This window comes from Lactuca virosa, chromosome 5, assembly GCF_052849685.1.
Source record: "Lactuca virosa cultivar CGN04683 chromosome 5, Lactuca_virosa_CGN04683_v6, whole genome shotgun sequence".
NCBI classification, from domain to species: Eukaryota; Viridiplantae; Streptophyta; class Magnoliopsida; order Asterales; family Asteraceae; genus Lactuca; species Lactuca virosa.
In genome coordinates, this window is record NC_136430.1 from 398,695,400 (window position 1) to 398,767,488 (window position 72,089).

General features: G+C 33.9%; 2 protein-coding genes across 2 annotated transcripts; both read left to right on the forward strand.

Moving 5' to 3' along the window:
* The first annotated feature begins 24,918 nt into the window (after nucleotides 1–24,918).
* Nucleotides 24,919–27,554, forward strand: LOC145110949 (putative receptor protein kinase ZmPK1). Its single transcript, XM_079047260.1, has one exon. The coding sequence runs from the start codon at nucleotides 24,950–24,952 to the stop codon at nucleotides 27,329–27,331; it is 2,382 nt and encodes a 793-aa protein (XP_078903386.1). The 5' UTR covers nucleotides 24,919–24,949; the 3' UTR covers nucleotides 27,332–27,554.
* Nucleotides 27,555–32,917: 5,363 nt separating this feature from the next.
* On the forward strand, nucleotides 32,918–35,131 carry EMB1025 (Pentatricopeptide repeat (PPR) superfamily protein). The gene has a single exon (XM_079048293.1). It carries the CDS (start codon nucleotides 33,075–33,077, stop codon nucleotides 35,013–35,015), a length of 1,941 nt encoding a protein of 646 aa, XP_078904419.1. The 5' UTR covers nucleotides 32,918–33,074; the 3' UTR covers nucleotides 35,016–35,131.
* The last annotated feature ends 36,958 nt before the right edge of the window (nucleotides 35,132–72,089 follow it).

Sequence of the window (72,089 nt, forward strand, 5' to 3'; positions counted from 1 at the left end):
AGAATACCAGTATTTTGAAAGTCAACATAATGTTGGTGAGTGCACAAGTTTTTATTTTTGAATTCCTTTAAGAATACTTTTCTTTTGTGAAAACATTTCTTATTTATTTATCTAGCCTTCTATCTTTCAGGGTATCTTTTATTATTCTTAGATAACTATCTTTTCAGGATATCTAACGACCCTAACGTAATTTAATTAGGATTATCTTTTGTTAACCCTAATTTACTATCTTTTAAGGATTTCTAACGATCCTAACGTATTTTAATTACCATACCAGGTGTCCCTAATGGTAATATAAGCTTTAAGGCAAATTTTAATGTATTAACGTGATCCCTTATAATCGACGCTACGACCGTAAATGTACCCCTAATCACTACGTTTCATCGGACGTCGAATAGTAACTTATATGGAAGGTATCATGCGGGGATTATAGCTAGCAATCACAGGTGGGGTTGTCATGGCCCCGTATAGATCTATACATAACTTCCTAGCTCTCGCAAGATTAACGATTATACGTATTGGGGATATTCTGAATTTAATAAAGGCTTTTGGATGAATAACCAACTCACTAACGCATTAACCCTAGGCTTTTGTCTTTTATCTTTTAATCTTTTATCTTTATCATTCTGTGATCCAGGGCCGTGGGTCAGAAGTCGATTGTGTAAAGGCCTTGAGCCTTAAGGAGGCGATGTTTAGACCTTTTGGAATGAGGTAATGATGGTTACGAGATCTAAACCTTTGAATTGTGTTTTGGAGTCAAAGGGTAAAACGGGAAAAGTCATAGGTTGGGTTCTTGCATGAAATATGGATTTTTGTTCGAGTAGTTTTTGGTCCAATATATTTACATAATATTGTAGAGCTCTTCAATACCTTTCCGTGGATATAAAGATCGTCGAAAACGGAGTTGGAACGAAGAAGTTATAACCTTTTGTAGTTAGAGTGGTTTTGGGTTGAGCCCCGTACGCTGGGCGTACTCAATGTGTATGCTGGACATACTAGGGCATTCCTAGTACGTTGGGCGTACGCGATTAGTGCCCAAACCCTATTTTCGTGGTTTGAGCCGTATTTAAGCTCTTTATCTCCCCCAAACCCATTCCATTCTCAGCCTCTACCTCTCCAACACCCTCTCTTGTAACCCTAACCCTAGATTTAGCCTTTTGAGCAAAAAAGAAGGTGTTTTTAAGTGCTTTGGAGTGCTCTTGGTGCAACTTGGAGAATAAGGAACTCATTGAAGAAGTTTTGGTTGCATTGGAGCTTGTAGATACAGACTTTGTTCACTTTGATCTTTCTTCTAGAGGTATAAAGTTTGGATCTTTATGATGAAATTGTTAGATCTGGTTAGTTTTGGGTGTTACGAGCTTTTGGTCACTTTAATTGCATAAAGTTTAGATCTTGAAAGTTTGTGTCCTTGTTATGGATTGGAAACTTTATCCATCTAAACATCATTTTGATTCAGATATGAAGGTTGGAGACTTGTACTTAATGGATTAAGTTGAAAAAGATGCACTTTTGGATCCCTTTGAGACTTAAAGACTAGATCTTGTTTGTTGAGACCATTCTAATGGATAAATTTGGAAACTTTATCCATTATGGAGCTATTATGAACCATCAAAATGTGATCTTGGCCCTTCTATCCCTTCCATGCAAGAGTTGTGATGTCTTATTAGGTTAAGAGCTTAGGGTTTTGGACATTAAACACTTTATAGCCCTGCAAAGTCATAAAGTTGGTAACTTTATGACTTAGGACATCATTTTGGGCTTGGATATGAGTTTTGGACGTAAGGGCTTAATGAAATAAGCTCTTAATGGAGTTTTAGGATTGGGCTGCATACGTTGGGCGTACCTGGTGGTAAGTTATGCGTACGCGGTCAGTGCCATGCTTTTGGTCAACATCAGAGTACGTTGGGCATACTCTCTTGTCCAACATCAATATAGGGTGTGTTTCAGGTGTGCCACAAAACCGATAAAAAGAAAAGAATGTAAAACTTCCTCTGTATCTGTATTCGTATGAAAGGAAAATACCATATATTTCCTTTTATTTCTACCAAAATTGAGTTTTTTTTATCTGCATTTTTCTGATTTGTTTACTTTGTTTGTATTGAGGAATCAATGAAGAATGAAATGGAATGAACCAACAGTTTCTTTTTACTGATTTCATTCTTAGCGCGGTGTTTAATAATTACCTGATGGCAGAAATCTTCAGATGTCGCAGAAAAAAAAAGCTTGAAACAGATGGCAACAAGTCAACGAAGGCTGCTATCTTAGCGATGCAAGAAAAGCGAACCGAGAAGAATGTTAAAATCAGGGGATGATTAAGGTATATTAGAAAGGAAGTTATTGGGCATCGTTTCTAATATATTGATAAGATTAGTTTTGCTGATTTATTGCCTAATATTGGTCAATTGCAAATTATTAGATTAACTTTTTGCTGATTCCTAGGGATAATATCATTGTTTCTAGTTTAAATTGCTGATTATCAGGAATGAAATTTAGAAGGAATATGCGGGAAGTAATTTCTGAGATGTTAATGCTACGTGTCAAAATAGTGGTATAGAAAATGGACAAGTTGCATAATTTGGTTTTGTTTATTAGAGGAGGGAGATCATACAACAATGTATCTTTTATATAATTACTAGGCGAATGCCCGCGCGTTGTGCAGAAACACCCATATAGTTGAAGTCTTTACAAATATTTGTTTTTTTTAAATATAACAATAACGTTGTTGTTAAATTTGATATAATAATTCATATACTAAATTGATATAATATATTAATTATTTTGAATTATATGATAATATATACATCTATTATAACTGCATAATCTCAATCGTTTGAATGACTTCTACCCTCGAGTTACACATGAATAAAATTAAATATGATATATGGTTTAATGTTATTTATAGTTGTTGTTATTGTTAATTAAATTTTTAAAATTTATTTGCTTAATGTTTTAATTTCTATCATTATAATTATTTAAAACATCAAACATTGTTTTTTGATTTTAAAGGTAACAATATAATCATTTATATAGAGTTATTTTTAGTTATTATTATTGTAAGTTATTTTAAACTACTTATTTGAATACTTTTAACGATTATAAAAATATCTTTAGAAATATTTTAGTTAAATTGAGATTACAATTTAGTTTTTGCATTTATCACTACAATTTATCACTTTTACCTCTTTACAAAATATTCTTTGATTTTTTAAGTGGAACTGAAATTTATATTTAAATTGACATTGTAATGTTATATTTAAATTAACGATTTAAGTATTTTATCAAAACTGTTCAAAAGTTGTAGTTTTAAACTGATAATCGTTTAAATACAACAACATTTTAAATCTAATAAATTAAGTATAATATGTTAAAAGTTAAAGACATAACTTTATAAGTAGAAGTAAAAATACTATTTTAAAATTGAAATTTAGTTTATTTATATTTACACTTTAGGTTTGATATTTATTTAACCTTATTAACCAACTTATAATCATTATTAGAAAGACATTACAATTTATCACTTTTAACTATTTATAAAATATTTTTTGGGTTGTTTAAGTTAAACAAAAATTTATATTTAAGTTTACGCTGTAATGTTATATTTAAATTAATAATTTAAGTATTTTATACAAATTGTTCCAAAATTGTATCTTTAAAAAGATAATGGTTTATATCCAACAATATATTAAAACTAATAAATTAAGTATAATATGTTAAAAATTAAGAAACATAACTTTATTAGTAGAAATAAAGATATTATTTTAATATTGAAAATTAGTTTATATATGATTACACTTTAGGTTTGATATTTATTTAACCATATTAACCAAACACCTATATAGTTGAAGTATTTACAAATATATGGTTTTTTTAATATAACAATAACGTTTTTGTTAAATTTGATATAATAATTCGTATACTAAATTGATATAATATATTGATTATTTTGAATTATTTGATAATATATACATTTATTATAATTGCATAATCTCAATCGTTTGAATTATTTATACCCGTATGTTACACATGAATAAAATTAAATATAATATATGGTTTAATGTTATTTATAATTGTTGTTATTGTTAATTAAATTTTTAAAATTTATCTGCTTAATGTTTTAATTTCTATCATTATAAATATTTAAAACATCAAACTTTATATTTTTGATTTTAAAGGTAACAATATAATCATTTATATAAAGTTATTTTTAACTATTGTTATTGTAAGTTATTTTAAGCTACTTATTTGAAAACTTTTAACGATTATAAAAATATATTTAGGAAATATTTTAGTTAAATTGAGATTACGATTTAGTTTTGCATTTATCACTACAATTTATCACTTTTACCTCTTTACAAAATATTCTTTGGTTTTTTAAGTGGAACTGAAATTTATATTTAAATTGACATTGTAATGTTATATTTAAATTAACGATTTAAGTATTTTATCAAAACTGTTCAAAAGTTGTAGCTTTAAACTGATAATAGTTTAAATACAACAACATTTTAAATCTAATAAATTAAGTATAATATGTTAAAAGTTAAAGACATAACTTTATAAGTAGAAGTAAAGATACTATTTTAAAATTGAAATTTAGTTTATTTATAATTACACTTTAGGTTTGATATTTATTTAACCTTATTAACTAACTTATAATCATTATTAGAAAGACACTACAATTTATCACTTTTAACTATTTACAAAATATTTTTTTGGGTTGTTTAAGTTAAAATAAAATTTATATTTAAGCTGACCCTTTAATGTTATATTTAAATTAATAATTTAAGTATTTTATACAAATTTTTCCAAAATTGTATCTTTAAAATGATAATGGTTTACATCCAACAATATATTGAAACTAATAAATTAAGTATAATATGTTAAAAGTTAAAAAACATAACTTTATAAGTAGAAGTAAAGATATTATTTTACTATTGAAAATTAGTTTATATATGATTACACTTTAGGTTTGATATTTATTTAACCTTATTAACCAACTTATAATTATTATTAGAAATAAATTGAAAAGTCATGGGAGTTTCAAATGAATGTGGTGAAAGAAAAAATTCATGAGAGTTTCAAATTGATGTGGTGAAAGAAAAAATGATTCCTTTATAATATATATGATACAATACAATCATCTAATGCATAAATTACTATGTATGACTATAAACTATTATGTATAAATCAGTAATAACTGTTTATTTTTATTAACTCAACTTTTGTTAGTCCAATGAACTTCTTAAAATCCCATCCTTGCTTTTAGTCCTATTTATAAATAGATATCATAGAAAATATTTGTTAAATTCTAGAGAAAATAATTTAAATGATCAACAAATTATTCTATTTGTCCATTTTTAATTACTAATTTATTTTTGTTTAATTTTAGATAATAATTTTTTAACATTTCATTTTACTCTCTTTAACCGACTTACATGATAGTTTCTTAAAAAAATATTTTAAAAGTTAATTATAACTAGTGTGTGATCTGGTGGTGAACCACGGGACATAATTTTTTTGTGGGGTCTCTGTTTTTTATGTGTTTATGTGTCGGTGTTGGTATCAAAGAATGATGATGGAAAACAATTTATTTTTAATGAGGGTGATTACATGGTGGAATGTACACATGGATACAAACTTGATTATATTCTAAAAACTGACAACATGAAAACAGTTGGACCCATCGATTAAAAGGAACAATCACGTCAAAAGAGTTGGAGACATGAACCAGAACAAAAGATAAGCATACAAAAGATAAAGGGCACACAAACACTCAAAAGGTAACAGCAATTGGATTTAGTCTTCTAAAGACTCTTAGTCTTCTGTTTGTAGCTAGTGATTTTTATACACATAAAAAAACATGTGTTGCTTATTTTGTGCATTTAACCTAAAACTGAGTAAAAAATCCACATATCACCTAACTGGACTGCTAGAGTAGAAAAGATTACTATTAAAACCCTTCAATTGTGTCGGGACGAGAGTATAATGCACAACAATGACATACAAAATCTTAACATAGAGCGAAATTCTATTCCACAAAACCCAAGTATAAAAAAACCTCCAACCCAATCTTACAGTAACTCTTCCAAAACACACACACACACACACACATATATATATATATATATATATATATATATATATATATATATTCAAAAAACATATAATGTAAGTAAAAGAGAATCAAAACCTAAAACTTGAAGATGGATTTTCCTTTGTAGTTCTGGTTCATTGGTCATAATTATTAAAGTAGCTAGGTATCGTAGTATAAATAGTTGTCCGAAATGAAAACATTAGTTTGAAATCCGAAGAATGTACCTGGAATGGTTTTTCTATATGTTATCGATATGTGTTTTTTATTTTGTTACTAGGTAAATGATTGTGCGTTGTGCAGGTTAACAAAATCTTGTTAAAATATTGAAAAGAGAAATTAAATATTCTCATAATTTTCTTCCTACTTATCTTCCTACTCATATGAAATGATGACAAGTGTTTTAAAACATTATTAATTTTATCAAAATATAACACTTGCCACAATTTTACATGGGTAGGAAGATAAGTAGGAAGAAAAGGTAGAAGGATATTTAATTTCTCTATTGACAAATATATGTTTAAAATGAATATATTATTAAACTTTGACATAATAATTTTTAAACTAATTTTATATAAAAAATCTCAACTATTTTGAACAATATTATTCAATGACCGCTACATGTTGCTTATGCATAAATAAACTAAATATAATTTTCAATTCAGTGTTATTTTTATCAATTGTTATGAAGGATTACATTAAGATTTACTTATATGACCATCTTTTAATTTCAATCATGGTGTTTATTTAAAATACAATTCATTTTTATGTAACGTTATGTAATTTATAATTTGATGTTATCATTATTTATAATTAATGTTTGTTAATTTTATAATCACTTATTATTATTAATAAGTTCAAAAAGACTTTTAAAACCCACTTATTATTACTATTATTATTGTTATTATTATTATTATTATTATTATTATTATTAAAATTTTAATATATACTAAAATATAACGTGAAAAAATAAACAATTTGCATTTTAAAAGAGACTTGTATAGGAAATATGACATATTATGACTTTTGATTGATTATTTCTTTGAAACAACACAAAACAAACAATCATATATAACATATTTAATTAAATATTACCCATATCATCTTATATAACATATGATTGAAAACATGTATTGATCTAATTTATTTTATTTTTACTTCCTTCAATAGGACTATTTTACGAAGAAAAAAATAATTTTTAGGTTTTATTTTTATAATATTCGATAAGTTTTTTTTTAAAAAAAAAAGAAAGAAAAGAATAAAGATGTATTTGGTGTGAGATTGTTTTCAGGAGAATTGTAATGTGCAAAATAGATCTGTGTTTGAAATGATTTAAACTAATATTCTTTTTATATAGATTATAATCATAAACTATGAATAAATAATAATAAAAGTATTAGATTATACTTTTATTTTATAATTAGATACAACAACATTTTTTAAATACAAATTGAATTAAATTATTATTAGGATAATTTATAGATACATTTTACTAAATTACGAAATAAAAATATTGTAAAACAAATAGTAGCAATCATATTAAAAAAATATTACATGACACAAACTAAAAATATAAACAAATTGAGAGAGAGAGAGAGGGTCACGACGTTTTTGAAGAAAACCAAATGCCACGACGTGACACATGGTGTCACGACGTGGTATGCCAAATGAAGAACATGTGCTTCTGATGGCTGTCACGACGTGCCAATGGGAGGGTCACGACGTGATAGTAGCTGCAACTCATGCCCATAATCTTTTAGGGTCTATTCCATATTTAAGCCCCTAAAATCAAGGTTTAGGGCATTCTCTTTAGCCTCCAACCCTTTCAACGAAACCCTAGCCTCCAATGTTGAGTTCTTAGGCTTTTGGTGTCTTGAAGGAGAATGAAACATCATTGGTGCATGATCCAACTTGCAAGTCTCATCATCATCTCCTAGCATTTACGACGGACCATTGTGAGTGTTCAAGTTCCTAGCATTCGGATTGTTCTGATTCTATGTCATTCAAAATAACCACTAATGAATACAAACTGTCTTGAAAATGGTTAAATCGAGCAATTAAGTCTGAATCATTGTTCTCAACAACATTGCTTCGTCTGATCACCACGAGTGATACTTATACTTGGTAACGTTGAGTAGCAGTCATTTCTAGAGTAGTACCTATTTCTTGAGTTAATACCATTCTCCTTTAAGAAAGTTAGAATCACATTATCTTCCTTTTTATCGAGGTTATCTAAATATGAGAATATCACGATTAATTTTGGAACTTAAATAGATGTTAGTTCAACACCCGCGAATAGTCAAGAAGGCTGATAGTCAATAGCAATGTCTTTTATTTTTGAATTCCGTAACTTGGGGAATACGCGGAATACGGTAAACTTGATATCTCGGGTGTAACAAATGCATACCATAACTCTTTAGCGAGGCCCCATTACATTGATGTTGTTACCATATGAAAATGTAGAAGGAATAAAACCTAGTGAAGGAAGTGATTTCCAGGTCTAGGAGTTATTAAACTTTTGTTAAAAATAAGCTATAACATGAGATTAGCGAAGTGAAAACTACAGCTTTCATGGTTATTTCCTTATATCTTGAGAAAAAAATGATTTTATAGAAATATATTAGTTTAATATATGGTTATTTTGATGAATAGTATGGTCATTTATCTTATAATATAAAAAGACTTGTAGGTGGTGATATATGTAGTAATTATATGACTTCTCCCACAGAAAAGTCGTTATGTTCGCCTGTAAAAAACTACTTTTGTGTTCACATTCACAACAACAAAAAATATATTTTCATAGTTTATTCAAAATGAAAAATCTAATTATATATCCTTCTAATTCCAAAATTTTGTATAAATGAGATTTTTGGTTCTTATAGTTTTAATTTGCATGATTTATAATTTTGGTTTGTATACTGTTTTTACATAAATGGGTCCTATTTAAAAACAAATTACATGATCGTCTTTAAACATAACACACTTATAAAAATAGTTTATGTGTAATTAAGTAATGGTCCTGACTCCTTGAATATGAAAAAGTTATACAAATGATATTTATGTAAAAATACTTTAGGCTATTTGGTGCAAACAATATGTTATTTTTATCACATCCAAAAAGTGTCGGTCATCATCTTACACATATATTGGTGTTATAATACACATTGTGGAAATTGACAACCCCAAATAACATGTGATAACACCCATTATTTTTATTTATTTATTTATTTTGATGTTTTTAATTTCTATTTTTCCAATTTGTTTTATTTTTATTTTGTGTCATAATATTTATAATTATCATATAAATTAAATCATAAATTAAAGATAACATTTAAAAACTAAAAATAAAATTTTAATAAATCCTAAAATAAAAATAACATTAAAAAAATTACAACAAAGGACAAAGCCTAAAAAACAATAAAAGATGAGAAAAATTACGTTTTTTCCCCTAAATTATTTATCTTCAGTACCATTATAGATATGATCTGTCAAGTACTCTTGAAGTTGTTTGTGTTTTCGTTGGTCTTGAATATCAACGACTCTATGTAAGTATTCCGATGTCCCTAGTTGAAATTGAATGTGTCTAGGTTCCGTAGGCGAATACTCCGTAATGTTTCGTCATTTATCTTCAATCACCATGTTATGCATTATGATACATGCATACATAATATCTTGTAGAGTGTCCAAGTGATATGGTTGTGCCGCATGTTCAACTATGTGTCATTTTGTTTTCAGAACTCCGAAAGCACGTTCCACGTTCTTACGTGCTCCTTCTTGTCTTCTCTTGAAAAATTTGTCTATTGGTTTTATCGAGTGTCGAAACGCCTTCACAAACATGGAATATGGTGGATATATTCTATCCGTGAGGTAAAACATTTACATTCACTGTGAAAGGAGCATCCAATGCCTTTCCTGACAAAAGGTCCTAAAATATTGTTGACTGATCAAGAACGTTTACGTCGTTATTAGAACCCGCAACTCCGAAAAAATATGTCAAATCCATAAGTATTGTGAAGCAACAGCCTCTAATACCAACAAAGGCGATCCAAGATGACTACTTGTGTATTGACCTTTCCACGCTACAGGACAATTTGTCCATATCCACTTTGTGCAATCAATGCTTCCAAGCATACCCGAAAAACCATGTCATTCTTCAAATGCCACATATAGTTGTTGCATGTCATTCAATGAAGGTTTGAGGAAGTATTTGTCACCGAAGGTTTCGACAACACCTCTCGCCAATCTATACAAACTTTCTCGTACAGTTCGCTCTGACATTCTCATATAGTCATCAATAAAATCAGGCGACACATTTTTGCAGCAACACATTTTTGCAACCCTGTAATACCTCGTTTGCCTCTCGCATCATACCTCATTTGGAAAATTTCATACCTAAACATATATTTAATTTGTATAAAAGTGTGAATATATGTTATCTAAAAAACAATTATCTAAAAAGTGTATTTATGATACCTCCTTTCCAATGCATTGGCTATCCATTGAAACATATTTTTTTCGCAAACAAAACATTCTTTTGAAATCGCTAGGTTGGTAGACACAATTATCCGCAAAATAATCGTGTACTAGACGTCTATGCCCTTCTGCACGATCTTTGTCTGACGCCGCACACATTATTAATAGTGGAGCTGGTTCTAGTGGTAGCATGTCCGTAAAATATCAGTATATCATACTCACGAAGATATCATCGTCGTCGTTATCATCATTGTATGGATGGAAAATAAAAAAGAAAAGGCAATTGAAAGAAATGTGTGATCGAGAGAACTTGATGAATTTTGTAGGTAAAATTGAGATAAAATATGTGTATTTACAGTAGATATAAATGGGATTTTTTGGGGGGGTTTGTTGCCATTTTTAAACGGTCTAAAATATTACCGTTTGAGAAAATTGCAAGAGAAATTGTCTACGTTCCCTCCCGTTACCACAAACACGGTTAATGACATAACACTAAAAAAAACGCCATCCAGAGGCGGTGTTTCCGGCGTTATGACGTCGTTTTTTCGTTGTGAAATCAGAAAAACGCCCACTCCTATTGCCGGTAAGGAGTGGTCTTAATGGTCCTTAAGTATGATAAAATTACAAAATAGTCAATGTTTAAGATAAAATTATAGAAATGGTCTTTATCTAATCTATCTATCTATCTATACTATACTATATTATAAAAGAAATATTTTTCCTTTCACCATATGCATTTGAAACTCCATGACTTTTTAATTTCTTTCAAATAATGATTATAAATTGGTTAATGATATTGAATAAATCTAAAACCTAAATTATAACTCTAAATTAACTAAACTTTAATATTAAAATAACATCTTTTACTATTATAATTTTTAACTTTTAACATATTATATACTTAATTTAATTTGTATATTTTGAAAGGGACAAATGCGGAAAAGCCCAATCAATTATACATGTATATGCAGAAACCCCTTTATATTATTTTTATGTTTAGAAAAACACTTATATTATTTACCTTTCAAATAAAACCAAATTGTGAATTTTTAAGAGAAATGACCAACTAAAAATATAACATGATATAAATATCCCTTATATTTCTTCGATTATATGTGAAAACATGTCAAACTGAAATACATTTCGATTACTTTCACTCGATTGTATTCTCTATACAATTGATTTTTCTATCCTTTACTAATTTTTTTATCCTAAATAAAATCAATGTCGTATTAAAAAACAAAAATGTGAGCGACATTAGATTTTTAGTTCTCAATTTCTCTTAAAAACTTGTATTTTGGTCTTTTTTGAATGGTAACTATTAATATAAGTTTTTCTGAATATAAAAATAATATAAGAGTTTTTCTGCATATACATATATAATTGGTTGTGCTTTTCTGTCAGTGTCAGTTGCGGATGCAACCACTTTTATTGGGGTGCATTGCCCTACTTAAAAGGGTGTACCACCATAACCATATAGTGTATGAAAAAAAAAATTAGAAAAATTTACATATGGTCCCTACTTTAATATTTGGAAAGAATATATGCGTGTCTAATTAAGTTTTGATGATTTACAAATTTTTATACGTTAAAATGCATCATACTTGTTATTGGTCAAATGTTTACGAAATAGCCATCTAAAATGTTATATATCATTAATAAATTCATCAAGTTAAAGTAGATTGCTAATATATAATATGTTTTTACTTTGTTGTGAAATATTGGTTAATATTAATAAAAACCACATGATTTTAAGTAGATTGTGGTAAAGATATAAGTATATTTGATGAATCTTAAATTGAAGGTCTTGTTGTATATATGCTCAAATATGTTAGGAAAGCGTGAATAGACATTATAATACAAACAAATACGCTATTCAACTTAATTATGTACAAAACAAATGTACATTAACTTAAAAGGTTGATAAACGACGTTTGAACAAATTCATAACAATTAATTGAAAACATACCAAAAATCAATTGTTATTATGTTACTCTCGATCATCACGTAGAAATGATTTTAAATAAATGATTTATTTTATTTTATAATTATTATAAAAATATAAATAATTTTTACTACAATATGAAATCCGTCATATATGATAACATAATTGATTCTCGAATTTTGAGAACGTTACCAAATAAATTTATATATCGTATCAGTTATGAAACTTATTGAATATTATGAGAATTGTTGGTTTCACGTTTGTTGAAACTTGGAAAATATTATATAAGCAACCGTTATGCTGCCCAAATTTCGTCATAACAGACAATAAGAAATTTGGAAATCCATTAAGTCTTATGAATCCCAAATACTAAAAGACTTAAATCAAAAATCATTCCTAAACATCAAAGAATTATAAGTATTCAAGAGTCTTGTATCGGAAAGTTTAGGATTAGGATGCCTAGACATATTGTTAGGATCCATCACACCCACATGACGTTCTATATGAGCTACGTTTGTTTCTAAAAGCTTTATGAGTTAGGTTCATTTCCTATGCTCCATGGGCTATGTTTGTAATCACACTAAGACCGTACATCTTAGCAAAAATCCCTACGTATCATAACCGTTAATTCGTATAGAACGAGGAACGTCAGGTATAAGTTCTAGATCACATACTTATACGAGTTGACATCCCGCTATCGGTTGCTAGCTACAATTATCGATTGAAGAGTCGAGCATGGGAATTGGCGTTTCCTTCACTAATTATTTCATCACGTCATCAAAAACGTGGTGTGGGCTTTCAACACAGTCTTTCAGTGTTGGTGCAGAGGTGTTCGTCACAGTTCGATTATGAGCTCATTATAGATCCCGGAATTGCCTTGTTACCGTATAGAATTGATATTGGGATTACACGAGGTTTGTGTTCCCTTATACTCATTGAAAGAGACTGTATGTAGTTGGATAGATCGTGACTCAAAACAATAAGTGTCAATACCAGAAATTAAGTTGTATAACACTTAATTAATATCATGACACGATTGATTAAGGTTTAATAACTTACAATTAAGAAGTTATTTATATAAACCCTTTGTTTTTATATGAAAACACCATAGTTATGTGGGAGGAGTTCGCCCCACTGGTTAAGTGTCGGTTCACAAGTTAAGTAGATAACACTCAATTAATACTACATACGATTTTACAAAGTTTATAAATTCGAAACTTATGAGTTTTACCTACAAACTATATGAACGCTTGTACAAGGGTTCAGGAGTAAAATTTGACATTTTATGATTTCACAATGGGTGATATGACTTTACTTTATATAAATTATTCAAAATCCTTATCTAAAATACATTTTGGTAATGGGAACCGTAAAGTTTGATATGAGTTTGTTTTACTTATGTGTATTTTGTCAAACTTTGTACTTTTAGACTTGAACAAATGGTATTTATAAATGAGTCCAAATACATTTTTATAACTCAATTATTTTATAATTTTGATAGAAAAGTACGTATTTATAAAAGCTGGGTCATCAAAATAATTTTATAAAACACTTTTGGTTATAAAAATACTTTGTGTCAAAACCTGTAGAACTCACCAACAATTTTGTTGACGTATCTTAATGCATGTGTTCTCAGGTTTATTAGCAAGTTGGAAGGATTTTCATAGAATACTTTCCATTGTTTTACTACACCTTTGTAAACGTCGGTTGTTAGGCGTGTGTCGCGATTTAGCGATAGTTATTTTCAACGTAATTTCTATTTTGGTAATAACAGAAGATTATATTTGCACTGTTTAATGTATGTTCAATAACTATGCTCACTGATTTACGTCGCGCACCTCGGCGTTTCCGGCGGCGGCCGAGGGTGTGACAGTTTTCCTCAGATGGAGGCTGATGAAGGAATGATAAATGAGGCCATAATGATGCTTTTATATGGACCAAACCCTAAAAATTAGGGTTTGGAGTTTCTCCACGTACTCCATGCGTACGAGGTGTACGCCCAATGTACTAAGGTTCGCCCTAGTACGCTCAGCGTACTACCCCATTGCCCAAAATCACCAAAATTCCACCATGGGTCATTTTGCACTCTTTCTTATACTCACGTACTAAAATGCAATATTTATTCATAAGAAGGGCTAAAATTGAAATGACCTCAACTTCGGGGTGTTACATAACACGTAAGTAAAGGTCAATCAAAATGACCAAAATACCCATCAAAGATTCCATTACTAAATTTTATTACTTTAACTCATTCCTTATGAAAAACTATAAACTTAGGCGAAAACTGCATGTAAATCCGAGTACGTATGCAAAAGTTATCAGGAAAATACTATAGTTCAGATTTTTGGTCTAACTGGGCACTTTGATGTTTGTGCATGTGTCGCATGCCTGACCACACGGATCGTATCCCGTAGCAGCCCAAATACCCCCAAAACGCATTCTTTTAGTCTTAAACTTGTTTGGATGATTTTGGTCTTTTAGGTAACCAATTGTAACACTTTTAAAGGTTTCCAAGCACTACTAGAGGATGTTTTATCATGTCAAAACATTCAACTTAATTCATTAAGTCCTGAATCAAAATGCTAAGTTCATAATGCTTGCAAATACTCAAATGAAAGGGTTAAGAGCTCAAGTTACTAAAAAACACTCTTTAACCAATATGACTTATTCCCAAATCATTTAATATATTATTGGGTGTTGTCAAGTACATAAAACCATAATTAATCTTATTGTAAATACTTAATCCAACTATGGAATCCTCAATTCCATTCTATATTTCCCAAATTGCCCTTTGGGTTAAAAAAATCACTAGAGTTATAACTTCACTAGCATTCCTTCATGTGTATGTTCTAATATCATCTCTAGAGTATCAATTCATATTCATGAATGTCGTTTACTTATAATATGTCAATCATCATTTAGTTATCCCTAGATTTCCCATAATGCTCTTATGGCCAATTATTCCCTTAATTTAACTATATATCACTCAAACATTCATGGTATTGCATTCAAATCATATCATTAGTATCAACTCATGTTTATGAGTATCATATACTCATTAAATGCTCATATACAAAGGATTCTATTGTTTTCATCACGAATTTCCCCCAAAACCATCAAAACCAATGCTTATGCTTGATTATACCATCGTGGATGAATTTGAGCATTCCACTTGGATTTGTTGCTATCAAATATCATCTAGGTCATAGAATCCAATCTAATTTCATCATCTATTGCAATATCCCCAATGTAGGTTTTCTAGGGTTCATGAGGGTTTTCACCAAAATCATCTAATCCACCAATATAGTGACTGGTTTGAGGTTAGAATCATCAAAACTACTTAAGGGAGGTTAGAAAACCAAATCCTAACATTCATGACAAGCTAAAATCGATATTGGGGTTAAACCCATTTCACAAATTCGAATGTCTAGGTTAAGTGAGAAGAGATTCTAACTTGTAAGCATTTTTTCCTTCTCTTCTTTACTTGGTTGCTCAATTCCCCTCATGAATCAAACCCTAGATGGGAAGAAGATGAAGGATCGCCATTGAATAAGTCCATTGGATGCAAAACACGATTTGAAGAGAATAGAGAGGATCATGTGCATCTTATTTCCTAACTCTTTCACCTTTGGCCCCTCAAGTTTGCTTATTTTGTCCATTTCCACCCTAAACTCATATATGGTGTTTTTAACTTTAGTTTTGACATGTAGAGTCCTCTTTCATCCATTTTTATAACTTTGGTAGTCCTTTCCACTAATTGAGTCAACCATTTGGTCAACTCACTTTGCCAATTTGACAATTTTGGCCCTTAAACTTTTAATATGTTATCATTTTCACTTTTGAATTTCTAAACTTCATATCAATTAATGATATGACTAACCCATAATTATTAAATTATATAAATCATATTTCAATTATTTAATTTATTAATTTAAGAACCTAGTCTAGAATTTTAGGATGTTACAGCCGCTGACATGACAAATGTTTTTTTTTCTTTACTTAAAAAAGGTCAAAAGGGAGTGGCGGGATTCAAAACCCTTGCCTCCGATACACAAAGCAAAAACTTTATCGCTAAGCTAAAAAGAGTTTGTTGTATACATTCATGGACTTTAATATATGATGTCTATAACACTGGAATATTATTATTATTATTATTATTATTATTATTATTGTTATAATAATAATAATAATAATAACTAGAAAAGATTCTCCGGCGTTGCTGGGGTCGGAAGGTATTGCTTTGTAAAGTAAAGTAGCATGTTGGTTGCTTTTTATCCGTTAATGTGAGGATAATTTGGTCTTTTCAAGTAGTAGGGACTGAATTTGTCACCATGGGTAAACCATATGGACCATTTATGTAATTTTGGCGGTGGTGGTGGTGGTGATGATGACAGATGGTGGGTGGGTTTATGGTATTGGGTGAGTATTTTCTAATAAATAAAACATTAATTTAAAACCAAAAAGAGAATGTTAAATCTGGTAAACCACAGGACCAATCGTGTAATTTTGTCTAACAATAATAATAATAATGATGAGGGACCATTTCTGCCAAAAGACTAAATACTAATAATATGTAATAAAAGGCGAGGGTTATGAAAAATTCAAACCAAAATGAAAGGGTTGTTTGTGAACAAAAGCATAAAGATGAAGGGTCAATGTTGTAAGTTGGAGGACCAAAATTATATAATAAAAGGCGAGAGTTATGAAAAATTCAAACCAAAGTGAAAGGGTTGTTTGTGAACAAAAGCATAAAGATGAATGGTCAATGTTGTAAGTTGGAGGACCAAAATTGACAAAAAAGGTGTCACTTTATTGTTAAAATCTTTCATAACTTTAATATATATACATATAATAATAATAATAATAATAATAATTATTATTATTATTATTATTATTATTATTATTATTATTATTTGTTTTTCTTATTATATATTTTATGAATGTATTGCATATATTTTTAAATGTATAAATATATATTTTAAAACTAAAAATACTTTTTAAATGTACAAATATATTTTAAAGGTATTTATATGTTTAAAAAACATATTTATATATTTAACTACATATTTATATATTTGAAAACATATGTATACCACTAAAAACGTATTTACAAAGCTTATTTTTATGTTAAAAATTGTATTTATTTGTAACTAATATATATATATATATATATATATATATATATATATATATATATATATATCGAATAAAATATATCGTATAATTATAGATATGAAAATACTTATTAATATGATTTATATTGTTTAAACCACATAAGTTTTACATATATTTTATCATACAAATATTTATGTATAAATAAGTATTGTACACATACAAATATTTTTTTATACTATATAAACCATATTAATAGGTGTTTTTCATATTTATATGAATACAATATTTTTTTTTTATATAAAATAAATACATATTCATACCTATTAAATACAAATAAATAAGATTTTTTAAAAGTATGAGTATGATTACATACTTATGCTTTCAAATATATAAAATATAAATGTATGAATATTTTTTAAATGTATGAATACAATATTTTTTAAATGTATGAATACTTTTTTAAAACAAATAAATACCTTAAAAATATATTTATACATTTGAAAACATACTTTTTAGCTTTAAAAATATTGTTATACATTTAAAAAATATATATAACATATATAATAATAATAATAATAATAATAATAATAATAATCAAAATCAAGATCAAGATCAAGATCAAAATGAAGATCAAAATCAAAATCAAAATAATAGTAGTAGTAATCAAGATTATACATTATATTTAAAGGTTGAGGCATATACTAGTAATCAAGATTATACATTATATTCAAACCAGGACATAGACGAATCGACTAACTTGGTGAATTTAACATCTAACCACTAACCGTCCGTGTTCTCCCTCTCTCTCTCTCTCTCTCTCTCTCTCTCTCTCTCTCTCTCTCTCTTTTCTCTCCTTCTCCCTCTCTGTATATATACGCACATACACACAAGTAGTTTGAGCTTAGTGGTAAGGTGGTTGGTTTGCGTACCGGAGGAGATGTTTAATTTGATTTGTGCTTACCCATTTCTTCTTCTATTATAAGACCCATCTTAAGTAAAGGGAGCACTCATCCCTACATCAACCCAATATTCACAATCAGTGCTGACGTGGCCCGTCACCTGTATAGGTAACAGATAACTTGGTAAACCTTTTAAAAGGGTATAAATGCAAAAACTTACCAAAACATATTCAGATTTAATGAACCAACCAGAAATACACAAAATAGTAAAATCGAATATTTCTACCAAACTTAAAGTGTTTTTATGACATTCAGCCTTTAAAAATCATATCATTTTAAACATAAAATGATATGATTTATTCCATCGATTTGTTGTAGTAGGTTGATGTATGTTATGTACATGTATTTTTCTTTATTAATTGTCAAAATTATATTATTGAATTTATATTAGTGTGGTTTGTGGTATATATTTAGCTAAATAAGGTGTTAATTAGACACATGGTGTATTTGTCCATATAGGTATATACGAGGCAATAAATGTGGTTTATGAACAACTGTTGCCTCACGTCGATCAACACTTTCAACGCCATGATGTAATTGTCCATAGATGTATATATGGGTGATGTTGGTTAGGCACACCATGTTATCTTATTCTTAAACTTAATTAACTTGGTTGTTTTGTAACATGCAATTTTTGTTTTTTGTTTCTTTGTTTTATGCTCTAATGGTAGAGTTTTTGACCCGTAGTCAGATGCAAAAGTTTCTCCAAGTCATGAGCTTCTTCTAACTTGATGTGTATCATATGTTTTGAGGTGGGAAGGTGATGATGCAAACAAGCAAACCATGGCTGCACAATCTGTTTTCTTTAATGCTACACACCCTCAAGAATTTATGAGAGACCGGTGCACATATGGTTTAGAGGAAAGAATTCAGCATGATCATGACGTGGATACCTACCTAATATCCATTGAGAGTGTCATCCGACAAGATCTTAACCGTGTTAGGAGGAAGTGAGAACATGTTTGGTGGCAACTTGTGAGTGTGAATGAATGTATAATTTGTACAAAACTTTTAAACAATTTTAAATTATGTAGTATGTTCTGGTAAACAACTTTATAAGATAAGATGTTGTAAATGTTTTGAAATTGTATGATGTTTTAATGTTTTTGTAGTTAAAGTTATTGTTTTTGCTTTTTTGTTCGAGAAAACTAGAAAAAAAATAGGAACACAATGTAAATTTTATACATTTATAGGAAGGATATTTCATTGCTATAGGTCTGACTATGGGAACGACATGTATACTTTATTTAATATTCTTTTAATTTTTTAAAGATATATAGCCACAAACCAACAACGACGATATATTGTCTCTAAGGCTAAAGGGTGTGATATTTTTTTGCCAATAGTAAAAATGTGCCACATAAGCGTTACATAAGTATTTGTTTTTCTTACCAACCTTTGCATATGATAGGATGTGGTAATATTTTTCCCTATAAAATTCTTTCCAAACCATAACCATATACAACTCTTATATTTTTTTTGTAAGGTATACATTTACAACACTTTGATGCGGCTTCATAATGCACACGCATTGTTTTCATCGGCAAAAATATTCTGACCATAACATATTGCCACCGGAAAAAATGGACCAAGGGGCTGGTAATATATGCCACCTAGGAATGTCGATAGTAAAACCATTATGTCACCGTTCAACCTAAAAGATTACATATAACGACAAAAGTATTCATTGTGACTAGGCTATATAACGACAAAAGTATTCATTGTGACTAGGCTATGGAGACGAAGACTTTAGGGATGACTTTTGGGATAATGACCTGCGAGGGTAATTACATTTTCGTCTTATTCACGTTTAGTTAACTTCATTTTTTTTTTTTGTACATATTTGACCATTTAACTTGTTAAATATGTTTATATATTACCATTGTCACCTGCTATAGTAGGGGTGAGCAAACCCAAACCAAGAAACCGACTAAAACCGACAAAACCGAAATCGAAAAAACAGAAACCGAAGCAAAACCGACGGTTAGAGTTTAAATTTTTTAAAAACCGAAAAATCAGGTTCGGTTTTGGTTTTTACATAGAAACCGACCTACTAAACCCGTAAAACCGACCCATATCTAAAAACAAGAAACCGACCATGTATATATTAAAAAAAACAAAATATTTAATATTACAACCCTAAATGGCGTAATCTGTAAATCGAAATCAGGTCTCACTTTCTCACTTAGCGCCGTTCTTAATATTGCTCATCTCCCCTCCCCCCGATCGAAGCCGGCGACGCAACGCTCCAGTAGCAAGAGCTCCGACGAGCTCAACCCCGTTCCCAAACCGCCGGCGCCACCATTCCAAAGCTGCTAGCCTGCTACGCCTCTGACGCTTCCTTCTCGATTCTCACTTATCAAGTTATAAGGTTCGTCTTCAAATTTCTCCCTTCTTTCTTTTCAATTTCTCACTTCTTGGTTGCAATTTCCAATTTGTGTGTTGCTTTGCTGCTATTGGATTACATGTTCATCCCCAAACAGTCAAACTTGTTGAAATTTTTGTTTGCTGAAATATTTGTTCATCCCATAGTAAATCGGTACAGAGTCGAGATAGTTCCAAATCGGTACCTGGAACGAGTTTGATTCAGTAATCCAATAGTTTCAAAATGCAATTCTGGGTTCAATTTATGAAATTAGTACACCGATTTTGGAATGGCAGGAAACTGCCGACTCTTTTACAGCGACACTTAGAGACTCTTAATTCTTCTGATTCACGAAACCATCTTACACACTAATGTTCAATTTCTTATTCCGACTCTTAACACAAAGTTGATGGTTTGGTTTTGGAATTTTCTTATGAATTATAATGTTGAAATATTGGTTGTTTGATTATGAATTTTGTCATTCTGATGCTGAAACATTTTAAAGGTTTATAACTCAATAATTATAATTTTATACTTTTACACAAGTTTATTACTCAATAATCATTGATCAATACTAATGTTTTTTGGTTTGTAGATGAATTGGGAATTGGTGAAGAGAGTTACATGGATGTGGACCGAAGATTCATGTTTGCATGTTTTGGTTGTAATCGACTATTTGACTATTCCGGACTTTGTGTTTTAGTTTGATTATGTGTTTGGTTGTAATCGTCTAATCGACAATTCCGGACTTTGTGTTTTACATTGATTGTGTGTTTGGTTGTAATCGTCTAATCGACAATTCCGGACTTTGTGTTTTACATTGATTGTGTTTTGGTTGTAATAGACTATTTCAAACTTTGTTTGTAACTTGTAATAGACAATTTGGATGTAAAACTCATGTTTTTTGAAGTATTTAACTTCAATTTGGTGTTTTTTGAATTATTTAACTTATTGCTCCATTTCTGAAAAATGGGTTTAAACCCAAAACCCATGGGTTTAAACCCAGAACCCATAAGTGTATGGGTTGAACCCAAGAAACCGAGAAACCGCCCAAACCGATATCAGAACCCGAGAAACCGAACCAACCAGAAACCGATCCTATTAGGTTCTAAAAACCAGAAACCGACCATTAACGGGTTGGGTTGGGTTGGGGTCCAAAACCGACCCAAACCGACCCATGCACAGCCCTATGTTATAGCAGGTGACAATGGTTATATATGAACATATTTAACAAGTTAAATGGTCAAATATATACAAAAAAAAGTTGTATAAATGTGAACAATCGCTTTTTACAAATTTCTTAAATTTTTTTATAATTTCTAACAACATTTTTATGATATTTTTTCACATTTTTTTTACAAATTTCTTAAAAAATTTTATAATTTCTTACAACATTTTTATGATATTTTTTTCTTATAGGTTTTTCTAATACAATGTTTTAAACTTTGCTTATAATTTTTTCTTCAACTTTTTTTATACTTTCATATAATTTTACTACAAGTGATTTTAAACCAAATATTTTATAAATGTTTTAAAATTCTCTTACAAGTTTTTTACTTGGTTTTTTTACATTTTCATACAATTTTTCTATAACTTTCATATATTTATTTCTAAACTTTCTTTACAATATTTTTAAAGTGTTTCACAGATTTTGTATGACAATTTAATATTTTTTTTATAACATTTTAAAATACTTTCGCTAAATATTAGTTTAAAACGTTGAATTAAAAAAATTAAAAGTTTATAAACTTCTAAGTAAAAATTATTAAAAAATTAGAATAATTTTAAAATATTAACATTATATTGATTTTTTTGTTTTTTTATTTGGTAAGTAATATTTTCTTTTTAATTTTTTAAAAGACCCTCCATACTTATTGTTACATATTTAATTTATTTAATTTTATTGTTAGATGCTATTTACTTTAAAAATATTGTATATACTTCAAAACAAAAGAAAAAAAAATATAAGAGGCTATATAAAACATTTCACAAAACAAAAACATATTTATTAATTAAAAAGTAAAGTTTAAAATTGATAAATATTTAATTAGTATTTAGGAAATTATGGATATTTTAAAAATAACGTTTGAAAAAAATAATACAAACAAATATGAAAAATTAAATCGCTATTAAAGGTGGGGAAAATGACTTATCTGGGTAATTAACTTTTCATTTTGTTCACATTTAGGCAATTTTTTTTGTACACATTTAACCGTTTAACTTGTTAATTTGTTCACATATTGCCATTGTCACCTGCTATAGCCGGTGACAATGACAATATGTGAACACATATAACAAGTTAAGTGCTCAAATGTGTACAAAAATAAAGAAGTTGCCTAAATGTAAACAAAGCGACAAAGATGGTTACCCTTGTAAGTCATTTTCCCATGACGTTTTGTTGCAGCCACCTGTGGCGACAACATTTGAACCTATAGCAACGACAAATGTAGTCCCCGTTCGAAATATAATCAGAAAAAAAAACAATTAATACCAATAATTTAGAGCCACTTATTTTCTTATATAGAAATTAGTTGACCACGTTATAAACAAGGGATGATGACTTAAAAGGGTAACATATTATTCGATTTGTACACATTTGGTCACTGAGTTTTTTTTTCGTCCACATTTACCCCTTAAACTTGTTAAACTGTACACATTCAGTCCTTATAACCTGTTACTCCAGGTTAGCCGGGAAAAATGACTTGATAGGGTAATATATTTTTCATTTTGTACACATTTAGTCCTTAATATTTTTGTACATATTTAGTCCTTAACATTTTTTTTTGTTTCAAAATAAGTCCTTTTTTTGTACTCATTCAGTACTTATGAATGATTTCTTTAAAATTTTTTCACGACATCTTACGTGAGACAATCATTGATGAGGTGCTTGGGGTTGTTGATGTTTATGTATAATGCGATCTCGACTGCTTGGTTGCATAAGTCTTGTGGTTTGGCTTAGGTCTTGTATTATGAACATCGTAACTTCTTCATACGATATCAGATTTTAAGGATCTTTATCCACATTTTCATTTTTTGAGTCTACTACAACTTTCATTAAGATTACTCCCGTTAAAATGTAATATATTTTTACTAACGATTTTATAAAAAAACATACATACATGCATTCATAAAAAACGTATGGACAGAGGAAGACGCAGTAATACATAGTAGGTGTTGCCGATACATGGAAAATAGGTATAAACGTAAAAAATAAAGCGAAAAATTTTACACTGCAAATAGAAAAAACAGGTGTTGTCGGTGCAACACCGGGACCATACTAAATCCGCCACCGCGTATGGATATAAAAATCGTAAGTAAAAATATATTATTTTTTAATGAGAGTAATCTAAATGAAAGATGTAGTAGACTAAAATGCGAACGCATGAATATAAATATCATTAAAATCCGAGATCATATGAAGAAGATATGACGTTCAGAACACATGACCTAAGCAACCAAGTAGTCGAGATCACGATGGATATAAGCATCAAAAGCTCCATACACCTCATACTGAATGTCTCACGTAAGATTTCGTGAGAAAAAAACTAAAAAATCATTCATAAGTACTGAATGAGTACAAAAAAATGACTTATTTTCCAAAAAAAAAAAAAAAACTAAATGTGTACAAAAATATTAAGGACTAAATGTGTAAAAAATGATAAATATATTAACCTATTAAGTCATTTTTACCGGGTAACCTGGAGTAGCCGGTCATAAGGACTGAATGTATACAGTTTAACAAGTTGAAGGGGTAATGTGAACGAAAAAAAAACTCAGTGAACAAATGTGTACAAATCAAAAAATATATTACCCTATTAAGTCATTATCCCTGTAAACAAATATGTAAAAGTGTTATTCTAATAGTTGAAAATTGAAATCATGTCTAAAGTCATTATTTGCGTCAACAAAATATTTTATTTTATTTATAGTATAAAAACCCAATATCTTTTTGAAAATTTATCAAGTTAGAACATTTGCTTCTACTTATTCTAACAGCTGAAATCATGGCTGTACCTTTTCATTTTCATGTTCTTGTTCTTGTTCTTACAATATCAACGCTTTCCCAGATACCAATATCATCATCATCATCATCTTCTTGCACTTCTTTTTTAACTCGAGGATCATCTCTATCTGTTGATAACGACGATGACATTTTAGTTTCACCCGACGGAATTTTCACCGCCGGTTTCCATCAAGTCGGAGAGAATGCTTATGGCTTTGCTGTCTGGTTCTCGGAGCAACCCGCATCCCGGAGTCGTACAGTGGTCTGGATGGCTAACCGAGATGCACCCGTAAACGGAAAACACTCGACGCTGTTCATATCGGAAGATGGGAATCTTGTTTTGACAGATGCTGGTGATAATAGAAACGTCATTTGGTCAACACAGACGAAGTCAACATCTTCTTTAGTGCAACTGCAACTCCATAACACAGGTAACCTTGTGCTCCATGGAGGAGAAGAAAACCCTCTTTGGCAAAGCTTTGATCATCCCACAGATACCCTTCTTCCAAATCAACTCTTCACTAAGAAAACCCAACTTGTTTCTTCAAGAAGTTTCACTAATTACTCTTCAGGCTTCTATAAGCTCTTTTTTGATAACGATAGCATTCTTCGACTTCTTTATGATGGCGTAGAAACAACTACTGTTTTCTGGCCTCATCCGAGTTTAAGAACTTGGGAAGTTGGGAGATTCCAGTATATGGATATTCGAAGAGCAAGCCTTGACTCCGATGGTGAATTCAACTCATCTGATGGTTTTAGTTTCAGATCTTCTGATTTTGGAATGAGAACGCAAAGAATTATGAAGATCGACATAGATGGTAACTTAAGAGTTTACAGCTTCGATGAAAGAAGATTGAGATGGGAAGTTCAATGGCAAGCTCTTTCTCACCCTTGCCAGATTCATGGTGCCTGTGGTCCAAACAGTCTCTGTTCTTATTCTCCAGATTTCGGAAGAACATGCGCTTGTTTACGCGGATACAAGAAGCTGGATTCTCAAGATTGGAGTTATGGGTGCGAACCTGAATTCCAGCTATGCACGCAAGATGGGTGTGATTTCATTGAGCTTCGTCATGTAGAATTCTATGGCTATGATATTCGATTGATCATCAACTGTACTCTTGATGCTTGCAAGAAGGATTGCTTAAAGGATGACACTTGCAGGGGGTTTCAGCTTGGATGGAGGAATGACATCCCCTATTGCTTCATAAAAACTTCTTTGCATAATGGGTACCAAATGGGAGTCGATGCTTTGATGTATATCAAACTACCGAAGAGATTAGTATCATCTTTTACTCAGAAAACCATCATCCAATCAAGCTTCATTTGTCCAGACGCTGTGCTCTCCCCCATCATGAGGACTTACAAGACAAAACATGATATGAATTCGAAGTTGCTTGAATTCGTGCTAGTGTTCGGATGCATGTTAGGGTTCATTGAGATCGTTTGTGTAGTGATGTTCTTGTATTGTAGCAGTAAACACTTATCCGCAACAGAGAAAACTTATTTTCCAGCTGCTACAGAGTTTCGGAAATTCACATACAACGAATTGAAGAAGGCATCACGCAATTTCAGTGAGGAGATTGGGAGAGGTGGAGCTTCAATCGTGTATAAAGGGAGGTTAGCAGACAACAGGATCGCAGCAATTAAAAGGCTCACGAACACTAATCGCCAAGGAGAAGCTGAGTTTCAAGCTGAAATAAGCACGATTGGGAGACTGAATCACATGAATTTGATACAGACATGGGGTTATTGTGCTGAAGGAAAGCATAGGCTTGTGGTATATGAGTATATGGAGAAAGGATCATTGGCTGAAAATTTAAGCTCTGGTCATAAACTTGATTGGGCGACTAGGTTTGATATAGCGACAGGTATTGCAAAAGGGTTAGCTTACTTACATGAAGAATGCTTGGAATGGGTTCTACATTGTGATGTAAAACCCCATAACATATTGTTGGATGCGAATTACAACCCTAAAGTCGCAGATTTTGGTCTTTCCAGATTGTTGGACAGAAGAAGTGGTATCAGCGAATGGAACTTCTCCATGATGCGAGGGACTCGAGGTTATATGGCTCCTGAATGGGTTTTAAACCTTCCGATTACCTCAAAAGTTGATGTGTTTAGCTATGGGGTGGTGATATTGGAGATGATAACAGGAAGAAGTCCAAAAAGCATGAATGAAAATGACGAGATTAAGCGTGCCCTAATTGATAGGGTGAGAGATAAGATTCAAGGGTTTGATGAGATTGTGGATCCTTGGATAAGGGACCAATTTAATGAGACTGTGATGGAGAATCTTGTTAAAATTGCATTACAGTGTGTTGAGGAAGACAGAGAGGCAAGACCCTCAATGAGACAGGTAGTTGATATGCTTCTCCATGTCTGACTTTCAAGTGTAGATTGATGGAGTTCTTCACACTTTGAAGTTTGAAATGTGAGAGATTTTTGTAGCTTTTTACTGTAAATAATGGGTTTTCGAATCTTGTTGGAAGATAGCAAAAACGATTTTCGTTTTAGAAGTTATAATTGAAAATTGAAATAATTAACATTATGTATGTCACTCTTATATTATCTTTATATATATTAAAACATATATATTAAAACAGAAACCTGATTACATTATCTTCGACAATCATGTCTATTGATTGATTTTTCTTTATAGTTTTCCATCCTTTGATCAATTTGATGATGTCATTCTCAAAATGTTAATATAATTTTTTAAATCCTTTTAGAATATTGATTAAGGAAATAATTATTTTTTCGGATTCCGACATTTATGATTAAACTGTTAGTTAAGGAAATAATATTTTTAAATCATTCAAAATCGTTGACCCTTATAAAGTTCAAAACCATCATTTAATCAAATCTCATTAAATAATTCATCTATTTTTTACAATTATTTGAATTTAATATAAAATCACGCCTCCTGTTTCCAGTTATCTCTTGAAAATCGTTAATCAGCTCTCATTCCTTATTATCTTCACCAATATCATTTAATTCCAATCTTTGGAATACTAAATAATAGATAAATATATTGTCTACAATTTAAAGTAGATTTTAAACGATTTTGTTTCTCATTGTCCGCGTTTTGAAAATTATAAATAATTCTCACATTTCTCATTTTCTCCTTCACATGCATGTTCTTATATCAATGCACTACATAAATTGAACAAAACAATACATCAACCTTAACATCAGTTTTATTACGAATCTTCAAGGTATGTCCTTCTCTGTGTGTGCTTTTTTAACATATGTGTGTGTGAGTGTGTGTTGTGTTTCCCTTTGTTGGTACCTCTTATATGTGTTAACTAATTATTTGTAACTATTCTCAAAGAAACCTGCATAAAAAGATTTACAAGTTCATAAGAATATGAACAACTTCGTTTTCTCTATATAAAGCAAAGTGTCGAATTTCTGCATCTGCACACATTTATATTGACTCTTATAGATAGGGTCAGACCCAATATAAGTAAAATATAGAAAATCATAGGTACATGAATATATTCAGATTTTTATAAACATTTAGAATTCGTATAATCATTTGTTTTGTTATGAGATCCATCTATGAATTTTCTAATCTTTCAAACCTGATATAAATCAAGCAAAAATAGCTAATCCGCATCATGCAAATTCAAATTAACATGTGTATGTGTTGTGTTTCTCTTTGTTGGTACCTCTTATATGTGTTAACTAACTATTTTTAAATGTTCTCGATGAATCCGTTCATTGCCAACTGCATAAATTAAAATATATATTGTTAACAACATGGGTTACTCACTTTGATACTTTTGCATGCAAACTTATTATTCACTTTGATACTTTTGCATGCAAACTTAACAACCAAAGTGTGAGGTCTTTTCTTTTACTTTGAATAATTATTCTTTCTGTTTCTCTTCTAATTTCAATAATGGAATATTGGAATTTATTGTTTTACACGGTGTCTTGACAGCAATAGAATCTCACGGCCATAAAAATTGTATTTTATCTTCTTATCAAATAGTAGTAAAATAGTTATTAAGAAAACAACTTAACTAAGATTTTATTTAAATAATATCTATTTTTTCTTAGTCTGATAGTTATCTCTAATAGTTTTGTATTTCTCTTTACAGAAGGTGAAATGACACACAACAGTGGCAATACATAGTATTGTTTATAATTTTTTTTTCATTTTTTTATTTATAGCAAAGTACTTTGCTATTTGCGTATACGTCTTTATAAAACAAAAAAGTTTTATTTTTTGGTTTGTGCGAGATTCGGTCTTAAAGTAATTATTTTTGTTAAACTGAAATAGCAAAATGTTTTAATCTAAAATTATAAAAATATGATTAGAGGCCTTTTTAGCTATTTGGCAACGTTTAGGTTTAAAAATACAAAACATATTGAGGTACACTTTAGTAATTTGACAAAGTTTCAATCTAAACTTGCATATTATGTTTTGAAAATATTATGCTGAAAAGTTTATGCTTGAGAAATTGAATTTGAAAATATCATAACAATGTATATATTAGTTTTAACTAACAATTATGATAAAACATCTATCTTTTTAAATTAATAGTTTTTTGCGAAACATTGATTAGTTAATACGATTAATTATTACGATTAGTTATTACAATTAGTTATAATAAAGATGAAATTACGTTTAATATATGTTGGTTAATTTAATATTTTATTAACATTTAAAAAAGATGAACGAATGATTTAACTTTTATTTTGTAGATACTATTTAATTATATTTCGAGAGATTTGTTAAGATTCTAATTAAATACGATATAAATTTTTTATTTTAATGAAAATATTGTAAAAACCTTATTAATTTTGGTATGATGTTATTAGATGTATATTATATTATAACTTTAATTAGTTTTAACAAAATAATTTTAACAAAATAGAAATTAACTATCTTTGGAATTGATACTAATTATGAAAATGTCATTTTTATATATTAGAGATGATTATGATTTTTTTAATTATGATGTCATAAGAATCGATTAATTTTGGTATGATTTTAAAATATTTTGGTATGATCTTATTACACTTTTAGATTGATTTAATAGTAAATAATATATAATCTATTTATGCATCATTTGAAATTAAGTATAGAAACGATTTTGTTGACAGTTATAATATATGGGTAATAATTTCGAAAATTGTCTTTAAATTTCTTCTGTATATATATTGTATGTGACTTCCTTAACGATTACTTTTATTCACTGTAAACATCAAGGCTCTCTAACATCGGAATCAGGATACCGAGAAATACACAAGGTTAGTGATTCCATTCTTTTTATGTATACAATATCAATTTTTTTACTTGACACACATTGAAAGACGACTATTACCTCTTGTTTTGCTTATTAATTGTTAATTCGACTTATCAGATCACTTCAATTCATCAAATCAATAATGTAGTACACTTCGGGCAATAAAAGTAATGATGTACAAGATCACCCATCCATCGTATGTGGTTTACATTTTATTGTCTAACAATGACATTTTGCGATTCGATGTATATTCAGAATAATATTTAGTGATATATGCACCTTCTATTATTAATGATTTCAACTCGTGTGCATGATGCTTATCAAGTTTGATGGAAAATTGAGATATTTTTTCTATAGGTACATATCGTTTGTAGGGTATTTGGGTTTTCATTCAGAATCGATGGGTTAAAATAAATGTTAGTAATTACAATGCCGATGCACATGAATGGTAGGATTATCGAAACAATCTCCTTAATTTTTTTTAAAGGAAATACGATTGAAGTACTTTCATGATATTAATTTTTCATGTTACTTTATATTATTTTTTTATTGTGCCGGCTTTTTATAACTTTATATGAATTTTTTTTATGCGTTCCCCACGTTTAACGCGGGTCATAATCTAGTTCTTTTTAGTAGTAGTATCTCTTTTTCTATTTTTGTTAAATTTGATGTCAAAGAAAGATGATTCCAGTTATATGCAAAACTATTTATTCCAATTTTATAATTTTCAAAGAAACCAAAATCATCAACATAGATGATAACTTACAAGTTACAACACATTTCCAAGTTAAAACCAAGATTTTTTTTAACAAAAAAACAATTACTTTTTTATCGGATAATTACAAATTAAAACAAGATCACTTTGAGAGACAAATATAAATCCAAGGCATGATTTTGGTTAAATATTAATAAACCCTAATAAAAGTTATACTTTTCTCCCGATATTTTGTTTGTCCTTTTCCTCATTTCGCACAACCCATGTATTTTTATAAAGAGAAAATTATCATTATTAATGAAAGAGATATAAAAACCGATGCTTCGATTTGATGTTAAAAATCAAGTTGTTTCGATCATTAACAAGACATAAACCATCTAAAAAAACTTGATCGGAATTATATTTCTTGTATATGTAAATTACAATTCTGCATTTTTTTATTAAATATAAGTTTAAGTGTTATTTGATATTTTTTTATTGGGTTTAGTAAGAGATTGAGTCCAATTTAATCAGATTCTAAAAGTATTTGATAATACTATTAAAATCCCCCGATTCTATCTTATAATCTCTGATATGCATCTTATTTGGTTTGATAAGAGGTTGTATCAAATTCAATTAGATTTTAACTAAATCAAAACCTATCAAACAAACAAAATTTTATGATGTCTCAATATTTATAACACTATATTTTATATCAAAATTACAAATTTTAATAAAACATGTCATATAAGTATTTATAACTTTTTAAAACAAGAAAAATTAAATATATTTCTATTTTTATTTCTATTCATATGAAATAGTATATGTGAAATGGTATGTTTTAAATAGGGATGAACATATGGACCGGAGAACCGGCCGGAACCGGTCCCGAAACCGAAACCGGTACTGAAACCGGAACCCGATGGAACCGGTCGGGTCAGGACCGATACTATAATTTCGTCAATTTTTGGAACCGGGACCCGGTAAGAACCGATCGTTGGAACCGGCCCAAAACCGGGAACCGGACCGGATAACTCACTCAAATTTTGTAAGTTGCATAACTCACTCAATTTATCTTTTTTTTTACCTGAATCTTTTTCCTACATGTAGATTATGATTTGTAGTTAAGTTTAGACTATAAAAACGCTTGATTTTGTTACAAATTGAATGACTTACAAGCCCCGCAAGGAAGGGTGTCAAATCAGAATTTTTTTTATGTTTCAGCAATTAAATGTAATCTGACTTTGTTGTTTAAATATGCATAACTCACTCAATTTAACTTGTTTTGACCTGAATTTTTTTCCTACATGTAGATTAGGATTTGTAGTTAAGTTTAGACTATAAAAACGTTTGATTTGGTTAAAAATTGAATGAGTTACAAGCCTCGCAAGAAAAGGTGTCAAATCAGAATTTTTTTTATGTTTCAGCAATTAAATGTAATCTGACTTTGTTGTTCAAATGTGCATAACTCACTCACTTGAACTTGTTTTGACCTGAATCTTTTTCCTACATGTATATTAGGATTTGTAGTTAAGTTTAGACTATACAAACGCTTGATTTTGTTAAAAATTGAATGAGTTACAAGCCCCGCAAGGAAGGGTGTCAAATCAAAAAAAATTTACGTTACAACAATTAAACGTAATCTGACTTTGTTGTTCAAATGTGTATAACTCACTCAATTTTAGTTTTTTTTACCTGAATCTTTTTCCTACACGTAGTTTAGGTTTTGTAGTTAAGTTTACACTATAAAAACGCTTGATTTGGTTAAAATTGAATGAGTTACAAGCCCCGCAACAAAGCGTTTCAAATCAAACCGGTTCCAAAATCAAAAACCAGGCAAAAACCGGACCCGGAACCGAAACCAGTAGAACCGCCGGGCCGGTTCGGTTCTTGATTTTGGCCGAAGCCGGTTCCTGGGTCGGGTCCGGGTCGGTCCGTTTGCTCATGCCTAGTTTTAAACGTGAGGAAGATAATATTTAATTTCTCTTAAATCAATCCCTTTCTATAAGCTCGGATCATAGGCCCATACCTTGTTGCTTCTCGTTTCCCCGTTTCATACGCTGGTTCGTTTGTACCTCTGATCATAATCAATCAGGCGTTGAATCAAATTTCGTTTCGCACGAAGATGCTCAGTATTTCGTGCACAATTATTCAAAATCCCAGCTGATAAAGGCATGCCCAGCAGCGTTACTATCGTTACTTTAATCAGGAAACGACTGAGTTCAAAAGGGTTCTCCCAAATTCGATACTTTTCAGTTATCAACTCAAGAAAAGCACCCGAAAGCGAGCAGGAGTCAGCGATTGAACCACCAATTCATGAAGACATTTTCAAATCCGGTCAGAAATTGGGTTCCTTTAGAGTGGGTGATTCCACATTTTACACCCTCATTGAAAACTTCGCAAAAACAGGAGACTTCATATCGTTGGACAAGGTTTTTAGCCAAATGAAGCGTGAAAGAAGAGTGTTTATAGAGAAGAATTTTATATTAGTATTCAAAGCTTACGGGAAAGCAAAAAAAGCGATGAAAGCCATAGACTTGTTTGATAAAATGTGGGTCGAGTACCAATGCAGACCAAGTGTTCGATCATTTAACTCAGTGATTAATGTAGTCATACAAGAGGGTTTGTTCAATAAGGCTCTAGAGTTTTATTCTTCCATTGTTCTTCACGAGAAACGGGTTTCACCAAACGTGCTAACATACAATCTAATCCTTAAAGTATTATGTAGATTAGACCTCATTGATAGAGCTATCCAGACCTTCAGGGAGATGCCACTTAAAAAATGCACCCCAGATGTGTTTACATATTGCACTTTAATGGATGGATTATGCAAAGAAGATAGAATCAACGAAGCTGTGTGTCTCTTGGATGAAATGCAAGTCGAAGGTTGCTTCCCAAATGCTGCAACCTTCAATGTCTTGATTAATGGTTTGTGCAAGAAAGGTGACTTATCACGTGCTTCTAAGGTTGTAGATAACATGTTTCTCAAAGGGTGTGTCCCAAATGAAGTAACCTACAACACCCTTATACATGGTCTCTGCTTAAAGGGTAAATTAGACAAAGCTGTTACTCTTTTGGACAGAATGGTTAAGGCTAAATGTGTCCCTAATGATATTACATGCTCTACAATCATCAATGGGTTAGTGAAGCAAGGAAGAGCTAGTGATGCTGCATCTATGTCAATCTCTCTTGAAGAAAGAGGACTTCCTGCAAATCATTATGTTTATTCAACACTTATAAGTGGTTTATTCAAAGAGGGAAAACCCGAAAAGGCGATGAATTTATGGAAACAGATGATAAATAAAGGGTGCAAACCAAATACTGTGGTTTACAGTACTCTGATAGATGGTTTATGTAGAGAAATGAAACCAGATGAAGCTATGGATGTTCTTGAGGAAATGAAAAAAATAGGTTGTGAGGCGAATGCATTCATATACAGCTCCTTGATGAAGGGTTTTTTCAAAAAAGGTGACACTGATAAAGCTCTTGAGATTTGGAAAGAGGCTGAAAGTCAAGATTGTGGTCAAAATGAAGTTTGTTGTAGTGTAATCATTCATGGACTATGTAACAATGGGAAGGTGAAAGAAGCTACAACATTTTGGGAGAATATGTTGTCAAAAGGGTATAAACCTGATGTTGTTCTTTACACTTCTCTGATTCATGGACTATGTAACAATAAGTGTCTTGAAGAAAGTTTGAAACTTTTTAATGAGATGATTTGTGAAGGGTCTGGGATTCAACCAGATGTAGTGACTTACAACATTCTTTTTGATTGTTTGTGTAAGAATGGTTTTGTTTCACGTGCTATTGATTTGCTAAATTGTATGATTGATCAAGGGTGTGATCCGGATTTGGTTACTTGTAACATATTCTTGAAAATGTTAAAAGATGGGATGGATAATGTTGAAGATGGGAGTGAGTTTCTTGAAGAACTTGTGGTTAGGCTTCATAAGAAAAAGAGGGTTGTGGGGGCCACGAAGATTATTGAAGTGATGATTGGAAAATATTTTTTGCCAAAAGAATCGACATGGGAAATTGTTATTCAAGATGTTTGTAAACCGAAGAGGATTCGAGCTGCTATTGATAGATGTTGGAATGATCTTTATGTTCAATGACAGAAGTGATTAGTATTTTTTTTTTTTGCTCTGTTTCATCATTCATTGTTGTAAAATATGCAATACAAACCATTTTACATCAATAATGAACACTGTTAGTGAGTTTTGGGTTTTGATTTTTTGATGTTTTTGAGGTCTCTTTATTTCTTAGTTTTCTGTTTTTCTGAGTAATACGATTCTACACGTTTCAAATCTTCAACTTGGAGTTTGAATGTTCGATGTAGAACTTGGGGAGCTAACACTAGAATCAGTGTGAATTTCACCTTCAACACTGTGGTTTTCGATAATGACAAATTTTTGTAAGTTTGTTTCTTTATTAATCTTGATTTGTTGTTGGAAAATGATAAACCCAAATGCAAAGAAACAATAATTATTTGGGGTGTAATAATCGGTGTTGAGTTTTGTGTCAATTGAGTATGCGGAAATACTAGTTGAGATTAATGATCCACATTGGCGGTTCCGGACCGGTCTCAGGTTGGTCTCGAAACAGTTTGATTTTTTTGGGACCGATCCGGTGTCCATCAGTGGTGGAACATAGAACAGGCGAGGAGTGGTCCAGTCATTAACTCTATAAAAAATATCAAAAACCCAATCATTAACTCAAATCTTTTTATTTTATTTTATTTTATTTTATTTTTTTATGAAAGAGTCATTAACTCAAATCTTAAAAACATGAAAAACCCTAAACGTTATCCCCACCTGTAACGTCACAAAAATTATAAGGTAAAAATTTCATTTTTAATTCAACCATAAACACTATTTAATCAATTCAATAATTCCAAAGTATATATCAGAGTAAAAATAGTTATCAGAGTACAATTCCAAAATCATAAAGTGCGGAAATATAGGTGGATGCGCTGCGATCAAGCCGGATCCTTCCCTCTCGAACCGGAAGTACCTGAAAACATTTTAAACATAAACCGTAAGCATAAAGCTTAATGAGCTCCCCAAAATACTGCATACCATATATAAGAAAGTGAATGTTATGGGCCAAATCATAGTCTTACAATCATTTCCTGTCATGGACCAAATCATGGTCTTTCCTAGCAATGCCGAGGGCCAAATCCCGGTCTTACATACAAGTGTCAAGGGCCAGATCATGGTCTTTCATACAATTGCCAGGGGCCAGATCATGGTCTTTCATGCAAGTATCACACAGACAACTAGCATTCTACATAACAAAGTAATGGGCCGACATTGGTGCCTTCGACCCATGGATATAGTGAGGAGATTCACCTCAGTCCGCTAACAAACCAGCTAATGTTGGGGCTACTGGACCGGAGAATCCCCGCGCTAACCAAACAATTACAACCTTAATCAATAATCATGTCATAACCATAATCGGGACTTAACTCACTAATCCCGACTCCTAGGGTAAAAGACTAATTTAACCTTCCCCCTCAATTGGACCAAATCCACAAGACACTTAAGGTCCAATATGGGCCCAATTCCATAAAGGCCCAACGCCTAACAATGACCCAACTTAGCAATACTTGTGGCCCAACAAAAGCCCAAAACCCTAGAGTCCAAAAGTTGGCCCAAAATCAAGAAAAGCCCATGTAGCGTACACCCTGCGTACCAAACTTGTACGCCCTACGTACAGCCCAATGAAGCACAAAGTACAACTTGCCTAAGCTTGAAATCGGAGACTTCATGCATTAGTTGAGGGTACTCATACGTACGCCCAACGTACTCACCAGGTGACCAAAATCACTCATTAAGCACTTAATACTTAAGACCAAACGTCCAAACTTCAAATCTAACTTCATTTTAAGGTCTTAACACGTAAAGTTGGCGACTTTACCCTTTGTATGTCTTAATGGGACCCAAAACCGTTTCAATTCAACTAAATCCATAATATGAACACCAAGTCTCACATAGTTCATCCAAACCCATCAAGATGACATTTTTATGTACTAACAACTTCCGAAAGGCTAAGATCCAACATTCTAAGCTCTTGGAGTAGCTCATACTCACAAGGATGACTCTAGGGACCATAATAAACCCAAAACAATCCTTAGACTAGATCTAACATATAAAGTTACCAAGATAGAAACTTTATACCTTCAAATGGTAGCAAAATGGATGAAGACGCTGGATCTATGTGCTCCACCCCAACCAATGCTTGAACACCAAGCTCCTTCTTCCTCAAAGTGAGCAAAAACACCAAAGGTTAACCACCAAAGCTTAAGAACACTCAAGAACAAGCTAGGGTTTTGTATTTAGGGTTTAATGGAGGCTGAAGATAAAAGGGTTTGAAGATGAGTTAAGACCATTAAATAGGGTCCAAGAACCTAAATTAGGGTTTGCACCTGTAATGCCCGTGTTTCTAGGCTAGACATTAATATTGACATAATGGTCTAGGTTAACCTTTGTAACTCATTTAGAAGAAATGAAAATTAATTATGTGAATATTATGTGAATTATGTGTTTTATGCTTAATTATTAGGGTTTAATTAATTAAGAATAAAAATGAGCGTCAAAAATTAAATTTTAGATAAAGCCGATATCTATTAAGAAACTTGTAGTGGGCGTGACAAGGATTACGGATATATAAAGAATGCCGAAATCCGAGTTATAACGAAGAAGTTATGACCTGTCGAAGTTTCGCGACAAAACCGGCACGGGGCCGAATGTCGTAAAAAGTGAGTTTTCGATAAACTACTTTTTGGCCTTAGTGATCTAAACAAAACTCGTAGAGTTTGTTAAACCGAGAGTAAGTATAAAAAGAACGCCCAAATCTGACTTCGTATGACGAAGTTATGATTTTTCGAAGTTTCAGCTTAGTAATAGACAGCTAAAAACTCGAATTTTAGATCGAGTGATTTTTAGCCGACACGACCTAAACGAGAATCGAAGGTCTCGTCATTAGTAGCTCAACGGTAAAAAGTCTGACGAAAACGGACGTCGGATGAAGAAGTTATGAATTTTTAACGGATTTCCTGTCCCGGTCTGTTAAAAATAATAATATAAAAATTAAAGTCAAAATCAGCCGACAAAGTCTAAACGAAAGTTGTAGAGCGTAATTTTACCTACGCGTGCATATAAAGAACGTCAAAAACGAAGCTCGTATGCGAAAGTTATGGATTTTAGAAGTTTTGGCGCGAAAATCGAGGAATAATGCCAAAACCGGGAATTTTCGCACACGTGGACTTCGGCCACGTGTCTTCGCCTCGCATGTGCCATCTGTCCGGAATGTTGCTGAGTCATCCGACGCGTGCCCTCTTTTCCTTGTGTCTGAACCCTCGCAGAAGCCACGAGCTTCCCTCATCGGACCCGGACTTCGGTCCAATCAGATCATGCCAGCGAGGGCCTCGCATGCGCAGCCACATGCGAGCCTATGTCCTGTGAGCTTCGGATCTTTGCCACCTGGAGGCTTCTCAGCCGTCCGATCAGAAGCTTCCCCCTATAAATAGAGGATTGCGAGACTTCCCGGGCAATTTTGGGATTTTGCCCTTTTTCACCTCTAAACTCATATTTTTAGCATTTTGACCTCCCCCGATGCCCCGAGATCATTTCCAACGCCCGGAACACGTCCCGGAGTGCCCGAAGGCCCGGAAAATTTATCTTTTCGGTTTTGAAGCCCGACCTTTCGCAGAGCCCGGTTTCTCAATAAAACTCCCGGTTTTATTAGAAACGATCGTTTTAGGAAACGAATTGCTGCCCGATTTTCATTAAATCAGGTGAGTGTATAGTCACTTTCACCTTACACATAGATATGAAGTATTTACCTTAAAATATGTGCTATGTGTAAATATATTAATTGTTTATTTGAGGTGACTGTTAAATTGATGTTTTATACAAGTTTTAAACTGTATATATATTTTTATCTACAAATATGTTGGGTAAAACATGAGTAGATGAATTAGATGATGTGTGATGAAATAAAAGTGATAAGAGGTATTGATGTTTAAGCAGAGTATAGACAACGGCCATAGACTATTTTAGATAGCCCAGTGGAACGTTAGTAGACTTGTAATCGGTACGTATGTTTGAACTATATGTTCATTAGATATTTTTGAACTATGTGTTCATCCATTAGTTCTTCCTTTTGACACTATTACGTGTCGGGGTACGGGAGCGTACGGGAGTACTATATCAATATTTTCCCTATACTTTTATTTGGAAGAGCTTTGGAGTCTTTGTTCTTTTATGAAGTGATTGGACAAGCTTCATGAGTTAGTGATATAGATCATGAGTTAAATAGTGGGTGTGTGATCAAAGGTGAGTTGGATAGATGAGATGATCAGTGATATAGATCATGAGTTGAGAGTGAGTAGTGAAATATGGGAAAAGCTTTTACCCAGATGTTGGCGTGAGTGGTGCAATATGAGAAAAGCCCTTACCCAACGTTGACCCCCGTCATTCAGCAGAGTAGGGATGACAACCATGGACTGTTCTAGACGGTCTGCGGAACACTAGCAGGCTCGCAACCTGTAGGTGTTAATGGACTTGAGTGTTCATTCGCTGTACTCTAAAACCCCCGTCATTCAGCAGAGTATGGATGACAACCATGGACTGTTTTGACGGTCTGTGGAACACTAGCAGGCTCGTAACCTGTAGGTGTTAATGGACTTAAGTGTTCATTCGTTGTACTCTATTCCCCTCATGAGTGCCTTTAGGGCATGTAAGGCTGGGGAAACCCCTTAAGTATGTTCATCAGCTGTATGGAAAACCCATTGACATGTATTGCGGGGGGGGGGGGGGGGGGGGGAGGGGGGGAGGGGGGGGAACTCCCGTGGGAAATACCGTCGATAAATAAGACCTATGGACTTAGTATATGGAAAACCCATTGACATGTATTGCGGGGGGTGGGGTGGGGGAACTCCCGTGGGAAATACCGTCGATGAATAAGAGCTATGGACTAGCACATGGCGATGATGTGACTTCGTGCCTATTTGACATAAATTGCTGAAGGAAAGCAATGTTGTCACCTTGTTGGTTGTTTTATGTTAGGATGTCTTGTTTGACATAACTTGCTGAGGGAAAGCAATGTTGTCACCCCGATGTTTGTTTTATTTGACATAACTTGCTGAGGAACCCCCAAAGCAATGTTGTCACCCCTAGTGATAATCCTTAGGCTAGGTCCCTTATGATAGTTGTTTTAGGGACGTAAAGTGAGGATAGTGGGAATGGGTAATTAGGGTTATTTTGGTTGATGGAATTAATAAATTTATTGTTGATTGAGAACTTAATAAGTTTATTATTTATTGTGGGTTGAAAACCCTATATGCTCACCAGGATCCCAAGCCTGACCCACTCAGTTTATTTGTATCACAGGTATCGATACGAAGTTGCTTTACACTGAGAGATTAAAAGAGAAGTAGATCACTAGTGTAAATGAATGTAAGTTTTGTTTATGCTTATGTTTTTGTATTGACAATGACATCCCAATGGTTTAAGTGAATAAAATACATTTCTTCGGAAATGATTTGATAACATAGTTATCATGTTTATCTGGGAACAAATTCCGCAACACTTTTAATCAAATGATTACTCTGAAATTATTTTAAAAGCATAAATTAAATCGGTCTTTTCTGGCCTTGAAATTAGGGATGTCACAGCACCCGACTGGAGTACACCATACGTACTCTTGGTACGCCAACGTACTCCATGCTGCTTCCACGATCACCCAACCTAGTACGCCCGGCGTACTCCCTGTACGCTATACGTACTAGACCTAGCCCTAAAACCTCCAAAATTCCGAAGGCCCACTACAAGAAAAAAGGGTATCAGAGACTAACATAATCAGTCTTTGATGGTAAATAATCAGTCTCTGATGAAAATCAGGGACTGATTTAGCTAGTCGCCGAAACCTAGTCCTAGATAGTCGATTTTTTATGTATCTGGGACTGAAAATCAGCCCTTAATACATCAAAGTGTCAACGACAGAAAATCAGTGTCTCTAATATATTTTCTTCAAATCCTCGATTTCATGTCATAGTCCTGGATATTATCTTTTAGGGACTAATAATCACTCATTTATAGTATGTCATTCCAATATGTCTAATAAAATATCAAATATACATAAAACTTATCAAACTTAGCCTAACTAAGTACAACTAGTACAAACTCATATCATAAAACCAATTAATCAGAAAAATTGCATACAGACCAAACCGATTTTGCAAAAACCAATAACTTTAAACCGAAGTGTATCAGACTTTATATTTTAACCGATCAAAATCCGGTCACAAAAACCCATGATTTTTTAATGAGTTAGTTGTGAATGGATCATACATACTTATAAGTAGAGACCCAACCCCTCCTTTGTTATTTGCATGATGTGGGATAGTTTCACAAAAAATAAATAAATAAATAAAAATAAAAACGCCACTTGGAAAACGGCTTTTTTGAACTTTTTTTCTTTCAAATGCACTTTAATATTTTATCACCATTAAATATTTAATTACTTTATTCCAAATAGTTTTAATATTATATTTAATATTACGTATATTTCCTTTTTATTCCAAAAAAAGTATATTTCCTTTTTATTCCAAAAAGAATAATTTGATGTTATACAAAAAATGTCACCAACAAATATATTTATATAGATGCCATTTTAATGCTTTTAGATGTTGGTTGGATTGAATTTGTAAGATATGATTATATGAATACTCATCAGTTGGGAGAATAGGGCTGCAATGTTAATGGAAGTAAACCATTATGTATTAGCTTCGTTTTGTATCACACTTTATTAAGTACATCAAATTTTCTTACTCGTTGGGTTCAAATTTTTAATATTTATGTACGTATTTAGTATGTATTTTAAGATGAGAATGTACACCAAAGAATTTGGTGAGTTATGATATGTTCTTGTCGTTAATCTTCAAGTTGAGAAATTGTAGGTTGGCTCTTAAAAAGTTTCACGTCCGTGGGATAAATTGGTGTCAATGATTGAAATTCAATCCCTAATAAGTTTCTTAGACAAACAAAATTGGCACAAGTCTATCATAGACTAATATTCATTCCCACATATAACTTTCCCTCCAAAGTCAAAGTTGGCGCTAGACCATTCGAGACTAAAATTCAACCCCAATGTGTTTCACACCAAACCTAAACCAACGCAAACAGATTAGGGACTGAATTTTAGTCTCGAATAAGTTTTTTCAATCTCTGATGATTCACACATTACAATCAGTCCTAAATAGTATCTGAGACTAATTCATCAGTCCCAGATACATGGTATGCAAGACTGATTAATCAGTCTCTGATATCTTAGTCACAAAAGCCCCTTTTTCTTGTAGTGGTCATAGCTTCTTCGTTCTAACTCCGATTCTGACGATCCTTGTATACACAGAAAGGTAGTGAGAATCTCTACAATTCTATCAACTCTCCTTTGCTTTAAAACTTTCTGAACTTAGATCCAAAATTCATGAAAGGCCTGCACCATCACTTTACCGTTATACCCTTGGGCTCTAAAACACAAACCGAACACTCAGTACCAACCACCTACATTATCCATTACCAAAAGGGTCTAAACCTCTCTCTCCCAAGGCTCGAAGCCTTATGATACTTGATCCTCGGGTCACGACCCTAAATTATGAAACAACCCGAAACAGGGTGTTACACCACCGCCATGTAACACGCTAGAGTTTTAATTGAACTGAACAAAAAAGATTATGGTCATATATTATTCAGTGTTTTAATATGACTTAACAAGAAGATTCTTGTATGATATTATGGGATTTGAAAACATAACTTTTCTACAGCCATGAAACTCAACAGGCTTCTTGCTCTCTCCTCTTTAGCTTCACTCGTCTCCACTCTACCACCTTCTTGCTCCCTCTCTCTTGACTCGGCCGTCGGGGAAAACTGTCGGCAATAATATTGCCTTTGTTGTTTGTACTCTTCACTCCGTCATAGTCAAGGTATGCACTCTACTATATCTCTATTTCGGTCACTCAAAGTTACCATACTCTCAGCCTCTCTACAATCATCTAATATATGGGTATTTATGATGACAAGTCTAAGGCCTTGTTTGCGAAAAAAATAAGCTAGTTTATTCTAATTTAACGTTTGATAGACCCATAAAAGTACTTTATCGTAGTTTATAAAATAGGTTATAAGCCAACTTAAAATATGCTATTGATAAGCTAGCTTAAAATAGCTTATTAATAAGCTAACTTATAAGCTAAACAATTAAGAGCATCTCCAATTGTTAACCTCACAAAGACCTATTAGTTTTGTCAAATCATCTATCCACTAACTTTTATTTGATGAAAAACTTTTAGTAAATACATTCTCGAATGGTTAACTTTTTTAGAAGTTTTTTTTTCTCAATTTAACTAATTTATCTTTTATTAGATGTTTTATTAATTCCCCTCATAATTTATAATTTATCAATGTCAGATATTTTTTTTCTGAAACTATAGAAGATTATAAAACTACAAAACCATAAAATATTATGTAATTGGTATGTTTTATAATATTTGATACTTTTTAATTTTGAAAATTTTGACAACTACTTTTAAGTTATATAATTTTTTTGTAAAGTATATTCATTTTTATTTTTATATTAAATCACCTGATTAATTAATAAAAAAAATATAAATATCTTAATATCACTGAGGTATAAAATATAATGTTAATTAATTTAAGGATCAAATGTGCCAACACATATGAAAAAATATTAAAAGGTTAGCAGATAATAAATGTTTGGAGTAACATGTAGGAAAAGTCTTCTTTTCCAAATAGAGAACTTTTTAAAAGACTATCATCGGAAATAAATAGTGTGTGTAATTGGGTAGGGCTTGTTAGGATGTTATCGCAGACGTCTTAAACAAATAAAATATCACTACTTGGTTTCACTAATAGGTAGCACAGGGAAGCAATGTTGAATCTTCAAGGACACACCTAATGGTAGATGCCTCTTTGCGTAAGACACATACTACTCATAAAACAAAAAATGTAAAAAAAAAGGGATTTTTGATTATTAATTAAAACTAGAAATGACTGTGAAATAAAGTAAATAAATGTAGCAGCCCAAAAACCATGGCTAAGTTTTTCATTTTTAAAGTAAATAAAACATCCATTTTAACAAAATTACATTCAGGGCAACCCATTTGTTCATAAACCATTATTCAAAAATCAGAGTTTATAAGAAGATAATGCCGAATCTCTGATCGTAAATCTGTTGATGTATGTGTACAGTCTCTCCTTTTTAATCCGATATGCGATGGGTATTATGCAAAACATATAATCCTTTGTGTGCATGCAACCGTAAATAATTTTGATCTACGTTTTCTCTAATTGAACATACAATATGAACAACAATGTAGAAACCCTAGAACACTAGTATATAATCAAAATACACAATTAGGTCTATTGAAACATACCTTGATTGTTCTATAGCAATAACAATGCAAATCCTTAGTGTTGTTGAAGCTCTGAGAGCAAGCGTCACAGTTGTCACGTCTCTAGTGGTTCACACCAAACACTAGGAGTGCAAGATGATTGAGAAGGAGGAGGAAGGATTCAAATTTTCGGCTGGATCTCTTGGAAAACAAGTGGCCGAAAATTATAGGGTTATGACCCTATTTATAGTGTAGATAGGAAACCCTAGATAAGCCCAAATCTAAGATTATCTTAAACCGGGTAATTATCCACTTTCCTGATTATCCATTATGGATTATTCTAGAATCCCTTAACCCTTAAGAAACCGTCCATAGCTTATGGATGGTTCTAGATTACCTCTTGCTCAACCATTAAACAATTACAATTCAGTCCCTGCACTTTTAATTAATTCTTTTAATCCCAAAATTAATTCCAATTAATTTCTGATTAAATATTAATCAAATATTACTATTTCTAATTAATATATTATTCTCATAATATATTAAAAAATTATTTATTTCAATTCATTAATCAAATAATAAATCAACATCTTTCTCCAAAAACATCATGTCTAGTTGCTAGTCTTGAGGGCAACCCAAAAGGATCGTGATACTATCAATTTAAGTATATACCAATTATGGTTATGGACTTAGACACCTAATCCAATAGTCTTCCACTTGGATAAGTCTAATAACTATAATTGCCAGTATATTCTTCTAAAGTGATTAGCAAATTGTAGCTCTCAAAGCTGTTGTCGAACTCTAACCTAGTCAGTTACGTGTCCTAAGATAAGTGATCATATAATCCTCCGTTCTACAAGATATCATGCGGATATGAGACATGGAACATAATCAATCTCATTGTCCAATACTTTTTTACCGATTTCTGATTTGTAATGAAAATGAACGACTAATCGAACACATCAATTTAGTCCTGGCCGGGCCCGACACTATAAGTCAACACAAAATCATCGAGGGCCGCAAAGATATCGCCTTTTCCACCTAAGGGCAAAAAGGAATAGATAAACTTTGACTTATATGTTTGTACTATTTACTCACCAAATCATGCACAACAATATATTTTATAACATCAAGTTATTGATGCGTTTATGTATCATCAATGCACAACCAACTTGTAAACAACAACTAATATATCTCCATTTAAAGATTATAAGATAATATCGTCTCAGAATTACTCGTGATAAATTCATTGCTAGATCTGAACCTTATAATACTCACAGGACCCTTAGAATCTATAAAGTTGCTAACTTTATGGATCCTTTGCAATCAAGCTTGCTCAACCATGAAGAAAAGGGGACAAAACCTAGATCTAGAAACATAAAAGCATAAAGGTTAAATCTTGGACACTTACAAAGGTCCACAATGAGCACAAGATGATGATGATGAGGTTTCCTTGCTAGATCCACAACTAGAACACATTTTTCTCATTTTTTTTTCTCCTTCTCCAAGCTCCCAAATGCACCAAAAGGCCAAGAACCACCAAAAGAGATTAGGGTTATGGTTTTTCTGAGGTTTGAGGGTGATGGAGGCTGATAATGAACCCTAGATTCGAGATAATGGGGCTTAAATACGAGGAAAACCGTAAAAGATCATGAGCTTGGGCTGCAGCCTTCCTCACGTTGTGACCACCTATGGGTCACGTCATGAGCACCGACCCGAATACGCGTTTCTTACTTATCTTGTCACGTTGTGACCACCCTTGGTCACGTCGTGACACCCGATTTTTGTGACATCTTGGAATTTAAGTCAAAGACTATGGACGATCGATTCACAGTAAATCTCTTTGTAATTTGACTCATTCAGTCTTAGTGTATCTTTTGTAAAATAAATGAGTTCATTGCAACTATTATAAGATACCAGGTGGTATCTTACTTCTAAATGTTTAAACTGGCAAACGAATCAAACAACTTAAACTGCAACCCTAGTTAATGCGTTTGTAAAACTGAAAATTTGTATTAAGTAGTTGTGAGTGAAGCAAACATTTTAATCTCATAGTACATGTTCATCTGTTTCCAAAGATATAAAGAACGTCAAAAACGGAGTTCCTATGCAAAAGTTACGGCAGTTATAAGGAAACCAACCAGTAAAGCACTAATTTTCTTTAAACAGTTAAAACTGAATCGATCCGTTCAGACCATTATGAGAGCATTTTTGGACTCAGGCTATGATCTAATATTTAATTTTATATTCGAAATATTTTTAGCGAAAAATATTTGCAAAAGTCGAAAAATCGAGCGTTTCAGGCCATTTAGACGCGAAACTTTAAACGCGATTTCCCAGAGTTCTACAACTCGAAAAATTAATCCGTTCGGGTTTTTGGAATCCTTGAACTCGGCTCTATCAAACGACACTTTCGAAAAAATAATTCGACATCGGGATCTCGATACATCAAACTAGGATCGTTTTGGGCAATTAATGGGATTGTGAGATCATTGTCACTAGGGGTGCAAACGAGCCATGCTACTCGTGAGCTACTCGAGATCGGATCGTTAAAAGTTCGACTCGAAACCGATTTTAAACGAGCCCAAGCCGAGCTCGAACTTAATTTTAAGCTCGTTTATTAAACGAGCTCGAGCTCGAGTCTATGCCATTAAGCTCGATTAGTCACAAAAACCTTTAACAATAACTAACAATTAATAATGACAAAAATAAATAAATAAATAAATAAATCTTTACAAAAAAATAAAAAATAAATATTCTAATAACAAAAATAGAATATAAAGTAACAAACTAAACACTAATTTTTTTATAACTTCAAAATTGATATCAATCTAATTTCTTAAAGTATAGTGTATTAAATCTTTAAAACTAATTTAGAATACGATCTATTGTTCTAAAGCTTCAAAACTACCATAAAGATAATCTACTAAAATTAAATAAATCTTCAAATCGGAATCACTATATGAGGAATTGAGTATAAAAGCTAGATCTTTAAATTCAGTTAATTTTTATTTAATACTTTGGGAGCTACATATCAGTGTATTACCAGGACTTTTGGTTCATATTTTTACCATTTTTTCAATTAAACACATCTCCTTTTGAATATATATTTTTTAGATTTATTGATAAAGTTGTTATAACTTACTCCTCATATTATGTTTTATGTTTACGTTAGCACTATCACTTAAGTTATTACATCTTGTTCTGGATTATCATATCTAGCTATTTAAAGAAAAAAAAAAATCAATTATGAATATTAACATGTTACCACATCAAAGTTTTATGTTAATTTAATACAATTTTCTTTGTATTGGCAATCTCTACTTTAATAACAATGTAAAATACTTTGGTATATACGATTTAACTAAACAGAATAAAAGTTTTAAGATCGTAACTACTTTTTGTATGGTATATTACCAATATTATTATATTATTTATATATTACTTTCTAATATTACTCTTAGGAAGTAAGGACCTATACCCAACACAAACACGATGATAGAGATTCGAAGAAACAAATAAAAAACACGAAGATTTAAAGTGATTTACTCGATCGAGATTTTAACGTGACCATTTATCGAGCACTATAGCCATCAAAAACACGCATTTGCACCACAACCTACTAATGTGGCCCATATATCGAGCACCACAATTGCGGTGCCGAGTAACTCACTCCGTAGTTGCACCGCAACTTACTTAAGTCATTGATTCGCTATTTTTTGATATGATAATATTACTAATCCGTTTGGAATGTTAATCATTTACGTAATTAACGGAGCATTTTTCGATGTTTTAATAACTTTTGAATGTTAATAAGTTTTTTAGTGATACTTTGTCGATTGGTAATCTAGTTAATCACGTAACTGTTCTACGCGCGATTAATAATCTTTTCTTAATTACCGACCTTTAAAAACAATATATAAATCTTTCATGTTAGTATATTAGATTCATAGTATAAAGTTATTAAAGTGACATCCAATTTGATATGGTAAAAATATAAGAAAAAAAAATATTACAAAAATTTAATTTTTGTGATTAAAGAAAAGATTTATAAAAACTAACTATAGATAAAAGGGAGAATGACTTAAAAATGTAATGAAGTTTCGAAAATGTACAAAGAAGATCATTGTTGTTTTTTTAGTACACAAAATACCATTGAACTGGTTATTATAGATAACTATCAGACTATCCGGTTATTAAATGTTCAATATATAAAATTGTTGTTTTTTAGTACAAAAAATATCATTAAAGTTACTATTTGTACACAGAATACCAAAGTAGTACTCATGTGTTCAAATAAAACGTGGTAGTAACTGGTTACTTCAGGTAAACAGAAAAATGACTTAAAAGTATAACGGAGTTTCCAAAATGTTCAAAAAGTATCACGCTTTTTTTTTACTTCGTTGTTATCGGATTATGTATAACACAGTCACCGGAGATCATGCACCGTCATATCAGTTCACAACAGTTGTGCAATCTCTTTCATTCCCTCACTCGATCGTTCTTATAGTAACATGAGAAGTAAGTGGGTAATAACCTTAGTTAAACGTTCTTGCTTGCAGATCGCATGATATGACTTAAACCTAAAACATATATATATATATATATATATATATATATATATATATATATATATATATATATATATATATATATAGCTAGGTTCATTTGTTTAAACTAAGTATTGTGTTATCGTATGCATAAATGTGGGCCAATCAAAATTAAATAATTAAATAAATAAATAAGGGTAATTTAGTAATTTGTTTAGTAACTTCCAAAGTAATCCCTATAATCATGGTATTGACCTAATCTCTCCAATTTAAATCATGGACTACAAAACCGACTATCACCAGCGTTTTCTTTCTTTTCTTTCTGGCCCGATCAGCAGCCACACGAATGGGGAAGGCAAAGAAGATCGATGATCTCCAAGGGGGTGTTTTAGGTGGTTTAATCGACTGAATCAGATGGAGAGGAGGGTGAAGCGAGGGCAGCAAGGGTTGATTAGCAACTCTCCGCTTACTCTCTTCTGATTCTAACAGCGAGGGGTGAGACCAGAAGAGGGTCCGACGACAGGTGGGGATTCAATTGAATTTTGGGAATTAGGGTTTTCAGAAATTTGGATTGACAGAAATATGCAGCCATAAATTTCAGAAGCAGCCGCTATACAAAATATGACAAGGGTTCCTGGCAAGAGAGGTAGGAATGAGATTCCGCATGAGATAATTGAGGTTAGTCAGGATGAACTGATGAAGAATCGACCACGAGAAGACCAAGTCAAATCAACTGGAATAGCTTTTGGGCCCTCATATCAGGTAATTGGTTATATTTTCTTGGTCTCATAGTAAGAAGTAAGAACCCTGTTTCAATTTGTAAGATTGAAAATGTTTTTGATGTTCTAGAATTGTACTTATAGTCTCCTATTCTAGATTATTTTCAGTCGGCTTCTTCAGGGAAGGGGAAGCCAATGAAGCTGCACAAGAGGAAACATCAGATTGGATCTTTATACTTTGATATGAGATCTAAAGAGATGGAATTGGCAGAAAGGCGCTCAAAAGGCTTTCTCACAAAAGCAGAAACACAAGCCAAGTATGGATGGTAATAAACTCATAATTTTTTTGTATGTTGCATGTTAATGTTGTGTCAATTTTTCTTCTACAAATGAAAAGCGTTGCAAAGATTTTTGCTTTGTTTTCTCAAGAGCTCGTCAATGTTTCTGAAATGGAATCATGAATTCCAATTATGTTGGAATGGAATCATGAATTCTAATTCTGTTGGAATCTAAACTACAATTTGGTTTTGTTTTGACAGAAGTTGATGCTTGAAGAACGGACCGCAAATTTGAAAGTGATTCTAAGCATTCTCAGAGAATATTATTCTTACATGATTTGATTCATGACAGTTATTTTCGTTAAATGTATAATTTCATGGATGATCAAGGAAAGAGCTATTCTTCTGATAGAATAATCTACAATAGAATGATAGGAGTATATGTAATAATATATTCTGCTAGAATATTAAGGTCGAATAATATACATAATTTTATTTGTTATTAGTGAGTATTTCATTGTCATAGACTATTATATAAAGTTTTTACTTTTTTAAGAATGTAATGAAAAAATTGAAGTTGTATCAAAAAATGTGTTTATTAGTCGGTGTTGGCATTCGCATAGAATATCATTATAATAGAAACATGTATCCTGAAATTTGTAGAGAATCTGATTCTAACAGAATAAAATCGGGTTTAATTATAAAAATTACGTTATAATTAAAATTAAAGTAATTAAAAAAATTAGAATTTTAAAATCAAGAGAGTTAATTATCCCCAAAAATATGGAATTTTCTTTTTTTAAATTTATCTCAATTGTCTAAAATACCCTTAGAATGAAATTAGATGATATTTTTCAATTATCTTTAATTTAATAATATATATTAATCACTTTATTAAATTAAGTAAAATGATTGGCCCACATTTATGCATACAATAACACAATAATTAGTGTAAATAGAATAACCTAAGCCTATATATATATATATATATATATATATATATATATATATATATATATATATATATATATACACATGTTACATAGATACACGTATTATACATCAATGTTAGCCGTTCATTAGTGTTGGCACAAGAGAGACACAAAGGAGAAACGAGTGTGACGTTATGTCTTGAGAACTCCTAAATGTGGATGTAGAGAGTAGGAGTTGCGTTTAATTCTTCGTAACCAGTGAGAGATGAATGATTAGGTACACTCAGTATCATGTGGCTGATTTGATGACGATTTGTAGTCAACATAAAGAGAGAAGAATATATGTTGGAGCGCTTGAACGACTTGCATCCTAATTGATGGAGTCTTAGTTATGTGTTTTTCTGTGATTGTATTTAGATACAAACTGATCGAGTGAGGGAATGAAAGAGAGTGCACAACTGGTGTAAACTGGTACGACGGTGAATGATCTCCGATAACCGTGTTCTACATAATCCGGAAACAACAAAGTTGTAACACCCCGACTCCCAGGTACAAGTTTTAAAGCATTATATACACATTTATGGACCTACTCGACGACTTGGTTGCCCCCAACTCTTCGTGTAGAGGCGGGTTAGCCCGCGTGGATTATTGGATCTACTCGACGAGTCGGAAGACTTAGACTCGACGAGTAGGAGTTGGGAGATGAAACCCAAAATTGTAGGGTTTTCACCCTATTTAAAAGACCTTAAGTCCCTTCCTCTAGTCCCTTATCACCCCCTTGACGGCTAAGAGAAACCCTAATCGCCATTAACCTTGTGCTTGAGTGTTTGTGAGGCTTAAAGAGTGATTTTGGTACATTTTGTGAAGAAGGTGTGAAGTATAAGAAGCTTGGAGCAAAGAGGAGGCTGTGGATCTAACTCTACTTCATATTGGCAACATTTTGAAGGTAACAAGTCGTTATCTTGGCTTATCTTTAGCTAAATCTCTTCATGTTTGGGTTTAGGTCTATATTTAGCACATTTGGGAATCATTCGAGTATTGGGGCAAGATCTGAAGTTGTAACTTCAGATCTGGACTCCCCTTGGTCCCTATAGCCATAAAGTTATGAGATTTGGCAAGCTTGGGCCTTTCCCTTTGAGTTAACCTTTCCCTTAGTCTAGTTTTGGCATTTAGGACCATGCATGTACGTAAAGTTTGCAACTTTACGTGGAAACCATGCTCTAGGAGGTTGGATGTGCAATATGGAGCTTTGGGGTGGCTTAAAACATTTGTATAAGAGTTGGACTGCATGAACTCGATGAGTTGCTTAGCCGACTCGGCGAATCGGATGAAGGTTGCCCGTATTTGATTCTTCATGAACTCGGCGAGTCAGTAAGAGGACTCGACAAGTCAGTTAGGGTTTTATGACTTTCTGAGTTCTTAAGGAACTCGACGAGTTGCTAGCTGCACTCGACGAGTTGGGTCAACATGGACTGTTGACTTTGACCGTTGACTTTGACTTTGACCAAGGGTTGACCAGTTTGACTTTTGGGGGTATTTTGGTAATTTGGGAATTTATGGAAGTGGATTTGGAACTGCATTTGGTGGAGTTTGACTTTATCACTTCGAGCTACTTGTGAGGTGAGTTCTCATCACTATATCAACAGGGTCTAAGGCACCAATGCCGACCCTTATTCGGATTTGTATCCGGGTTATGGCATGATATGCTTATTGATTTACATCCTGGTAGTTAGGATGGTGATATGCTTAGTGATTGGGTAGGTCGGTATCCTGGTTTATAGGATTATGCTATGTTAGTGATCTGTTAGATCTGTATCCTGGTTATAGGATGGTTGCTATGTTAGTGATCGGTTAGATCTGTATCCTGGTTATAGGATGTGATATGTGTATTTTTATACATATTTTTATATATCATATCTTAATATTTTAACCTTTATTATTCTTATTTAGAACTAAAAGGTACTTATAATGCTTTGAATTATAATTTACAGCTATTAGTTGTCGATAGAGCGGAAAAGAAAGGATTGGAACAGAAATCGGGCTTAGAAGCAAAAAGAAAGAAAATTGTTGAAGGCAGCCAGTACGCCCAACGTAGTGTGAAGTACGCCAAGCATACTGCTGAGATGACGACTACGCCCATCGTAGATACAAGTACGCCCAACGTACTGGGCTTGGGTCCGAAGAATGGATCGCTATGATTTTCTTAGTACCCCCCGCGTACACTGACTTACGCCCAACGTACGTAAGTCGGTTCCAAAGTTTATAAATAGCGAATCTCGGCCAACCAGAAGGGGGAATTCGACTACCATCGATCCTTAGTCGACAAGTAACTTATATTTGGCCGTTTTGAGGGTCTAAAAGGCGGCCGGAAGGTCGTTAAGCTGACAGGAGCGAAGATCTGAAGGATTAGAGAGCGGATTCGTGCCGGTAATCATGTGGTTTGTTATCGTGACCATGTTTAGCATTCCATTGTGATGCCACTATGTATTTACTTTCTGATTTTGGTGTTAAAACCATTTGCTTTGTGTTTATGATTAGATGAAACCTTGATTTGTGGATTAATTGTTATTTGGATTGCTTTATTCGTGTTTAATTTATCTTGATAAGCTGGTTAAAAGATCCTCATGTGTTAATGACAATTATTTTCTGTTAATTATTAAGTATATTGAGTTGTATGAACATCTGCTTGATTGCTTGCCTCTTATGATCTTGATGACCATCAAGATTATATGCCTAGGAACAGTGAACATGAAACTAGGGTTAACTTGGAAAATAAGTAAATTAATGTGTGAGCATATGTGATGACCAACCACATATGAGTTAATTGAACCAACCAATTTAATTAACTATTATTACAAGTCTTGCTTGATACGAACTGAACACTAGGAAACCTGTTATTTTAATCAACTGATCACTGTTTGAATTAACTTATTTGCTAAAGGATTAGTAACAGTGAACATGAACCTAATCATTTTAGAAATCGGTGAACATGAATGAACAAATCTGTGTGTGCAATTGTCTATAATTTTAAGATGTAATTTGTCTAAACCAAAGTACCTAAAGAGATTTGTCTTCCTGTCAGTTTATCGAGATTTACTATTTAATTGTTTGGTTGAGATTTAATTTAATAAAACTTTTTTTATTACTTTTGTGCGTTTTTATATAACCTATAATCAAACATTCTAATATTAATTCACTACCATTCCCCTTGTGTTTGACACCCTTGCTTATAAAAGCTATACTATACTCGATCAGGTTCACTGCCTGTAAGGTGTGGTTTAGATGCGATAAATTAGGAATTATAAATAAAAAACTCGTGCATTAAATATTCACATCAAGTTTTTGGCACCGTTGCCGGAGGAGAGGATGGTATTATCCGGATACGACCAGATGACGTGGCCGACGAGGAGGGGGCAGATGAGCTAGCCCCTGAGAGACGGGGTAGGCGTCGACCTGCTTCTCGAGGAGCGCAACAGGGACCTGAGCCAGAGATCGATATACGTTACCTTGCTCGGTGCATTGACGAGCGTTTTGATATAGTAGAGAGTAGACAACAATGGTTTGAGGGAGTATTGACTGGGTTTTGTGCTTCACAGGGATATCATCATCCAATCCCCTTTCCCCAATCATTCCAGCAGTGACAGGATGGAGCCGACACATCTGGGACACAACATCACAATAACGAGGATGACGAGTGACTTAGTATTTTTCTCCCTTAGAAAGCTGGTAGTAAGTTCAGCAGCTAGGTCCGACTATTGTTTTATCACAAGAGAGAAAGCCATGCGAGAGTTAGAAGTTTATAATCAAGACCTACGATTTTCCATAAGTGTGGGGTGCGTGTCGATATTGTAAGAGCTTATTATATAGAAGAGTGGCGTTTCTACCATATATTGCTTCCTATGGTATGGATGAGCTGTTCCCACACCATAAAGTTTTATTTCGACACGAAACTGAAGTATCATCCCGGCTACCACGACATAGTTGACACTTTCCTATGTTGTGGGGGAGTTTTTCATCGCGAGAGGAGGTTGCCATTCTCGATATCACAACGTGGTCGACACTTTCCCACGTCATGGTTACTACACATTGCATTAGTTTGCAATTCTTTGCACCACATTTCAGAAGTCGACGTTCTTGATTTTATTTTCTGGCACATTCAGAAGCAGCAGTTCCAGTTTCCAGTCTTCCAGCAGCTTATGGAGCAACTTTTAGCAAGCCCATTCGATCTCGCCACTACTACCCCAGGGGAGTCTGTTCCTTTTTCTCATTTTTTATATTTTTATGTGTTTAAGTAGTTTTATGCATACAATGAGGGCATTGTATGAAATAAGTGTGGGGTAGGGGGTCGAAAAAGAAATTTAAATTGGAAAATTAAAAATAGCTAGATTAGGAAAATTTAAAAATTTATAAACTTGAAATAATAGTTTAATTTAGGAAAATCTAGTGAATTTAAATTTTTGCTAATATTGTATGGGATGATCCGATGAGAACCTAAATGTTTACCTGAGCCAACACATGTTACAATGTATTTGTGGCTTCCCATTTCCTAGTGAAAAGTCATGAGATATGAAAGGTAATCTGGTAGTTTATATGGCATAATATGTTTTGCAGCCTAAACCTGAAATCTATCCAGGAAAGCTTATGTAGTCATTGCACATAGACTAATACCTTTAGCCAATAAAGGTTGAAGTTAAGCACCCTTGCTTAAGCATGTAGGTTTTGAGAGAAAAAAAACTGAGTTACATGTGAAAAAAAAGAGAGAGAAATTACCAAAAAGTTGAAGAATTTTTGGAGCAACCAAAGTATGAAGATCAAAAGATCAAAATTCCAAAGAATCAAAAATTGAAGATACCAAAAATAAAAAAAAGAAGGTGGTGAATTCAAAGAAATCAAAGATCAAATATCAAATAAATGAAGAATTCCAAGAGCTCCAATTCGGTATCTAAAGTTGTAATTTCTAGATTATGTATGCTTGGGTTGCTTAACCAAAAATACCTTGAGGTTAAGAGAGATTTCTGAGGATTGATTCGAAGGGTTGCAAAAATGAGTGTCGTATAAGCTAAGGGGTGAATGTTCATAAGGATTGTGAGTATTTAGGAATGAGAAGTTCTTAGGAATTAGGATGGGTGCCATGTTAGTGATCTGTTAGATCCGTATGATTATCTGTACATGCTAGCTAGCGTAAGATATTTATGTGCACATGTTTGTTGGTTTAGGGGATTGGGTTGAGGCAGGTCCTGCTTTGTGCTGTAGGCCAAGATACCCAGGGCGGACCGGATAGACTGCAGACCCGGGAGGGCATATAGTCAGGCCGAAGGCCCTAAGAGCGGTCTGGATAGGCTGAAGGCCCTGAGAGGCGGTCCAGACATGCCGAAGGCGCGGAGAGCGGTCCAGATAGACTGAAGGCCTGTGAGGCGGTCCAGTCAGACTGATGGATCATTATGCATGCTGTGTTTGTTTATATGATATGATTATGATCGTATGACGTTGGTATTTTGGGGGTAACTCACTAAGGTGTTGTTTGTTTTTTTGAAGTCAAAATGTATGCAGTCTGCGGACCACATCTGTAAGCCTCTGTGGCAGAAGAGGTGGACCAAATGTCTGCAGTCTGCAATAAGAAGACTGTTTGTTTTTAACATCTGCAGTTGTTGAAATAAATTGATTTTTCAAAGTTAATTTCATATCATAAACATTAAAAATGCATTTTCAGCAAAAAAAGAAAGAAAAAAAAATTGCACGGTGGCCCATGTTTTTTTTTTGGTTTAGGTTAAAATGGGGTCAGAAGACCTTTGAAGACAGTGGTCCATGTCTGCGCTATGAAGACCTCGCACAGACGTTTTTTGATCTGCGTACTTCCAAAAAACAAACACTCTGCGAGACCATATGTCTGCGCGCTGTCTGCGCAGCGCAGACAAAAGTGGTTGCGCATATCTTCACAAAAAAAAACAAACAGCCCCTAAGCCTTCGAGCTTACATTTATCGATTATTGTTTCAGGTACTTCTGATGATCTCGGGAAGGCGAAGGCGTGATCGTGCACCTCCTTATGTTTTTGTGATTTGATTCCGGGAAACTCTGACATTAAACCATTTTGAAAACATGTTTGTAATAATTATTGGTTTTTGAATGACTTAAAAAGTTTAAAATTGGCTTGAATTTTTATGGACGTTACAAGTTGGTATCAGAGCCTTGGTTTGAGTGTATTGGAGGAAACACTCGCGTGTCTCCAGTCTCAAACTGAGGACAAGATTTTAAAACGATTTTCTTAAAATGTTTTCAAAATAATAAAGGAGGATGCAAGTGTACGATCAGCTGGAGCTCGTGGATAGACCCCAAAATACCTTACGGATTATTTGATTTATGTGATATGTTAGAACAGCATGCTAGTACTAGGCTAGGGATCTTCAGGATTTTCATGATAGAATTGCATGATTATATGATGCCTGGTAGCGTAGGGTTTTCCTTATAATAAATTGACATCATTAATATAGTTGCTTAGTGCATGCATCACGGCTGTACATAATTAAGATCTTATAGCCTGAGAATGTTTGGTTTGGCCTTATTTCCTGTTCTTGTATGATGAAGGGCTTAGGGTAGGATCAGGTATTCGAAAGTCTATAGGGTCCAACATTATGTATGGCTAGCATACACGAGTGGTGCATGGTTGGTGGAAGTTTCATGGATGGGTTGTTTGGGATGAGTCCGCCAGTTATGAGATATCTAGCCTTCCTCTAGGAGTGAGGATTGAGTGCATGCCATGCATACATATAGTTTTAGGGCGTTGTGATGATACTTGAGACAAATATGGGTAGGTGTGGAAGGTAGTATGGGCCCGTACTACTGAAAGCACAGGACCCATACGCGTAGCAAGGAAGTCACAACCCCTAGGGTTTTTTTGAGAGTTGGTTCCCAGATTGTTATGTGGGATATCTGATATCTTCCTGGTATATTTTTCAGCATGGTGGTTACTCGACGATTTGTGACTGGATCCGGATCAGGATCGGGAGATGGTGGACAGGAGGCACCGACAGTGCCCGAGATTATCAGCCAGATGGGGCCAGACGAGATGGACGCCAGGATCCGAGAGATCCTGCATGATGAGGTTGTTGTGATGTTTCGGGCTCAGTTACCAGAGATGTTTGGGTCTATCAAGACCGCCATGGTGGAGTATTTCTATGATCGCTATGTAGTCCTCACTGAGGCTGCTTCCGCAGCAGCCACATCGGCTGTAATGGCGGCAGGGTAGGAGCCAGTCGGGATTTTCAGTATCGGGACTTCGACAAGACGAAGCCCCCTACTTTTGATGGGACTCAAGACCCCATCAAATCCATAAGATGGCTATCTGACGTGGATGGGTGTTTCTTCACGTGTTCATGTCCTACTGACCAGAAGGTCAGATGTGCCCTAAACCTACTGAGGTATGGGGAAAAGGACTGGTGGAGATTGATGACTGGATCATATTCGGATGATCAGAGAGCTGCGGTTAATTGGGAGTAGTTCAGGGATATGTTCCGCGCTCGCTACATTCCACAAGTCGAGCGGGAACGATTAGCTCAGGAGTTTCTGGATTTGAGACAGGATGGTGAGACGGTGACGAAGATCACCCGTATGTTCACAGAGAGGGCGATGTTCTGCTGGAGTTTGCTTATGAGCAGGCTCAGATGACACGTTATCTGAGAATGCTTAAGACTGATATTCGACAGTTTGTGGCGACCCAACGTTGTGATACATTTCTGGATTTACAGGAGGCCACTAGGCGGCGTGAGTTGGAGATTGAGCTGCAGTTGAGGGAGCAGCGGCAGACCCCAACACAGTCACAACCGACTCCAAAGCGGTCTAAGACCGCTGATTCCAGGTAAGGGGGACAGCATGGCCACACTTGTGGCAAGTGTGGGAAGGGTCACTCGGGGGTTTGTAGATCTGGTAGCGGGTGCCGCAAGTGCGGCAAGGAGGGGCGCTTTGCGAGGGATTGTCGCCAGCTAGCCCCGGTTCAGGATATCATGATCTGCTACCACTGTCATCAGGTTGGTCACATGAAGACCATCTGTCCACAGATCGTAGCCAGGCCGGCGCAGGCTCCAGTGCCGGCTACACTGAGGATTACTGACGGGAGCCAGGTTCGAGCAGCGCCCCCGAGGGCCCATGGAAACACTTTCCAGCTTACGACAGAGGAGGCTAGGGCAGCACCAAATGTGGTTGCTGGAATGTTTCTATCCCCTATCTTACTAATTTTATCTGTTTTATGCTTATATGTTGTACCTGTGATTAGGTACATTTTTAGTGAACTCCTTACCTGCTTTGGTATTATTTGACTCGGGGGCGAGTCGGTCGTTTGTTTCTCAGTCTTTCAGTAGGGAGTTCAGGTTTCCAGTGGGAGAGCTAGAGTGTCCGTTGCGAGTCTCTATCACCAACGAACATGGGATTTCTGCTTCGTCGGTCTATCAGGGTTGCGTATTGGAGATCTTCGGGATATCTTTCCCGATAGACCTGATCTCGATTCCCATGAGGTATGTATGTGTGATTGTGGGTATGGACCGACTTAGTCGCTTCGGTGCCATGATCGACTGCGATCAACGAGTGGTAGTTCGAACCCCAAGTGGGGGAGAACTAATTGTTTACAGCGAGGGCACCAGATTGGGATCAGGGTTTTGTTCGGTTGCCAGAGTGCCAGGGCTCGGCAGCACATTCAGCACGGGTGTGTGGGTTATCTAGCGTATGTGGTGGATACGCGGGTCAGGGATCAGGTTTTAGTATCAGAGGTTCCAGTGGTCAGAGAGTTTGCTGACGTGTTCCCGGAGGAGTTACCCGGAGTGCCTCCGGAGAGGCAGGTCGAGTTTAGGATCGACCTAGTGCCAGGTGCGGGCCCTATCGCCAAGGCGTCGTACCGGTTGGCACCACTAGAGATGCAGGAGTTGTCTTCACAGTTACAAGAACTGCTGGGAAGCAATTTATTCGTCCGAGCAGTTCTCCATGGGAAATGCCGATTCTCTTCGTCAGGAAGAAGGATGGTTCGCACCGGATGTGCATTGATACCAGGAGTTTAACAAGTTGATGGTGAAAAACCGTTATCCACTCCCGAGGATAGATGATCTTTTCGATCAGTTGCAGGGAACATCTTGGTTCTCCAAGATAGACCTGAGGTTCGGGTACCATCAGGTCAGGGTTAGGGAGGAGGACGTGGAGAAGACCGCGTTCCGGACTCGCTATGGACACTAAGAGTTCATGGTGATGCCGTTTGGGCTCACCAACATGCCAACAATATTTATGGACATGATGGATCGGGTCTGCAGACCGGTGCTCGATCGCTCGGTCATCGTGTTCATAGACGAAATCTTGGTGTACTCCAAGATCCGAGAGAAACATGAGGAGCATCTTCGGGAGATATTGGGAGTTTTGAGGCGAGAGCGGTTGTATGCCAAGTTCTCGAAGTGCGAGTTTTGGTTACGAGAGGTTCAATTCCTTGGACACCTCGTTAACCAGGAGGGGATTTTGGTCGACCCGACCGAAATCGAGGCGGTCATGCAGTGGGAGGTTCCGAAATCTCCCTCAGACATCAGGAGCTTCTTGGGATTGGCAGGGTATTATCGGAGGTTCATATAGGACTTCTCCAAGATTACAGTACCCATCACTCGTCTGAAGAGGAAGGGGTGGATTTCCGGTGGGTCCCCGAGTAGCAGAGGGCGTTTGAGACCCTCAGACATCGACTATGCGAGGCTCCAGTCTTGACTCTTTCGGAAGGAGTCGAGGATTTTGCGGTATTCTGTGATGCATCTATCATAGGACTGGGAGAGGTCCTCATGCAGAGAGGACGGTTGATAGCCTACACATCGCGACAGTTGAAGCCGCATGAGACGAGATACCCTACTCATGATCTGGAGTTGGGAGCGGTGGTATTCGCTCTCAAGATTTGGAGACATTACCTCTATGGGGTTCGCTGTACCATTTACATGGACCACAAGAGTCTGAGGCACATCATAGATCAGCTGAACCTGAACATGAGATAGTGCAGGTGGCTTGACGTAGTCAAGGATTATGACTGCGAGATCCTTTACCATCCTGGTAAAGCGAACGTGGTTGCAGATGCTCTGAGCCGCAAGTCAGTTGGATCCTCTACTCCAGTGACATGCATGCGGATTTCAGTGGATTCTCCACTTGTGGGCTTGCTCAGGGAAGCCCAGGCTGAGGGTATGCGTCAGGAGAACTGGAAGCTTGAGAGGATTAGGGGTGAGAACACCCGGTATGTTCAGGACAGTCGGGGATTATTGACCCGTTGCGGTCGGATCTGGGTTCCGATGTCTGGTGGGGTCAGACAGACTATATTGGAGGAGGCTCATAAGTCTCGTTTCTCTATTCACCCGGGGGCCACCAAGATGTACCGGGATTTGCGATTGAGTTACTGGTGGCGATGCATGAAGCGAGAGATCTCTTGGTATGTTGAGAGGTACCTGACCTGTAGGATGGTCAAGGCTGAGCACCAGAGGCTGCATGACAAGATGCAGCCTCTAGAGATTCCCATGTGGAAGTGGGAGCAGATCACGATGGACTTCATCACCAAATTGTCGAGCACGACAAAGGAGTTCGACGCTATATGGGTCATCGTGGATCGATTGACCACGAGTGCTCATTTTCTGCCCATTCGGGAGAGTTCATCGGCCGAGAAATTAGCCGATGTGTATATACGCGAGATTGTCGCTCGCCATGGGGTTCCGGTCTCTATCGTGTCAGACCGTGATGGTCGTTTCACTTCCCGTTTCTGGCAGAAGTTCCACGAGGAGCTGGGCACGCAGTTGCACTTCAACACAGCCTATCATCCACAGATGGACGGTCAGAGTGAGCGGACCATACAAACTCTCGAGGATATGCTGAGAGCCTGCATCATTGACTTCGGTGCCCCTTGCAGAGTTATCCTATAACAACAACTTTCACTCCAGCATTAGTGCACCACCTTATGAGTTGTTGTATGGACGGAGATGCCGCACCCCGGTCTCTTGGGGCGAGGTTGGTCACAGGGTGATGGGTCGGACCGAGGTAGTTCTGCAGACTACCGAAATGATTCAGCAGATCAGACAGTGACTGCAAACCGTACAGAGTCGGCAAAAGAGCTACGCCGACCGGCATCGATTTGAGTTGGAGTTTCAGGTCGGTGACATGGTTCTCCTGAAGGTCTCACCCTGGAAGGGTGTGATCCGCTTCAGGAAGAGGGGTAAATTGGGTCCCCTATATATCTGGCCATTCAGGATCGCTGCCAGGGTTGGCAAGGTGGCGTATAGATTGGATCTCTCTGAGGAGCTTAGTCAGATCCACAACACTTTCCATGTTTCACAGTTGCGGAAGTGCATTCTGGACGAGGAGGCAGTGGCGTCATTAGATGATATTCAGGTCGATGAACGCCTGAATTACGTGGAGAGGCCGGTGGCTAGGGCTGTTCACTTTTTGGATAAAACTGAATTGTCCAATTGGACAATTTGGATTGGACAATTTGGTTCGTATATTTGGATTTTTGGATTGGTTTTCAACAAAACCGAATTATTATTTTGGATTTTGAATTGGTTTTGGTTTATAAAAAAAGAACCGAATAGTCCAAAAAAACCGAATAACAATTTATTATTTATTTATTTTTAATATATCTATAATTATTTACTGATTTTATAATTTATTTTCTCAAATAAGTTCAAAAAGTTTTACCTGATAAAAAACATTAATATGCATTTTCTCTCAAAAGTTTTTTTATCTATAAAATATTAAACTATACCTTCTTAGTAGTTGTTTATAAATTTTAAATCACAACTAAATAATTGGTTTTTACTTCTTGTGTAAAAATTGGATAATATTATAATTATATGTCATTTTAAAATGTTTCGATTTTTGAAAACCGAATTATGAAGACCGATCCAACCGAATTGTAATTGGATCGGATCGGATCGGATTTGAATTTAGTTTGGACTATTCGGATCTATATTTGGAAAACCGAAATCAATTTGGATGTACTTAATTGGATTGGATCAAACCGATCCATCCAAACGAACACCCCTACCGGTGGCTATTCTTGAGAGGAAGGTGAAGGTTCTACGGAACAAGGACGTACCTTTGGTAAAGGTACAATGGGAGCACAGGAGGGGGTCCGAGTGGACGTGGGAGCCGGAGGCAGAGATACGGGAGCACTATCAAGGATTGTTCGCCGCATCAAAATTCGAGGACGAAGTCTAGTTCAAGTGGGGGAGAATTGTAACACCCCGACTCCTAGGTACAAGTTTTAAAGCATTATATACACATTTATGGACCTACTCGAAGAGTTGGTTGCCCCCAACTCGTCGTGTAGAGGCGGGTTAGCCCGCGTGGATTATTGGATCTACTCGATGAGTCGGAGGACTCAGAATCGACGAGTAGGAGCTGGGAGATGAAACCCTAAATTTTAGGGTTTGCACCCTATTTAAAGGACCTTAAGTCCCTTCCTCTAGTCCCTTATCACTTCCTTGACGGATAAGAGAAACCCTAATCGCCATTAACCTTGTGCTTGAGTGTTTGTGAGGCTTAAAGAGTGATTTTGGTACATTTTGTGAAGAAGGTGTGAAGTATAAGAAGCTTGGAGCAAAGAGGAGCCTGTGGATCTGACTCTACTTCATCTTGGCAACATTTTGAAGGTAACAAGCCGTTACCTTGGCTTATCTTTAGCTAAATCTCTTCATGTTTGGGTTTGGAGCTATCTTTAGCACATTGGGAGTCAGTCGAGTATTGGGGCAAGATCTGAAGTTGTAACTTCAGATCTGGACTCCCCTTGGTCCCAATAGCCATAAAGTTATGAGATTTGGCAAGCTTGGGCCTTTCCCTTTGAGTTAACCTTTCCCTTAGTCTAGTTTTGGCATTTAGGACCATGCATGTACGTAAAGTTTGCAACTTTACGTGAAAACCATGCTTTAGGAGGTTGGATCTGCAATATGGAGCTTTGGGGTGGCTTAAAACATCTGTATTAGAATTGGACTGCATGAACTCGACGAGTCGCTTAGCCGACTAGGCGAGTCGTATGAAGGTTGCCCGTATTTGATTCTGCATGAACTCGGCGAGTCAGTAAGAGGAGTCGACGAGTCAGTTAGGGTTTTATGACTTTCTGAGTTCTTAAGGAACTCGATGAGTTGTTAGCTGCACTCGACGAGTTGGGTCAACATGGACTGTTGACTTTGACCGTTGACTTTGACTTTGACCAAGGGTTGACCAATTTGACTTCTGGGGGTATTTTGGTAATTTGGGAATTTATGGAAGTGGATCATCGGTGGATGTAGGTGTTGGATGATATGCTTATTGATTTACATCACTATATCAACAGGGTCTAAGGCACCAATGCCGACCCTTATTCGGATTTGTATCCGGGTTATTGCATGATATGCTTATTGATTTACATCCTGGTAGTTAGGATGGTGATATTCTTTGTGACCGGGTAGGTCGGTATCCTGGTTTATAGGACTATTCTATGTTAGTGATCTGTTAGATCTGTATCCTGGTTATAGGATGGTTGCTATGCTAGTGATCGGTTAGATTTGTATCCTGATTATAAGATGGTTGCCATGTTATTGATATGTTAGATCCGTATGATTATTTGTACATGCTAGCTAGCGTATGATATTTATGTGCACATGTTTGTTGGTTTGGGGGATTGGGTTGAGGCAAGTCCTGCTTTGTGCTGTAGGCCAAGATACCCAGAGCGGACCGGATAGACTGCAGACCCGGGAGGGCATATAGTCAGGCCAAAGTCCCGACGAGCGGTCCGGATAGGCTCAAGGCCCTGAGAGGCGGTCCAGATAGACTGATGGCCTGAGAGGCGGTCCGGTCAGACTGATGGGTCATTATGCATGCTGTGTTTGTTTATATGATATGATTATGATCGTATGACGTTGGTATTTTGGGGGTAACTCACTAAGCCTTTGAGCTTAAATTTATCGATTATTGTTTCAGGTACTTCTGATGATCGCGGGAAGGCAAAGGCGTGATCGTGCACCTCCTTATTTTTTTGTGATTTGATTCTGGGAAACTCTGACATTAAACCATTTTGAAAACATGTTTGTAATAATTATTGGTTTTTGAATGACTTAAAAAGTTTAAAAATTGGCTTGAATTTTTATGGACGTTACAGAAGTTAACAAAATGTGCTCTAAAAACAACAATGATAATTTTTTGAACATTTTGGAAACTTCAATGGTATTTTTTGTACTAAAATATGTACTTTGTCGGTATTTTGTATACAAATGGTATACTTCAATTGTATTTTTTGTACAAAAAAAAAAACAATGGTATTTTTTGAACATTTTGAAAACTTTATTACCCTTTTAGATCATTTTTCCGTTTACCTGAGGTAACCGGTTACCACAAGGTATTATTTGAACACATGTATACTTCATTGGTATTCCGTGTACAAAAATATGCTTTAATGATATTTTTTGTACTAAAAAAACAACAATGGTATTTTTTGAATATTTTGAAAACTTCGTTACCTTTTTAAGTTATTTTCCCTAGATAAAACTGTAAAATTGGTCATCGCAATTTTCCAAAAACTATGGATAAGGTCTAAAAAGTTTTCAACTTGCATAAAATGTCCAAAATCATAAAATTCTCATGACTTCGTTCCATTTTGGTTCTTGAAAAAACTGAAAAACTGTTTTACCCTTTAAAATTTTTATTTTCATTTTTTAATATCAAATATAATTATTTTATAATTAAAAAAAAACAAAACAAAAGGACGGGACCAACTCACCCATTGTACCCCCCCCCCCCCTCATCCCCAATTGTACCCTCCCCTCCCCCTCTTTCTCTTCCCCATCCTTTTTTGTTTTTCTCTCCATTGTGCGTCTTCTCCCGGTTGAACATGATGACTCCAGCTCAATCACCTTCACTTTACCACCTTCTTCACTTAATCACAAACCGACCCCCAAAAAGGTTTGTTTTTTTTATTTGGCTAGTATTCCTTTTTGCATCTAGGTTTAGTAACATCACGAAAATTACAAAGAGAATTTTCATTTTAAAATAGATTAACCAATTATAACATTTTACTTAAAATCAATAAGTGACATTCATTTATTTAGAATCATAATGTTATTAGAGTCGAGTTACAAGGACATCAGAAATCAAAATCTTCGATGCGTGTGTACAGTCCCGCCGAGCTCTTCTCACGAACAACCTGCAAAACATTTTATCCACAACTGTAAGCATAAAGTTTAGTGAGTTCCCAAGTATACCACATATTTCATCATATATACAATTCATCCACACAAAGTCCTCAGCTCTAAAACCGACCTACTTGCTCTCCTAATCACAAACATACGCCATACATACCGAACCTAGCCCAAACATACATAACAGGCACAACGCAAAGTGTACAACGGGCCCATACCAACATATAACTGTCAGGGGCCAAACCCTGGTCTTTCATACGATACATAAAGTCAGATGTAGTCAGGGATTAGATAGATAATCGAACAGGTGGTCCACCCGCAAAACAATAAATCAAACACGAACCATGCAATAAGGCTTTGGACCAAGAGATCATGGGATATCTAAGTTGGACCACAAAAACCCCTAGTATATCCACTCAACAACCATCCAAAACTATCATTACCCTAACCATTCTTAACTATACAAGTGTTGCGAACCAACAATTGTCTTTCATACAGGTGTTGTGATCCAACCACAGTCTTTCATGCATGTGTTGTGATCTATAACGCCCATAAGTTATGGCTAGATGATTTAAGTGATTATAATAAATAATTATTCATTATATTGAATAACTAATTATTAATCATACGCGTTGCAAACTATATAGACATTTTTATCACTGAGCGATAAAAAATAACATTTTTGATAGAAGATTATTTAGGATAAATAATCTTGATGAAATTTATAGTAGTCACGATGATGATTCTGTGTCTATAAAGAATTCCCAAATCTGACTTCATATGAAGAAGTTATGATCTTTCGAAATTTCGCGTTCAGCCCTATACGACAACGTGTGTCGTAAAATATGAATCAGAGATAGGTTGCTTATTAGCCTAAGTAATCTAAACAAAAGTCGTAGTAATCATAAAAGCGAAAACATGCATATAAAGAACGCCTAAATCTGACTTCGTATGAGGAAGTTATGATTTTTTTTAAATTCTGGCGCGACATAGTACAACAGTATGCGGTACAGATATTGATATTAAGATCGGTTGATTGTTAGTCAAAACAAAGTAAACGAGAATTAATGTTATCATAAATACGAATCCATCGATATAAAGACATATGAGAACGGAGTTCGTATGAAAGAGTTATGATTTTCGCACAGACTTTAACAGTGTAATCTCTATAAAAATATGAATTTAAAATAGAGTGAGAATTAGATGTTGAGGTCTAAAGGAAAGTTGTAGTAATCGGAAATACATACGCGTAGATATAAAGAACATCAAAAATAGAGCTCCTATGCAAAAACTATGGATTTTCGAAGATTTTAGAAAATACTTATGTATGATGACGTGGCGACACCGGAGTGCAACACATGGTGAAGAGGAGGTCGAATCTTCCACCGACAAGTCAGCGTGGCACTATGAGAAGCGGACACATGCCACCGGCACGAGTTGACACGTGACAAGGTCGAAGACTGTCACACCCCCAAACCAGAATGGCGAAATCGTCTGAGGGTGGATGACTTCATGTACAATATCATAACATAATGAATAATAGTGATCAATGTCACACCCCGATCCTTGTCGGAATCGATCAAGGCGTGATATATTGTTCAAAGTCTCATGACAACTATGTTATAATATGATTAGATTCAATTAAGTACTAAGTAAGCAAACAAGATCAACAACATACAAATACAAATCCAAATACGAACAACATTTATTACATCAAATTTAAATAGTCTTGTGGATTTCTAAGGCACAACCTATTTTTCATCAACTTCATTCTTCAAATTTGCATCATGGGTAAAAACAGGTCAACTACGAGAGTTGGTGAGTAATCTAATTTTAGTAGAGAAAATTGTGAAGTTGAAACATTTATAATTTGAAATTGGTTTTCTTTTGAAGTCGGCAAACAATTGTATTTGAGATAACGGTTTATAAATCAAAAATTGATTAACAAATGATAACAACAACAATAAGTCCTCACCCTATATATATACATATGTATATATATATATATATATATATATATATATAATATATAGGATGGAGCATCTAATCATCAAACACACTCAACCACGTGCGATCAATCACCTTAGCGTCCCAAGGCGGGGTGGTCAACCCAATAGCGCTATTATTGTCCATAACGTACCTCAAGAATACGGGCATAGTCATGGAGATTAGACTAAAAATGATAATGCACTACAAGTACATGTAGCGTAAACAAACAATAGTTATACAATTAATGACTCACGTATAAATGTCACAACAATGTCTCAATTGTGATAAAACAATAAAATGAAGTTGGAACATATTAGAACCACATGATACACCCCAAAAGTATTGAAAATTATAAAATATGGGGTAGATTACTCACTTTAGTCCCAAAACGAAATGCGTGTGTCGTACGATAGACGGTTCGGGTCAAAATGACGTACACCTAATATAATTAATAGTTTTGGTTTAGGAACTGCTAAACGAGAATAGAGTATTAATACAAATAATTAGACACATATTCTTATATTAGATGAATTAACAATAATTCATTTTGATTAGAATATTAAGGTATTCATTTGTTAAATGAATTTTAAATTGAATTAATTACTTTGCATAATTAATTTATATTTTCAATTTAGGCCAGATTTTAATAATTTCTTATTAAAATAATAACTTACCCAATTATAATTATTTACAGATTTTAACAATTATTTATATGAAATAATCATTAAAATGCATTTTTACATTCTTAAATACTTAGGAAAATGGTTTTAAATAGTAAACAGTGTTGAAAAAATATGAAATTATTAGGAAATCATTATTTCATACAATATGAATTACTGTAAAATTTTTATATTTTTCTGAACTGTTTTAGTATTTATTTAATATTTTAATGATTAAACAACACAAAATTCGGGAAAAATAGTAAATTATTCCCAAAAATTCTGTAAAATTAATCATAGTTGTATAACATGATATAGAGCCCAGTGTATAAGTTTCAGATATTTGTGACTATGGGAAGTATTTTTTATATATTTCATTATTAATTAATCAATAAAATCATAAATAATAGTAAACAGTAATATAAATGCATGAAACTTCATATATCATGTTTAATCAATATATAGGTCATCCCAGAATTTTCTCAGAATTTATTGAATGCAAAAAGTATTTTATGTGAATTATTGCCCTACTTTATTGCAATAATTATAATAATTCAATAAAAATAAGTTATTTTCTGAAAATTTCCAGAACTTCTTATTTTATTGATGGTATTCTGAGAAAAATCAGGTTTATACATAAAATGAGTTTTAGATATTTTGGTGGATTTGTATGAATTTGAAACTTTTAACAACATACCTTGATGAATGCTTCAAGAGGGATGAAGATTTGAGTATAATAGATTGTTCTTGGATGGAATATGAGTATTTCTTGGAGGAAATTTCGAGATTGAGAGTGAGAGAAAGAATAGAGAAGGTTTAAGTGGTGAAGAGAATAATGTGTTGGGAGAAAAAGGAAAGGAAAGTGGATGGGAGGTGTGAGTGGGAGACCATGGGAATAATCTTTTTGCTTTTGGTGGTCTTCATAATTTCCCACTAACACAAGCATCTTTTACATAAATAGTATAAGAGTTTTATAAAATTTAATGTAAAGTTTATAAAAATAGAGTTTTATAAAATTTAATGTAAAGTTTATAAAAAGGGAGTTTTATAAAAGATAGGTTATTATTTGATTATAACAATCTACTTTCATTTGAAGTTTAATTATAGCATTCAAGTTTGATTCTTTTAATTTAATTAGAGCATTATACTTTGATTTGATTTTAATATGGTATCATAATTTAATTTGATTATAGTTATAACGTTGTACTATACTATGTTGCTATTAACGTCAATTTATATCGTAGTGTTTGGGTTTTGATCCTATTAGCGTCAAGTAATCTTGAGTAGGGTTTATTAAATTTACAATGTTGTTTAGCACTGTAAAGGCTAAGGAAAATCAAACACACGAATTTTCCAAATGATGTTTTCTCATTAAAGTAGCGAATTGTACAGTTATTACATAACGTAAACCCTAACATACAAGGGTTAAGGGAGTTGACCGGTTTGACTTGTTGACTTAGTTTGACTTTGCCTTGACCGAAATTTAACGGTTGTCACATCATCCCCCCGTTAGAAGGAATTTCGTCCCGAAATTTTCATTTTGACTGGGATTTCGAGAGTTTGGGAAGAGATGTGGATACTTTTGTTTCATCTGATCCTCGCGTTCCCAGGTGAATTCGGGTCCTCGTTTAGCGTTCCAGCAGACCTTCACAATGGGAATATGACTTTGCTTTGTTCTTTTGATCTCTCGATCCATGATTTCTACCGGTTCTTCCACGAAGTGGAGACTCTCGTTGATTTCAATTTCGTCACGAGGTATCACGAGGGTCTCGTCGGATAGATTTTGTCAATCATATCTTCGGGGTTAAAATATAGTTTTATTAGTTACCTATAGCGACGACTCGTTGTCACCACAGGTTTAATCTATTACGATGACTTGTTGTCGCTATAGGTTTTTAACAAGGGCCAACGACATACCTATAGCGACACACAAGTCATAATTTGCATGCGTGAAGACTTGGAGTACTTTCTAATGAAAAGTGTGCTACTGGGGAAATTGGAAGTACGTAGCTTCAAAGTCAAGAATATGCAGTAGGCATGTGATGCATTAAATGCATGAGGCACACAAGTCATAATTTTCAGCACCATATACGGATATGTGTGTGAATTGAAGAAGAAGGTTACGGCTCAAAGAATATATATATTCATTTTCTTCTTCATTTGTTAGATACACAATAACCATAACATCATAGACTATATATATATTCAATTTTCGTTTGTAATTTTCACTAGTTTATATTCCGCGAGTGTTACCGAAATCATTTATCAATTTTTCAGAAGTGCTTAACTTGTTTTGTTGCATTCCCACAACTTGCTATTAATTACTTCTCCCACTTCACTTATATAAATCATCACATTCTTATCGCGACTTTTAACTTCTCCCTCACAAATGGATCCACCTGCAGATCACCAAAACCCCATAGATGACCTCGATTCAATACTTTGATCATCAAGATCTTTTCAGGTATATATATAAACGTTACTCATTACACCATCTTTCGCACAGAAAAGTGATTTTGTCGACATTGATCAAAACATGGTTTGGATTTGTAGTGATCAAAAAGAGTCTTTCATCGTGTTGGATTTGATTATCTTGAGTTTTTTTTTTTTTTTTTTTTGGATTTTTGCAGTGGTGACATGCTCGACCATTGTGATTACGAGTTGTCGGAAAAATTGCATGAAGTGCTCGATCAGAACGTTTCCACAGTACTTAACAAAGATCAAAACATCATTTCTAGAAATGAGTTTCACGATTTAGATCCCCTTAAAGACATAAGCTTATGGGATTGTTGGGAGGATGGTAATTTACCATTGGTTAGTTTCAGTGAAGACTGTAAATCCGGTGGTGAGGCTACATGTAGTTCTAGTGCTGCCACCACTGATCACGGTGGCCGGAAGGTGGCAAAGAGATTGAGACCATTGGAGTTTGAAGAGATAGCGAAGTACTTTGAGATGCCGATAATCATGGCGGAAAAGGAACTAGGGATAGGGTTAACATTGTTGAAGAAAAGATGCAGAGAGCTAAACATAAACAGATGGCCTCATAGAAAACTTACGAGCCTACAATCCCTCATTCAAAATGCCAAGGTAAATTACGATAATAACCTTCTATACATTACTCATGCATGCATGCCTGCACTTGGTAACCAAAGTAGTTTTGGTATTTTCTAAAATTTTAATTATTAGTTTCTTTATAACATAAACAATGGCCCTAGGCATATTCCACATCAATTCAATTGATTTACTACGATTTCCTGATTTATATTTATATAAACTTAACTCATTGTAAATTTTGTGAACTCACACGAAAAATATATTGCATCTACCTTTTTTTTAAAAAAAAACTAGGAGTTGGGATTAAAGGAGGAGATAGAGACGTTAGAAGGGCACAAGAAGATGATGGAGAAATTGCCAGGTATGGAATTGACAGAAAGAACAAAGAAGCTTAGGCAAGCTTGCTTCAAAGCTATTTATAAGAAGAGAGGACTTAAC

Coding starts and splice junctions, on each gene's coding strand:
- EMB1025 (XM_079048293.1), top strand. CDS start 33,075: ATGCCCAGCAGCGTTACTATCGTTACTTTAATCAGGAAACGACTGAGT.
- LOC145110949 (XM_079047260.1), top strand. CDS start 24,950: ATGGCTGTACCTTTTCATTTTCATGTTCTTGTTCTTGTTCTTACAATA.